At 40.1% G+C, this 72,089-nt stretch overlaps 4 protein-coding genes across 4 annotated transcripts; 1 reads left to right on the forward strand and 3 right to left on the reverse strand.

Moving 5' to 3' along the window:
- Positions 1-12,937: 12,937 nt before the first annotated feature.
- Positions 12,938-13,970, reverse strand: LOC114684946 (olfactory receptor 145-like). The gene has a single exon (XM_028859497.1). The coding sequence runs from the start codon at positions 13,950-13,952 to the stop codon at positions 13,041-13,043; it is 912 nt and encodes a 303-aa protein (XP_028715330.1). The 5' UTR covers positions 13,953-13,970; the 3' UTR covers positions 12,938-13,040.
- A 12,496-nt stretch (positions 13,971-26,466) lies between these two features.
- LOC114684950 (olfactory receptor 8B12-like) lies at positions 26,467-27,405 on the reverse strand. Its single transcript, XM_028859499.2, has one exon. The coding sequence runs from the start codon at positions 27,403-27,405 to the stop codon at positions 26,473-26,475; it is 933 nt and encodes a 310-aa protein (XP_028715332.1). The 3' UTR covers positions 26,467-26,472.
- A 10,727-nt stretch (positions 27,406-38,132) lies between these two features.
- Positions 38,133-39,123, reverse strand: LOC114684935 (olfactory receptor 145-like). The gene has a single exon (XM_028859485.1). It carries the CDS (start codon positions 39,103-39,105, stop codon positions 38,173-38,175), a length of 933 nt encoding a protein of 310 aa, XP_028715318.1. The 5' UTR covers positions 39,106-39,123; the 3' UTR covers positions 38,133-38,172.
- A 15,734-nt stretch (positions 39,124-54,857) lies between these two features.
- LOC114684930 (olfactory receptor 151) lies at positions 54,858-55,790 on the forward strand. Its single transcript, XM_028859479.2, has one exon. The coding sequence runs from the start codon at positions 54,861-54,863 to the stop codon at positions 55,788-55,790; it is 930 nt and encodes a 309-aa protein (XP_028715312.1). The 5' UTR covers positions 54,858-54,860.
- Positions 55,791-72,089: the final 16,299 nt, after the last annotated feature.

Here is a 72,089-nt window from a genome sequence, read left to right on the forward strand (position 1 = left end):
ACATTATAGGATCTTGAGCCAACCCCACGGAGCTCCTTAAACTCGAGGTACATTACTAACAGCACCCAACTGTCTCCCACCAGAGGGTTGTCTTCACTGAGCCGCATACAGTGTCAAAACCATTTTTAAAGAAGTGATTTTATAAATATAAATATAGGGCCAATGAAGTTTTCTGTGGAAACTTGGCCTCGTTCCTACTGTTTAGGGTGTATATATATTTAAGGATGGCTGATTGCACAGCCATGAAACAAATCTCTGAATTTAGGGAAATTTGAGCTACCACATTAAGGATGGTTTTGCTCCAAAATAATGACAAAAAAAAATGGTCTTGGGGAAGTTGGAAAACCTTTATAAGAGCAGAAGTCCATCTTCTTCTAGATAAGCACACCGAAAGTCACCGCACATGGGTCTGGGCAGACTTTGAGGTCATATGTATACGTCAATGAGACCCTGCTCATCCTTGGCTCAACAGTGACAATGACAAGGTTTCATCAATCACCCACAGAATTGCCCACATCCCAGAGTGAGTCTGAAGGATTCCAATCCCATTCCAAAAAAGAAAGGGAAAGGCAATTCATTAAAACAAAATTAAAATAAGCCCATAAGGCAGGCTTCTCAGATCCAAGTGCAAAGAAGACGTTGGAGGTTCTCTGGAAGCTCTGAGGGGATTTTGTCTGTTGCTTCAGAGACAGTTGCCATGACAACTTCATTTCCAAATGAATCTTAGACAGGCTTTTCTAAAACCATGTTACCTAATGACTTGCTCCAGTGCACGCAGCAAGCAAAAAACAACAGTGTTGATATTTTCTCCCTTTTTCAATATCTCCAGCTTCCAAAGCTTGAGGGTCAGAAAACTGACTTTCTTCTTTTATTTATTTCTGGTTTAAACTACATATTATTTCAACATTGTAGAATATAAGATGTTTTGCCTACAATAGTTTTTTGCATATGTGCTCATGTATATCAGGTCTTAAGCTTCTGGGGGGACTGTGGATTTCAAGTACAGTCCAGAGCCAACCACCGAACAGTATGAGGTTCCACTTTGCATCAGAAGAAGCATGAGCTACATACAGCCTTCACCCCTACATTCTAGTGTCTTTAGAACAGGAAGTTACTCTGCACCCTACCAAAAAAGAAGTATAAACACCAATCCAGCCACAACCCTTTGCTCTACAGTGATGTTCTGCCTACGAGGTATGCTAGGGCAATGGTGGCACAAAGCTTATGGGTATAACCAACCAATATTTGACTTGACTTAAAGTCCACTCCACGAGATGGCACCCATACCCAACACTGTGTGGGTAATCAAGAACCTGAGATTACATAGCCCAGGGACCCAGGGGAAAAACAAATGTTACCATTCAAAAATGAAAAAAAGGTAGCAATAAAATGACTCCCAATAGCATTCTGCTGTACTCATAGATCAATACCTTGATCAGCCATCGCCAAAGAAACTTCATCCTACAGCAGATGGGAACAAAATACAGAGACCCACAGCTAGACATTTTGTAGAGAGTGAGAGACCTGGGAACACTCAGCCCTAAGTGGGATGTTTCCATAAAACCCCTCCACTCAGAGCTCAGGGAACCCTGTCGAAGAGGAAGCAGAAAGAGTGTAAGAGCCAGAGGAGACAGAGAACACCAAGAAAACACCTCTAAATCAACAGGATGGGTGCACACATGAACTCATAGAGACTGAAGCAGCATTCTCTGGACCTGCACAGCTCTTCACCAGATGGGGTCCTAGATCTGAAAGGAGGAATGAACACACACCCCATCTCCAATCTAGAAGCTGTCTCCAATTGATAACCACTTGCAAATGAAAATTGAGTCTTCTCCAAGGGAATCTCACCAGAGAAATGAACCACTCTAAGGGTGGGCTGCATGTCCAGCAGTAGAGGACCAACAGAAAATGAACTCAACAGTATCTTTGGAGGTGCTTTGTCTTATAATGTCATCTCAGGACTTTTCCTTTTCTTAATCTATATTATTTTTCATCTTTTATTTTCATTTATGTATACATTATATCTCTTTTTACCCTACAGATCCTTTACATATATATTATGGCTTACAGTTTAGTGTGTTTCTATGGGATTCCTGAGTGGGTCTCTGCATCTATGTTTCTAGTGCCTTCTCTTGGGCTCTTTTCCTTGTTGGTTTATTTTGTCCTATTCCAATATGTTAGTTTTTGTTTATATTACATTATGTCATATTATATTATTATCCCATAGAAGCCTATTTTCTAATGAGAGAAGAAAAGGTGGTGGATCCTGATGGGAGGGAAGGGGAGGAGGAACTGGGAGTAGGGGGAGGGAAAAATATAATCAGGATATATTATGTGAGGATAAAAAAATCTATTTTCATAAAAAGAAAAAAAGAAGTAACAGCACAAGGCTGGCCAGAGAGAAGAGATAGCATCAAATGGGGCTTCACTGTCATAGCCATATCTCAGATAGCTTCTGGGAAAATAAGTAGAATTAATCTGTTCACACTTAAAGTGAGACTTCCTACTCAAGTACTCTAATCTGGACATTCCCTCACAGACATGCCAGAGGTCTACAGGCATCCCAGGTGATTCTAGATTCTTCCACATATATAGTACCAACCACCCCATAGAGGAAGCAAAATTAGATTTTTGACTACAGAGTGAAGCCCTATCTCAGAAAATAAAAATAATAAAAGAATAAGCAAGATGTTGTGTGAACATATATTTTCTCTAGGGTAACTACCCAGATGTGGAATTTCTGGGTCATAGGGCAAAGTGTTAATTCTATAAAAAGTTGGCTGAATTTTTTTCAAAAAGATACAAAGAGGGAAAATAAAAGTAAAGTATACTTTCAGAGTTAGACCTCCATAAATTAAGCAGAAGCCGCGTGGTGGTGGTGGTGGTGGAGGCGGCGGCGGCGGCGGCGGCGGCGGCGGCGGCGGCGGCAGCAGCAGCACACGCCTTTAATCCCAGCACTTGGGAGGCAGAGGCAGAAGGATCTCTGTGATTTCGAGGCCAGCCTGGTCTACAAAGCAAGTTCCAAGAAAGGCGCAAAGCTACACAGAAACCCTGTCTTGAAAAACCAAAAAATAAATAAATAAAAATAAAAATAAAAAAATAATAAAGTAAAATAAAACAAAATAAGCAGAGAAGACAGAAGCAGCTTCAGTGAGTGGGAGGGCCTTTGGAGATAGATTTGTACACTCCTACATCATTAACAGGGTATTAATCCTTCTAGCTCTTCATCACATTTTCAGATATATACCATATTTCTTGAAGCTGCAGATTTCTAAGGGGTGTTATCTTGTGTGCGTGACTGACAGGTCCATTTAGATTAACTCCTGGGAGGAGACAAAAGCATGTCTTTGAAATCATGTATGTAACCTTTGGAGTATTTAGAACGGCATGACTCCACCAAGGGACTGAGGCAGACTTCAAACCCCATTATTGGGACCAAATATCACATAACAGTATATTGGAAAGAATTGAAGAAAAAATGTTTAAATAATAATAAGTCTGTAAAATGCCCATGCTTTATCAGGAGAAGACAGCCTTTCCATAATGGGCTTCAACAACCCTGCTGCCTCCACTTCCCCATTCTCACGCAGTGTTTTAGATCGAAGTGGGGGAGGAAGTGGTTGATGCTTTCTCCCTCCCTCACACGATATCTCAGATTCTAAGGAGTGAAACTGTGGTATTTTCCCATCCTTAAAAGCAGCGAGTTACCAGGGAAACAGGAGATAGAATCAAAAGTTAATTCAAGGGGGAGAGTCCATCCCCAATAACCCCCAAACCAGCAAAAGCCTGATGAAGCACCTAACAATTTGTTTTATGATTTCAATAATATCTCCATGTGGAAGGCTCTCACATTTGTGGATTTAGTTCAAGGACTTTCACTTACACTCTTCCATAAGTAGTCAAATTTTTTTCTGAAAATTTCTAAAAAATCCATCTTGTAGTCATCCCAGAACCTGGGTACAAACAACTTTCCCTCTTAAATCAGAGTTCTCAATAGCCACTCCCCTTATTATTGGGCTATAACCAATGTGAGTTATCATATTTATCATCCCAGGAATATTGTTATTAGCTCCTTCTGAATTCTAATTAAGTATTCAGAATATGAACTTTGAAATCTTATTACTCAACACAAATCTGGCTTTCCTACTCACCAACTGTGTGAACTTGGGAAGTATGTTTTACCTTCTATGAGTTCCCAATTTTTAATGTTAAAATGGGGGAAAATAACCAAAAAGCAAAGGACACTTTAATAAATAAATGAGGCAGAATCAACCATGAGCTGCTCCGTGCTTCCAGGCGTGGAGGACAGCCACAGCAGCTCCCACCTCAGGTAGGGCACCATTGTGGTGAGTGAGTGAGTTGAGCACAGGTTGGACAAATGAGAGAGAGAGAGAGAGAGAGAGAGAGAGAGAGAGAGAGAGAGAGAGAGAGAGAGAGAGGTATCAGGAATCTTAAAAGTTCTTATTAAGCCGGGCGGTGGTGGCGCACGCATTTAATCCCAGCACTCGGGAGGCAGAGCCAGGAGGATCTCTGTGAGTTCGAGGCCAGCCTGGGCTACCAAGTGAGTTCCAGGAAAGGCGCAAAGCTACACAGAGAAACCCTGTCTCGAAAAACCAAAAAAAAAAAAAAAGTTCTTATTAATAAAATCAAACTTGTGGCCAGTTATTGGGGTGAATGCTGGAAGGTCAGAGAAGCAGAACAAGCCACAGCCAACCTCACCTGGGCAACTTCTCAGCTGGTCTTGTTTCCTCAGACTGGAAGCCTCTGTGTCCTCATCCCAATGGATCTCAGCTGAACTGCTACTCGAAAGCCTGAAGCTTAACCAGCTAAAAGCTTCTAGTTTCTGGTCCTCATGCCTTATATACCTTTCTGCTTTCTACCATCACTCCCTGGGATTAAAGGCTTGCTTTCTGGGATTAAAGGCGTGAGTTACCATGCTTGGCTGTATCCTTGAACACATGGATTTCTGCCTCTGGAATGCTAGGATTAATGGAGTGTGCTACCACTGCCTATCCTAAGTATCTAGTGGCTTTTCTGTTCTCTGACCCCAGAAGCAGATCTGAAGAGGTGACGGTAGTGAGGAATGGGCTGATGTGGATGACCTTCTTGACTCCCACGGCCACTCCCAGGCCTGTGCTGCTGCCAAGGGCCCTGTCTTGGTCCATGGCCGTGATGCAGTAGTGGGAGTCTGTGTTGAGCTGACCCTGCTGGCAGCGGGGCAGGTGAGCCAGTCCTGTGAACATGAGAGGAGAGCCACCCTTTCTCCCTCCCTCATGTGCCATGTGGTGGCATGGGTGAAGGAAATGTGCCCCTTCACCTCTACACTGCTTACTGCACCTCGTTCTTGTAGCTCAACTCTGACACTGCGATGACTTGACTCTGTCACAGAAGCAGCAGTACCTCCAAGCACGGTCAGTTGTCTTGCATCTCTATCATCTCCCCCTTTCTGCCTCCCAGGCCTGTTTGACACCTCTTGAACTCTGCTGTGGCATTTTTAACCTTTCATGGCTGTCTTATAGCTTACATATATACACATGTGTGTGTATATATATATGTGTGTGTGTGCGTGTGTGTGTGTGTGTGTGTGTGTGTGTGTGTGTGTGTGTATTTGTGTTTATACATGTATATGTATATATGTGTGATGAATTTATTGTGTGAAGTATATGATGTGATCTGAGAGTTAATATTTGTCATTTTAATTGGAATAAAAGGGCTGAGGAGATGCCTCAGTGGATCAAGGGTTGCTATGCCAACATGAGGTTACCTTTAATTGTCAACCTGACACAACCTGAGAAAAGAGTATACTATGGGGGACTATCTACATTGGGTTGTCCTGTGGGCATGTCTGTGGGATAGTGTCTTAACTAAGTCAAATGATGTGGGGAAGACCCAGACCACTGTGGGTGGCCCCATTCCCTGAGCAAGGAGTCCTGTTGAGAGTGGAGAAATGAAACTGAACTCCTGCAAGCACACAAGTGAGCATTCAGTTCTCTCTGCTCTTGGTTCCACACAATAAAGAACTATAACCTCGAATTATAAGTTAAAATAAACCCTTTCTCCCCTAAGTTGCTTTTTTTCCTTTTATGGTAATTATGATTTCTATTTTATTTTTAAAATTTGTATTAATATGCACAGTATTAGGTGTAATTGGGACATTTCCTTTTTATTAGTTTTCTTTTACTTTTTGGAATTATAATTATATCATTTCTCCCTTCTCTTTCCTCCCCATATACACCTACTTGCTCTTTTTCAAATTCATTTTAAATGCATGCTCCTTTTTCATAATTGTTGTTGCCTTTTGTCAGGGTAATTTATTACTGTTACAGAAATGAAACCAGAGCAAGGACTTGGGGTCCTTAGCATGCAGATAAAATGGCATGGTGGAGAATGTTCCCAATTCCAGTGCTGTGAGGACAAAAACAAGTGGATCCTCACAGCTTGCTGGCCAGACAGTCCAGCCAAAATGTGGGCTCCAGATTCAGTGAAAATCCAGTCTCAAAAAACTAAGGTAGAGAGCAATAGAGGAAGACACAGGCATCAGCCTCTGGCCTGTACATGTGAGGGCTAGGTAAAAGAGATCACAGTCACATCTAAACAATAACAAACAACTTCAAGGAAGAGCATTTGAGACACAAGAGTGCCCAGAGTAATCAACAGCCTAGGGCCGCATCTTTCAAAGCTGTCAACAAATATACAGCAAATAAAGAAATCAACCAGAAGAAAAATTTTAAAGCAAGTCCAGCAACTGACAGCAAAAACTTAAAGCAAATAAATCTGAAATTAAATCGAAACCATATTCCACATTTAAGTGAATGAATCTGTCAGTTCACCAAATCAAAACATGTCCCTCTCATTTAAAAGGGATCATAATTGGCGGCTATTTGTGTACAATAAATTACCTCCCAGTGAACGTTCACTTAGCAATTATTAGCTGTATGGATAAAATGTTAGGGACAAGGTGGTGAGAATTTCAAGAGCAAGTGGTAAACTCTGTTACTAACAACTTAAGTGGCAAACTGAAAATAACCTTGAGCTAAGTCATTCTCTTGCGCTTGTCTTCCTGTACAGTTTTCACTTTACTTAGTTCAATTCAGTTTTATGCTAAATATGTCATGATTTTATTTCTTAAGTCCCAATCAGATCAAAACTTCCTTCACAGTGAGTTCTAAGTCCTGTGGCTTTGTTGTGCATTAACACGTCCACTGATAATCATGGGCACATTCTACACCTCAAAAACTCACTACATGTAATGGAATTGCACATAAATATTATGCAGTAAATATCTATATCACAAACCTGTAAGTCTTGGGATCCCTTTTTACTGTGTGAAATAATTCATCGGAGTTTTTTATAAGCAACCCTCTTATTCTCCCTTTCATTAAAAAATAAATAAAAAGCAATATGGGCTACACAGAGCTAGATTGACTGAAATTGAGTTAAGAAGCCTTGACATCCTAAAATCCAGAAAGTTTCTGCCTGTCAAAGTCAAGGTGTTTGTGAAAGAAACCTTTCCCTTTCTCGTCAGTGTTCAGTCAACAAAGAGGCAGGAATTGCTTCGAAGGAGATAGAGAGCTGCCAAGCACAGAACTTTCAAAGCTGAGTTGTTTTTTAAAGGACGTGGGTTTGAGAAGAGTGTTAGAAAAACAGAGTTGTACTAATTAATACGAAAATACTGTAACATCTATTTTTATTAAGAAGTGTAAAAGACACAAAAGGCATTATCAGCAAGCTACAAAGTGTCATGTGGACAGGTTTGCTCAGGACAATCCCAAAACCACAAATGTAATTTCCTGAAAGGACAATATATAGTCTGATGAGTAGAAGCAGGGAAATTATTCTAGGCATAACAAAGATATTTTAATTGATTAGTAAATTAAATTAACCATTTTATATGTACAAAGGAACTACACAATTAAAGGAAAGCAATGGAGCAAAACTCTCTGATTCGGTACACACTCCTGTGTCATCCTGTCTATGGGTCACATGAGATTGTCAACCGGAAAAAAGACTCACACGCTCTGTTGAACTCCAATATTTTGCAACCTTGGGGGATTCTATTCTGGCTCCTATCTTAGTTTCTTTCCTATTCCTGTGATAAATTCTTCTGAAAAAAAATTGTAAAGAAGGGAGGTTTGGTTTTAGTTCACACTTAGAGGACTAGCCCATCATGGTGGGGGAGGGAGTCCAAGGAGGACAGAACTATCCGCATTTCTGACAGTCTGGATCCTCACCGAGGAAACGGATCCTCTTCACAACGGCCTCTCAGACATTCTCAGGGGAACCTTAGTCTAGATGGTGCCTCACAAAAGCATCCAGAGGGGGGTCTCCTAGGTGGATCTAGATACTTCAAGATGATAATTAACAGTAACTATCGCAATTCCTCAGGAATAGGTGGGGGCTTCCAAACCCCTCCTCCAACCATGATGGGATGCTGACAGGCCAGGCCTTGTGCACATCTTTTTTTTTTTTTTTCAGATCACACTTTATTGGAGCGCCTCTTTGTTAAGGGAGAGCGGGAGGTGAGGGGCCCTTGTGCACATCTTATGCAAATAACCACAGCTGCTGTGGTTTCATGACTGTGGCAGCCATGCCATGTCCAGGAGACAGGGTTTAACAGCACTCCTTCTCATCTTCCAGCTCTTACCTTCTTTCTCTCCTCCCTCTTCAGTGTTCCCTGAGCTTAGGAGGAAGAACTATAATGTCCTGCATAGGGTAGGACATTCAACAACTATTTACTCTCAGCACTTCAACTCATTGTAATTTTCTTCTAGAACAAGTAGCTTTGCCTGGGGGACTTGGTTTAATCCAGGTGACTGACGGTCCATTTGGGTTGACTCTTAGATGAGAGAAAAATGGTACATCTTTATACATTATCAGAAAGCATCCTAGTTGATAGTAGTATTATAAAGCTTATGGCTCCTGGAACTGGCTTTAGGGAGTTATCTGTTCAAGATGTTATATCTCCTCCCAAGGCCAGAAATACAACTCAAGTTTCATTCTTCAGACTGGTTATGTTGAGTTTCAGGAATTTATTTTTTATATTTCTTGTCCTTGGTTATTCATAGTTGTATATGGATGCTTAAATATGCCTTATTGGGATATAATTGAAATTTAAGAAAATGAACAGAATTTATATGACCAGTTCAGCAATTTTAACAAAGTATTTATCCATGCAATTAATATGTGTTATTTCCTTTTCCTAAAAAGTTCTATACTGGGGCCTGGGGAGATGGCTCAGAGGTTAAAAGCACTGGCTGCTCTTCTGGAGGACCTGGGCTCAATTCCCATCACCCACATAGCAGCCCACAGCTGTCTGTAGCTCCAGTTCCAGGGGACCTGACACCTTCACATAGGCGTGCATACAAGCAAAACATCAATGCATGTAAAAAATACAAAGAAATCATAAAAAATACTTTTAAATGTTCTGTACTATAATGAGTTACCCTTTGTCCTGCCATATGGCACTGTTTCAGGGGAGACATGAGCAAATGTCTACTCATTCCAGGTTAGGGAACCAATGGAAGTACAAAAGTGAATACTAGCAAATCAATGAGTTTATTGGGGTCACTTACAGGAATATGGGTGAGGAATTACAGGAGCAGGAATGGCTCATATACAGCTCCATCACCAAAACCCAACCCCAGCATGGGTGGTGCCTCATGAAAGCTGGGAACCTGGGGCTCACTGCACAGTTCTCAGGTATCTTGACAGACTGGAGAGTCTCTTCCGGGCAGCACATTTGGTGTGAGCCTCTTCCAAGCAGCTCAGCTGGTCACTGCTTCTTCCTGGTCTCCTCGTCTCACTCTGTCTCTTCCAGGCAGCTCATCTGTGTTGAGCCTATTCTAGGCAGCTCAGCTTGTCTGAGAATGTCTCTCCAGGATGCTCACTGCTTATAAACATGTGAGGAGAGAGAGGTCTAGAAAATTAGGTCAATTTCAGAAACTTACTGAAGCAATTGAGTTTTTCACTTCCTGAACTTAAAGAGCTTCCTTGCAGGATGGAGTGTTTCATCTTCCCTTAGAACATCTTGTGTCTTGAGGAGCTTCTCTCCAAAGTGGAAGGTTTTTATGGGAGACGGAGTTGCTAAACCACACCCTACATTTCAGTCCTAAGCAACTACTGACTGACTAGACTAGTTTTTCCTATTTTTAAAATTATAAAATACGTTAGCTACTTTAATATGAAGTTCCTTTCTCTGAGCATGAAGTTTGAGGTTTGTTCGTGCTGAGATTCTGTGCTGTGTGTATCTGTCCCTTGTCATTGCTAAATAGTATTCACTCACATGGATATATTAAAATTTGTATGTTCATTCACCACTTTGGGAAAATTTGGATTGCTTCCAATTGAAGGCTAAGATAAACAAAGCTGCTATAAATGTCCATACACAAGTTTTTATGGATATATGCTTCCAACTGTGTTTTAGTAAATACTTAGAAGTGGATTTTCTGTGTCAAGTAGAACATCTAATTTTAACTTTACAAAAAATCATTTGCGGTGTTTTCTAAAGTAGTTCTGCCATTTTACTCTTTAAGAAGCCATAAATGATGACCTAGTGTGCTAATCAGTACTCAGTATTGTCAGTGTCTTTAATTTATCCAATAAGTAATTTATTTATTCTGTTGGATGTCTAAAAGCATAGTGATTTTATCTGCACTTCCTTTATCGTTCATAATATTATAGCATCATTCACATTCACATCCTTTACCTGATTACACGTTGTTTATTGGGTGATTATTGTTTCTAAATAATGAGTCTGGACATGAGTACAGACACAGCAGGCGTCACCGTCGTTTTCTTTCCCTATTTCTTCACTTGCCTTAATTTTTTTGTCCAAACCCCAAACTATACAAATCTATATAAGCACCTACATCTGCTACTTTAGATTCTAACTCAGCAAACCCACAACCTCTACCAAGAGAATGTGGGCCATATGCAAATTAAGGCTTCTGCCTTTCCTGGCTGTGGAGCTAGCTTACCACATTTCCCAGGAATGGTTCATTAGTGCCCTGCCACCTCTTCCTGCGACCACAGCAAGGAGAGAACTATCATTTCTCCCTCCTGACTCTTGAAGATGAATGAAAACGAGAGGTAAGATCCTCTTCCTGAAGACTCACTTCTACCCTGCAATACCATTCCAGGGCACTTTACAGAAATCCAGGTGTCAGCTTTCGAGGGTATTAGCAATATTCAGGGGTGCACTTCATTTTCTAAGTTCAGGCATCTAAAGACAAGGATAGGAGAGACAGGCAGGAAGGCTGAGTCAGAACATTTGGCTAACCTGGGGCAAACAAGCAAATGCTGCCCCATCAGTGTGGTATGCTCCAATGAGAAAACAGGAACAGAGGACTGGCCAAAGAAACAAGGAGTCGGCATAAACAGTTGAGTAAGAGACGTCCAGACTCCCCGACTCCTCTGTTCTAGCTCCAGGTGGCCTCAAAGCCATTTTCCTGTCTCGACTTCTGTTTCCCCAACATTTGTGCTAAGGTAGTCTGCTTTGGTCAACTCCTATAAGAACTCCTTGGTCACTGCAGTCAGGATGAGTCTGGAGTGGAAATACAGCAGCTCAAACATTGCTTGTTACAAGAAATGAAGTTCATCTCGTCGGGCAAGCAGGCGGGCAGCAAGCCTGTCAGAGCCACGCATCGGTAAAACCCTTGTCTCTTTATGCTGAGTGAAGCCATCACAAGAACGGGATTGGGCCAAGCAGGCCAGACCTGTCCAAGAGTCTGTTTTACCTGGTTTCTGATATTTAAATGATCCCTGTCACCCACCAAAAGGAAATAGTTCAATAAAGCCGAAGACAGGAGAAATTGTTTCTGTTTATTAGAGTAAAATAACCAAAAGTGCATTCTTTGCTGATTTTTTTTAATTCATATTTCTAGTCATCTAGCATTTGGGATGTTCAGGGGAAAAGAAGTCTTCCCACCAGGATACCAAAAATACTAAATAAAAAGGTTAAAAGTAAAAGTAGTCAACTACTAATAGGTTTAGCTCGTCCTTAAAATTCAATGCAAATAAATTGCTTCCTCTAATAAACAGATGTTTGATGATGCCTTGGTAAATAAATGCATCCCCCGAAGTATTCACTGCCTCCTTAAACCACCCAGAACCTTGTTTGGTTACCCAAGTCACAGATTTCTCCATCAAGGCTCAACTATTTAAATTCACCCTCCACCAAAAAAATTCTAAATTCTAAATTTTCTTAAAATAATACATAACTTTACATTCATTGTCTTTATAAACACTAAGTCCCTGGATGTCCTAATGCAGAGAGTCATGGTACAGAGTTCCACACATGGCCTCAGTCCTACCTCAATGAGAACCACATAACACAGTAATATTTTTCCCTTTTCACTTGGCCAAGACTGACTTAAAGAAGTTTTCTTCTCTTGTCTTCTTTAACAACAATAGCAGAATTGGAATATGTTTTTGAAGAGTTATGTTATTTTTTAATAGAATCAGATTCTAATTTGTTGCCAAAGCTGTAAAAGGGAAATCAGAAAAAATGATAATGTTGCAAGAAAACACAGCATAAAGAAACAAAGAGCAAATGGGAATCCAACCAACTAGATTTGAATGCATTCGTGGAACCAGATAGTGTTGACCCCCTGAGTAACAATATATTTCTGAGTCCCCAATGGGTAATATCTGAGACTAAATTAAATTGCTTCTGAGACCTTTTCAGCACTAAGTAGTCTAAAGAACTATAAAATATGTATAAAATCAAGAAATCTGGAAAGAGTTTGGAGAGAGCAAAGGTCAGAAAGAATAGAGCTATGTTAAACTCTTGTTCAAAAGTTAAAATGTGAAACTCTGTTTCTGGGATAGATGCAGCTCACTGGTAAGGCAATTATCCCATATCCATAAAGACCTGAGTACATTTCCTAGTGCCACAAACTTCTTGTGGAAGAGGAGAAAATTTAGTAAAACCTTGAACCCCCTCATGGTAACATTGAATCTTCTTATCTAAGCACCTTCTTTCCATAGGAATACTGCTCATTGACCAGTCATACCACTGAAGCTCATTACACTGCTCCTCAAGAAAATATTCTCTTACCCAAGGTTTTCCTCAAAGCAACTTTGACATCCTTATTTCTCAAGCTATAGATCAGAGGGTTCAACATGGGCACCACAATGGTATAGAACAGGGAAGACACTTTTCCTTGGTCAAGGGACAAAACAGAAGGTGGCTGGAGGTACATGAAAGCCCCAGAACCAAAGAAAAGACAAACCACAATCATGTGGGAGCTGCAGGTGCTGAAGGCCTTGGACCTGCCCTCTGTGGAATGCATGCGAAGAATGCTGGAGAGGATGAGGGCATAAGAAATGAAGATGGTAACAATGGGCACACCGATATCGAAACTCACAAAAATAAGGACTACCAACTCATTCACATAGGTACTAGTGCAAGAGTGTTCCAGAAGGGGAAGGATGTCACACATGTCACAAAAGCTCAGTCTCACCATGGATATTGTGTGGGCCATGGCTCCAACAAAGCCCATCACATACACACCAAGCAAAAGAAGTAAACACACCTGGGGAGACATGGTGATCATATACATCAGAGGGTTACAGATGGCAACATAACGGTCATATGCCATGGCTGAAAGAATGAAGGACTCAGAGACTACAAAGAAACAGAAGAAAAAGAGCTGGGTCATACAACCCGAGTGGGAGATGATGTTCTTCTTTGAAACAAAACTCATCAGCATTTTGGGGGAGATGGTGGAGGAGTAACAGGAATCTATTAAGGAGAGATTGAAGAGAAAGAAGTACATGGGGGTGTGCAAGTGAGGGTTCAGCCCTATCAGGGAGATCAAACCCAGGTTCCCCACCACAGTGACCATGTAGAATCCTAGGAACAGGAAGAAGAGGGGCATGCGGAGTCCTGGCTGGTCTGTCAGGCCTGCGAGGATGAACTCAGTCACAGAGGAATTCTTGATAGTCATTCTTCTCAGGAAGGAGGCCTGTGTGACAGAGAAGAGAACCAATGGAGACAAAGAAACATCATCACCGTCCTCACAAACCTAAGTCCTCTTCATGAAAATGGAATCCAAAGGAGAGGTGAGCTCTGGTAGGAAGGCTTAAGTATATTTAAGGTGAATAGTTGTGAACTAACATGTGACTCTAATTTCCAGAGCACATTAAAGGGCTACACTTAACCTCCCGAATGAAAGCAAGGTTTGGGGTACATCTTTTAGACTCAGAAATCAGTCCTTTAACCATACCCTCCCGTTTCCAGCCTCTACATCAGTTACTAAAATCTGGACCTCTGCTCTGCAGTGAATGCTAACAAGTAGAAGACACCCTGGCTCTGGGTCAGCACTATACAGTAACAAGTTGAAGTACTGTTTCCCACAGTCTCTTAACTCAACTGCACATACGTTTAGTAATGATGTTCTAGGCTAACACTCATTGAGGAGTTACTGTCAAAGCCTCTAAGAATATGTCACCATACAGAAATCTTCACTTTACAAATGAGACACAGAGTACTCAACGTCACAAACCCTTCAGACTTCAGGCAGAAGGGGAGCTCCACAGAGTGCATTCCAAACCAGTGTTTCACAGCTGGTCAGGATCACACAGGCATGTACCTTCTTTTACTTGCAGCAGGGATGTTCTGCCTACTGTCTCTCCTCTGAAGTGTTCTGGAGGAGATAAAGACCCAGTGAGTAGAGGACAACAGCTGGAGCTCCAAGCCTTCTCCTGTTCCAGGCCAAAGCTCAGAGTCTCAGGTTCATCTTGTAATCCTCTCTCTACTGAAAACCTTGACTTACAACTGTTGTTTATCCAATGACCCTCCAGCTTCTAGGAAGGAGGCAGCTTCTGCCCTGTGAATAACAGAGTAAGAGTATCTGATCTCAGTGGCCTGGTTATGAAGACAGAGGCTCCCTCAGGACCATTTCCTCAGAGTTTCACTCCCCAAGGAAAAATAAATGTTTGTTTCTCCTGCAGAATTCCATGTTTGCCTTTTAGAAACAATTCTTTCTGACAATTAACAGTTATAATAGCTGGGTAGGGAATGATCCTGGGTCCTGAAATATATCCAAATTTTCAAAGTGAGAAAGTTGAAGCTTATTATAAATACAATAAAGTAATAAGAAGTGGTCCAGGATCCAAAAACAAAAGTATATTCAATAAATGCAGAGCAGTGTGACCTGGAATTAGAGGTAAAGGCTTTAAAATAACCACTTGAATTACATTTTTAATTTACATAAAAGGGAAAATGAGATAACAAATAGTTATTTGTTAACTACAAATTTGTTTATTTGTTATTTGTTAAGCAACAAAATACCAAATGAAAATTTCAAAACTGAAAGTTTTTATAGGAAGTTAGGAATTCAGTGAATTAATATCAAACTGGGTAAAATCACACAAAGTATCAGTGAAATCAGAGACAGAATTAATAGAAATCAGCTATACTAAATTCTATCCTATTCACAATAGTCTCTCTCTCTCTCTCTCTCTCTCTCTCTCTCTCTCTCTCTCTCTCTCTCTCTCACACACACACACACACACACACACACACACACACACACACACACGAATAAACCTAAACAAGAGGGGAAATAGACCTCTATATGATAGTTGTTCTTGGTTGTAAACTTGACAAAAATCCCATCAGCTGGGCACACCTGAGAAGGATTTATCTTGGTTGATCACTTGAAGTGGAAAGACGCCCCTAAATCTGGATCTTCTGATATGAGAAGATCCACCTTAAAGGCCACACCTTCTGGTGGCAGCCTGTTTAAAGGACATGGAAGAATGAAGCACTTTGCCTGCTTGCCCTCACTGTCCCTGGCAAGTTCATTCCTTCACTGGCATTAGATATAGGAGGGCACCAGACCTGCAGACAACTGACTCCATGATGGAAGAACCATTCAGGCTGTAAAACCCATCATGTAGATAGCATCACCTGGCAAAAAATGAAAACAAAGACCTAATCCATCAAAGCCCATAGTTCTAGAAAAGTATCTAAATGAACTAACCTTGCTTTTTGGCTTCTTTAAACAGGCTTCTGTAGTTCTGCTTCTAGCTAATTGTTCTAGGTAACTGAAGTATGTCAACCCAGGACATGGTTTTTATGCTTAAAAGCTTACCCTGTGAAAGGCTCAGTGCTACACTGGGATCCCAAGCACCCAGTATAGTCACCTGACAGCTAATAAACCTTTCTATTGGATTAAACCCATGTCCGGGCAGTCTTCTCTAGTGAATATCCCACAACACAGAGCCTGCATCTTCAAGATTCCAATGTATACTGAAGGACAGCTGAAATATCCAGCCTCATGGACTGAACAGCCACTGGATTCTTGGACTGTCTGTCAATAGACAGCCATTGTTGGACTAGCTAGAAAATAGCCTGTAAGTCAATCTAATCAATACTGTGTGTATATACAGATAGACATAGATATATTCATTCAGTCAATCCTCTTCCTATAGAAAACTTTGACTAATATACTGAAGAAATTGGCAAAGACACCAGAAGATGGAAAGACCCTTCATGCTCATGAGCAGAATTAATCTTGTGAAAATTTCCTTCAAAAAAAAAAGGAATTTGCAGATTCAATCAAGATTTCAGAGCCATTATTTAAAGATGTAAATAAAATAATCTCAAATTTTATATGGAAACACAAAAGTCTAAAATGAAATCCTGAACAAAAGGAATGCTGCTGGATGTATCACCATCCATGATTTCAAATTATACCACAAAGCTATAGCAATAAAAAATTAAAATGAATAAATAAAAACATGGTACTGGGACAAAAATAGACACATGGATCAGTGGAACAGAGTAGGGAATCCAGATATAAATCCATGCAACTATAGCTAGAGTGAGGTCACATGAGTAGTAATGGCCCCCATAAACTCATATGTTGAATGTTTAGTCATCAGGGAGTGGCACTATTTGAGAAGAATTAGGAGGTATGGTCTTGTAGTAGGTTTGGCCTTTTTGGAAGAAGCGTCTCACTGGGAGTGGGCTTTGAAGTTTCAAAAGTCTATGCTACTGGCCAATCAGCATTTTATTTATCAATCAATCGTAGCAACATATATTCATGGCATACAAGACATCCCATAGCAGAAACCCACTGTATTATAACCCAAATTAAAAAAAGAGAGATTTAGTGACATTACCCTGCATAGCTGGATAATGCCACTCTACTCTTAGAAGCAGTGGATGATTTAAAAAATCCTCAGTCCCCAATGTGAGTTGGTGAGGGAGCAATAGAAGCTGCCAAACAGTGCATGATACCCCTTCAATAGGTATACCATCAAGTAGGATGCCTATTTTTCTTCATCTGATGTTATCTCAGATTTTACAATGACAAATTCTGCTGTAATGAATGTGAATTTTTGAAGTCATGACAATTTTTATTTCATTTTTAATCATCATAAAATTGCATAGTATGTGCATATGTACATTATAAAATTATTAAATAAGGATGATGAGTGTGTCTATCACCTCCAATACTTATTATTTCTGTATGATGAGAATCTTCAAAATCCTCTCTCCTAGTTATTTGGAAGCACATAATGCATTGTTACTATTACATCAAGTCGATTGTGCAGTAGCAGGTCAGAGCTTGCTCCTCCATTCTTCCTATTGTTTGTATCCATTGGCAACCACATTCTGTCCCCTTTCTCTGTGCTCTCCCAGCTTCTAGTGGCAGTTATTCTATTGTTGCCTTCTGTGAGGTCAATGTGATCAGGGTTCATGTGAGGGAACTCACGTGGCATCTGCTCTTCTGTGCCTGGCTATTACATTCATCTTCTAAATATAAGCTCCTAAAAAGTAACATTTCTGTTTCTAATCATGCATTCTGTAAGAATACTGGATTTGTTCTCACTAAATATTTTTTTCAATGGCATTCCTGCCAGCAGTATTAACATACCCTTTTCCCCATGTTTTCTAATGATTTCTTTACAAATTGAAACAATTGGAGGCTAAGATTTCCATCCTGATATATTAATCTATAGTTCTTCATTTATATACAGTTGTCTTAGTTCCTTTTCCTGATGCTGTGATAAATCATCCTGACCAAAGCAAATGAAGGATATAAGAATTCCTTTGAAGATAGGAGCTTAAGGCAACTAGGCACTTTGTATCCACATTGAGAAAGCAGAGCTCTATGATTGTTTGTGCTCAGCTTTCTCTCCATTTCATTCATTCCAAGACCCCAGTCATGGAGTGGTGCTACGCATGGTGGGTGGAGCTTCCCACCACAGTTCACCTGACTATTGTAATCTCTCACACTTAGGATCAAAGTCTCTACTAATCTAGAGAGATCCCTCACAAGTCTGTCATGGAGCTTGTCTCCTGGATAAACAGCTATCCTGTCAAGCTGATAATCAACATTAACCAACACACAACTTATGCCCGTGACACAGTCTAGGGCTCTTGATCAGGTTTGCTTTCCCTGTCAATTAAAGAATTAAAAGGCAGGAAATGTCCAGTGCAACAGATAGCAGAGGAGAAAGCTTGAACACCCCGGGCGCAATCAGCAGTTAAGAAAGGTGTTTTGGGGGTGAGGAAACACACATACAGCAGGCTCACAAAAAAAAAAAAAAAAAAAAAAAAAAAAAAAAAAAAAAAAGACACTCGGTGAAGCAGATCAGATACTCAGGAAACCAAGAATCAATCTCTTCTGGAGGCCTGGGGTTCCTAAAGTCTCTGAAGAGTTTTCTTCCCCTAGTTTGGGTTTGGTCAGTTTGAAGAAAGAGGTGGTTGGCTGGCTGGGAACTGTTGTGTAGCACATCCTGCACTGTCCTGAACTTATTGAGCCAGTCCATCAGCAGAGGGCCTATTGTTAGGAGACAAAAATACAAGACATTTGGGGTTTTTGCTGTGTTTTTATTTCTTGTTATTGAAAATAGATTCTTTTCTCATACAGTATATCCTGATTACAGTCTCCTCTCCCTCCAATCCTTCCAGTTCCTCCTCACCTCCCATCCTCTCCAGATCCACTCCCTTTCTGTGTCTCATTAGAAAAGAACAGGTGCCAGGGAGTGGTGGCACACGGCTTTAATTCCAGCACTCAGGAGGCAGAGGCAGATGGATCTCTGTGAGTTCGAGGCCAGCCTGGTCTACAGAGTGAGTTCCAGGACAGACTCCAAAGCTACACATAGAAACGATGTCTCAAAAACAAAAAATAAAAAAAAAGAACAGGCTTCTAAGCGATAACAACTGCAGATTATAAAATAAAATATAATAAGATGAAGCAAAAACTTTCATATCGAAGTTGGATACAGCAACCCAACCAGAGGAAAGGAGTTCCAAGAGCAGGAAAAAGAGTCAGAGACCCACTCATTCTCACAAGCGGGATTCCCATAAAAATACTAAGCTACGAGCTATAATATACACCCACAGGACTTGGTATAGACCCATTCAGGCCCTGTGCTTGCTGCTTCTGTCTCTGGTGAGCTCATAAGCACCTTGCTTAGTTGATTCTGGGGGTCTTATATTCTTTGTGTCCTCCATCCCCTCTGCCTTCTCTTCCACAGGATTCTCTGAGGTCTGAGGGTAAGGATTTGATAGAGATCTCCAATTTAGTCTTTCTCGATGCATAATGTATAGCTATGGATCTCTGCATCCATTCTCATATGATGCTGGAGGAAGCCTCTCTCTGATGATCTCTGGTAATAACCAGATAAGTCCTGGTGTATGAATATAGAAGAATAACACTAGGAATCATCTTATTGGTTTGGGTTGGGTTTTTTAGGTTTTTTTTGTTTGTTTTGTTTTGTTTTGTTTTTTGACCAGTCATGTTTGCTTTTATCCTAGGTCTTTGGGCTGTCTAGTCTCTGGTTCTTGGGTACCCAAGAAGTGTTGGGTATTGGTTCCTTCTCATATAGTAGGTCTTAAGTCAAATCAGACATTTGTTGGATACTGTCACAAATTCTTTGCCACCATTTGCCTAGCATGTTTTGCAGGCAATACAGATTGTAGGTCAAGGTTTTGTGGCTGGGTTGGTGTCCACATTTCTTTTTTGGTAGCCTGCAAAGGTGTTTTCTAGTACCAAAGAAAATAGACCATGGAGGTGAAGGCTCCATGTAGGCACCAACTTAACTTCTCCATGTTCAGTGAGTTGTGTGGATGTTGTTGGCATCAATGCGCTCCCACTGTCAGTTTGTGGAGAGCAAACTTTTGTTCTAGAATCAGCTTGAGTAGTTTGGGGTTTTCCATGGGACTTTATGGTGATATTTTATTTTGTACTAAAATGTTAATTGTATGTTAATAAATAAAGTTGCCCAGGGGTCAGAGCTATTAGAGCCATAGCAAGAGCGTGGCGGTAGTGATGCACGCCTTTAATCTCAATACCATAGAAGACCTGGAAGTCTCTACAGACAGGCAGTCATGTGTTTGGGTTTACAGCCAATGAGAAGGCAGAACAGAAAGTCTATATAAAGTCAAACAGACAGGAAGTAGCTCTCTTTCAAAGAGGTCTCTTGGCAGAAGAGCTAGCTGCAGCAGGAAGGGTAAGGCTCTTAGCTCTGATCTCTTGGCTGTCTTCTTTGCATTGGTTCTGTGTTTATTATTTAACAAGACAGTTGGTTACATCTACAACACTTCTTTGTCAAACAACTCAACTGAATGCAACCCAGGCCCCTCACTGGAAGCCTTACCTAGCTCCAAGAGATGGCCAGTTAAGACTCAGTATCCTCCATTACTAGGAGTCTTCATTAGGATCACTTTCTTAGATTCCAGGAAGTTTCCACTGCACTGGGTTTCCATACCACCCTCCAAGTGTCCCCCATTTCCAGCCATCTCTCCCCTTACTCCACATCCTCTCCAGCATGAACTACCACCTGTGTTTTGAATCTGTCACTTGTGAATTAATGATGTAAACTCTTCTTTCAGTCATTCTCATCTCACTTTCTGTAACTTTTGATAATAAAGCATTTCAAATGGTGGAAAGAGAACAGAAGCAGATAGCAATCTCGTAAATACCTCACGTTGGGAGAAAGAATGTGGCTATTGCTCTCAGAGGTTCTGATGCCCGGCTACAGGGATTCCACCACCCGGGCCTCTCTCTAGATTTGCCACTCTTCCTTCTCCCAAATAACTACAGGTTTACAGTTGTAGCTGCTCACCACTATAACCAGGTCAAGACTACAGTTGCACAATGTCTCCCGACTGCTGGTGCCCCTACTGGTAAACCAGGAATTGTCCTCTGGTGAATTTATTTTGCCCAGTAGAGACCCTTCCTACCTTGTGCCACTTCTGCAAGTTGCTCCAGGTATGAACTTCTGGTTATGGGAGATTTCATAATTCGGGTCAGGATTGGGTAAGGATAACCCCACAGGCAGGCAAAATGTATACTTAAGACACCAGCATAGTGAATGGCTTTAAAAATATACAAACTGTATTATATTTTATTAATAAACAAGTTCTATAGAGAAAACTAGTATAATTTCAATGTATATGTAAGAACCCCTCACTGCTTTAAAAACTAAGTTTTATTCTACATTGGATACAGTAGCACATCTCTCTCAAATGCAAGAATCTTAAGCAGAAAAATTAGGTTAAGTCCAGCATGAGCTACACAGACAGGAAAGAGAGAGATACATACACAGAGAAAGAGATAAAAGTGGGGAGGGAGATAGACAGACAAACAGAGACAAAGACAGACTTAGTCTGAGTTACATATGGGTGGTCTTTACAAGGTGTTGAGACCAGCTTTAAGCAACTTGTCCTCTTGCAAAACAGTTTCCTCCCGGTCTGGGATTCTGATTGTTTCATCTCAATGAGGGGTTTGACTCTCCACCACACTGCATTCCTCATCACAGCCACTTCCTTTCCTTCTTTCTCCACTTCTCTTCATTCTTCTCTGAAACCCAAGCCACACAGACATCAACAAGCTGCTACATTTGCTGCTTCAGATTCTAACCCAGCAAATCCATAACCTTTACCAAAGACAACTTGGGCCATGCAGGAATTGGGGTGCCAGTTCTCCATCCTGGGTGTGCAGCAAGCTTGGCACATGTCCCAAGAATGCTTTCTTACTTTCCTACCATCTCTTCTCTCAATCCCAGGATGGAGGGAAGCATTGCTTCCTCCCTTCTGACCCTTCCAAGTGAATGGAAAGTCACACACTCTTCCTCAGTCCCGAATACCCCACTGTTTCAGAAATACAAGCAGAAAACCTTCTACAAATGTCAGTTACCCTGGAAAGTGCACTTGACTGTCTAATTACAGGTATCCTGATACCTACAGTCGAGTCAGCAGGGAAAAACCAGAAGGCTGAGTCAGAAAATTTGATAACGTGGCACAAGCAGGTAAGTGCTGTCTCTTTAATGAGGCCCAGGAGGTTCACGCTGAGACAGGGAAGCAATTCAAGAGACTATGTGACCAGATAACAGTTTCACCTCTAGGGACTCCCAGACCGCCCCCTCTCTCTTCTGTTCCAGCTCAAAGTCATAGTCCTGTCCCAACACCTCTTTCCCCAACCTCTGTGCTCAGTTGTCTGCTCTGGTCGACCTTGTGGGACTTCTTGGTCACTGCAATCAGAATGTCTAGCACTGAGAACAGGGCACCTCTCAGATGTTGCATATTTCAGTAAATATAGGCCATCTCACTGAGAAAGAGGAAGGCAACAGGCCACTACAAGCAATCATTTATTTTAATTCTTTTTTTTTTTTTTTTTTTTGAGACAGGGTTTCTCTGTGTAGCTTTGTGCCTTTCCTGAAACTCACTCTGTAATCCAGGCTGACCTCGAACTCACAGAGATCCACCTGCCTCTGCCTCCCGAGTGCTGGGATTAAAGGCGTGGGCCACCACCGCCCGGCCAAGCAATCATTTATAAATTACTAAGAAACCACCACAAAAGAAATGACCAGACCACACAACCAAGATCTTGCCCACAAGTCTATTTTCGGTTTGAAATATTACCTGATTTTATGGGGTTTTTTTTTAATGCTATTTTTCTCATTTGATTTTCTTTTGACAATTTCACTGGACATAAAGAAAACATCTGAAAGTATAAGAAAGAGTAAATTATTTATTATTATGTACTAAACACCCAAAATCTGCTCCTTCATTGATTTTTTTTAATTCATATTTCTAGCTGTCTGGCATAAGTGTTACAGCTCTGAGGGGAAAGGTTTCCCCAGTGCAAGTGTTATAGTTCTGAAGAGAAAGGCAGCCTGATAGTTAGGAATACCACAAAGTCACGGGGCTCAACAAACCTCACACAAGAGATTTATTGGAAAGGAAGAACAGTGGCTGCCTCTGCTCAGGGGAGAAGCAGGAGAGAACTAAGCAAAAAACAGGCTTCATGTAAGGTTTTCATGATCAAGGATTTTTGTGGGTTTTTGTGCTCAGGAATGGTGGGGTTTGTACTCAGGGATAGTGGGAATTGTGCTCAGGGATTGGTGGGTTTTGTACTCATGGATTGGTGGGCTTTATACACAAGGATTGGTGGGTCTGGTAAGTTTTTTTCACTGGGGAGTGGGCTCTGACCTTTTATCCTACATCCAGTACATTGGATATTCACATAAGTCTTCCTACCATAGCACTGAAAATGTTGAATAAAATGCTAAAAATGAAAAGCTAAGACACTAATTGGCTTAGCATATCCCTAACGATCTCATGTAAATACTCCTAATAAGCAGCTTTTTTATTTTGTCTTGATAAATAACTCCCCCTAAATTATTCACTGCTCCCTTAAAACGCCCAATCCTTAGTTGGTTATCCTGAGTCACAGTCAAGGCTCAAATACTCAAATTTACACCCAAAAAGCTCTAAATTCTTTTCATTAGTCTTTAAACCTCTATAGCTTTACATTCAGCATCTTTATAACAATCAAGACCCTAGGAGTCCTAATGCATGAGACTGAAGTTCCTGTGTTCCACACATGATGTCAATCACATCAATGACAAACACATAATACAGTGATGATTCCATTGTCCCTTGGATAAAAACAAGGAACGTTTTCTTCTATCTATGAAAAGATACAGATGTTTTGTGTGCTTATGCACATTCATGATTATCTGTATTCCTCATACATGTACACATTTGTAATATGCATACATATGCCCATCTGTGCTCTAAGTAAACATGCTAATAAACAATTTCAAAAGTCAAAAAAAACCTTAATATTGAAATTTTTCTTGATTTTTTTTTCCATAAAGCTTTGTCTTTACTTGGTCTCAAGACTTGGGAGGGGCTTCAGGGAGGCTAAAGAGCTTCCTAATGGCTTGAGAGGTTTGGGTGGAGGTCCTGAGGCTGGCTGGTGCAGAGCAGAGGAGGGAGTCCCTTGAAAAGTGAGGACACCCTTTAATCATGCTTGAGAGTGAGCGTCTCAAACAGATACTCACCCAGAGATGGTTGGGGCAAGCCAGTCTGCCTTGGCATGGCCTAGCCAGCCTACACAAGTTGGTCATGTGGATGGCCATCTTCTTGATGAACTTCACCTCATCCAGGAAGTGATTTTCCAAGAAGTCACAGAGATTAGGGTCTGTGTGGGCAGAAACCACGGAAGGAAGATCCAGGAATGAAGGGAGCCTGGTTCCAGTTCTTTTCCAGGTCCAAGGCTGCTTCCAAGGTCTCCCTAGTTTTACCCTACTCATCTTGAGATGGCTTCTGAACATCCTGGAAGAGTGTGTAGCCACACCATTGTTTAGCCACTTGAGGAGAGGCTCGGAGTCCTTGTGCTTCTTCTCGGTCAGTTCGGGGAAGAAGTAGTATACACTCTCCCAAGCCATGTCATCATGATCAAAACAGTAGCCCCGAAAGATGTAGGTATGAGAAAGTCACAGATGCAAGTTGATGAGGCAGTTCATGGCAGCTTCCACTTTAGTGAAATAATAATTCTGACCAATCTGGGAGGTCATGGCTGATCCTCAGTAACTGCGAGGAGCCAGTGTTGGCTGGTCCTAGGAGCCAAAGGCGGTGAGGAGCTGGTCCCAAAGACTGAGAATGGAGAGATGTAAAGCTTTTGGAAGCTGACAAAGGGGGAGTTCCCGGGTCTGTTCTATCCAAACACTGTTGAAGCAAGACACAGATACACAGGACCTCCAAGGCAATGTTCTCAATTTGCTTGATTTTTAAAAATTTGGGAGGGTTTGATTTGTTTGTTCATCTGTTTGTTGGGTGTGTGTGTTTGTGTGTGTGTGTGTGTGTGTGTGTGTGTGTGTGTGTGTTTGTGTATGTGTGTGTGTGTTTGTGTATGTGTGTGTGTTTGTGTATGTGTGTGTGTTTGTGCCACATGTGTGTAGGTACATTTGCAAGCCAGAAAGGGGTGCTATGTTCTCTAAAACTAGAGCTACAGGCAGTTGGGAGTCACCCAACCTAGATGCTCAGAACTATGTGCAGGTCCTTAGAAGAGCAGTAAGTGCTCTTAATCACCAAGCGATCTCTACTACTACCCCCAAAATTGTTTTTTATGAAGTTACATTATTGTAAATACAATTAACTTTTAATGTATTATCATATTTTAAAAAGGAAATCTTAACAAGTATTTGGCCCTAATAACATATACCATATACATATTATATATTATATTATATAAACTAATCAAAGTACATAAATCAGAATTTATATATTTAAATAATATGTAATATTATAAAAAAATATGTAATAAAGAAAAAGAGGTCATGAATTTGAAAGAAAGAGGTTGTATAGAAGGGACAAGAAGGAGGAAGGAAAGGGGAAAATATAATTATATTTTAATTTCAAAGATAGAATAATTTAAAATGATTATTTAAAAAAAGGAAATCCTAAATGATAGGTAATATGACAAGAAAACACAGCATAAAGGCAAACAAAACAGACATCAATTCATAATTCTGAATTTCAATTTATTTTTTTACACCAGATATTTCTGTATCCTTGAATAAAAAACATACTTCTGAGTCTCCAATATCTGATAAATGAGATTAGATTAAATAATTCATAGGGCCCTTATAAGAATAAAAGGTCTGTGGTTATAAAAAAAAGCTTGCATAAAATTAAAAATTGGATGAATGGCAGAATCTGGAATGTTGAGACATGTGCTGAGAACTCGAACTGCAGCAACATTATAGGAAACTGCTACTTAGCTCTGTGTTTCTAAGTTACAGAAAAAAAAAGAGTTTGTAAATGAATGAGAAAATAACACCTAGTTATAAACTTGTGCATTTTCAACAGAGAAGTACATTTTCTCACTTAAAAAAAAAAGAAATATTAAAAGACCAAAGGCTGAAAAAGGTCAAGAAGAATAGAGCTGTGTTTAAACCTCACTCAGATATAAAAGTTTGAAATGCCATTTCTGGGTCTAATGAAGCATGATGATGAAAAAATTGCCCAGCATCTGTAATGACCTAGGTTCACTCCCTAGAGCCATAAACGTCTCTTCTTGTACAAGAAGAAAAACAACTAGACCTTGAACCCCTCATTGCAAACTTGTATCTTCTTATCCAAACATAGCCCTTTCCATGTGACTACTGCTCATTGACCAGTCAAACCTCTGAAGCTCTGACACTGCTCCTCTGTTAAGAAAATACTCTCCTGACAAGAGTTTTCCTCAGAGCAACCTTGACATCCTTATTTCTCAAGCTATAGATCAGAGGGTTCAACATGGGCACCACAATGGTATAGAACAGGGAAGACATTTTTCCTTGGTCAAGGGGCAAAATGGAAGGTGGCTTGAGGTACATGAAAGCCCCTGAACCAAACAAAAGGCAAACCACGATCATGTGGGAGCTGCAGGTTTTGAAGGCCTTGGACCTGCCCAATGTGGAATGCATGCGGAGAATGCTGGAGAGGATGAGGGCATAAGAAATGAAGATGGTAGCAATGGGCACACTGATATCAAAGGCCACAACAATGAAGACTACCAGCTCATTTGTGAAGGTGCTGTCGCAGGACAGCTCCAGAAGGGGAAGGATGTCACACATGAAGTGATTGACAAGGTTGTCAGCACAGAAGGTCAGATTCATTATGTTTCCTGTGTGGGCCATGCCTCCAGAGAAGCCCATCACATACGCACCCAGCAAAAGCAGTAAACACACTTGAGGAGACATGGTGACTGTGTACATCAGAGGGTTACAGATGGCAACATAACGGTCATATGCCATGGCTGAAAGAATGAAGGACTCAGAGACTACAAAGAAACAGAAGAAAAAGAGCTGGGTCATACACCCTGAGTGTGAGATGATGTTCTTCTTTGAAACAAAACTCATCAGCATTTTGGGAATGATGGTGGAGGAGTAACAGGAATCTATTAAGGAGAGATTGAAGAGAAAGAAGTACATGGGGGTGTGCAAGTGAGGGTTCAGCCCTATCAGGGAGATCAAACCCAGGTTCCCCACCATAGTGACCATGTAGAATCCTAGGAACAGGAAGAAGAGGGGCATGCGGAGTCCTGGCTGGTCTGTCAGGCCTGCGAGGATGAACTCAGTCACAGAGGAATTCTTGATAGTCATTCTTCTCAGGAAGGAGGCCTGTGTGACAGAAAAGAGGACCAATGGAGACAAAGAAACATCATCACCGTCCTCACAAACCTAAGTCCTCTTCATGAAAATGGAATCCAAAGGAAAGGTGAGCTCTGGTAGGAAGGCCTGAACTATTTAAGGTGACTAGTCAGGAACTACCAAGTGACTGAACTTCCAGAGCACAGTAAAGGGTTATAATGAACCCCCAGAATGAGAGCAGGGGTTGAAGGACATCTTTTAGACTCAGAAGTCAGTCCTTTAACCATGCCCTCCCGTTTCCAGCCTCTACACCAGTTACTGAAACCGGGACCTCTGATCTACAGTGAATGCTAACAAGTAGAACACATCCTGGCTCTGGGTCAGCACTATACAGTAACAAGTTGAAGTACTGTTTCCCACAGTCTCTTAACTCAACTGCACATACGTTTAGTAATGATGTTCTAGGCTAACACTCATTGAGGAGTTACTGTCAAAGCCTCTAAGAATATGTCACCATACAGAAATCTTCACTTTACAAATGAGACACAGAGTACTCAAAGTCACAAACCCTTCAGACTTCAGGCAGAAGGGGAGCTCCAGCAGTCCCATACAGAGTGCATTTCCAAACCAGTGTTTCACAGCTGGTCAGGATCACACAGGCATGTACCTTCTTTTACTTGCAGCAGGGATGTTCTGCCTCCTGTCTCTCCTCTGAAGTGTTCTGGAGGAGATAAAGACCCAGTGAGTAGAGGACAACAGCTTGGAGCTCCAGACCTTCTCTTATCCCAGGCCAAAGCTCAGAGTCTCAGGTTCATCTTGTAATCTTCTCTCTACTGAAAACCTTGACTTACAACTGTTGTTTATCCAATGACCCTCCAGCTTCTAGGAAGAAGGCAGCTTCTGCCCTGTGAATAACAGAGTAAGAGTGTCATTCTGGTTTGCAGATCTCAGTGGCCTGGTTATGAAAACAGAGGCTCCCTGAGGACCATTTCCTCAGAGTTTCACTCCCTACGGAAGCAGAAATGTTTGTTTCTCCTGCAGAATTCTATGTTTGCCTTTTAGAAACAATTCTTTCTGACAATTAACAATTGTAATAATGGGGGAGGGGATGATCCTGTGTCCTGAAATGTATCCAAATCTTCAATGTCAGAAAGTTGAAGTTTACTATAAATACAACAAAGTAATAAGGATTCAAAAGTAAAAATATTTTTGACAAATGCAGAGCAGTGTGACCTGGAATTAGAGGTAAAGACTTAAAATAACCGTTTGAATTACATTTTTAATTTACATAAAAGAGAAAATGAGATAACAAGTAGTACATTCCAACAGAGTATAAGAAACAACAAAATACCAAATGAAAATTTCAAAGCTGAAAGTTTTTATAGGAAGTTAGGAATTCAGTGCATTGAGTTCATACCAGACAAAGTATCAGTTAAATCAAAGACAGAATTAATAGAAATCATCTATATTAATTTCAGATGAGAAAACTAATTCTAAAAGGCCATAGTAACCAAAGCCTTTAGGACAATGTTAAACAAATCCAGTACATGTGTACTCACAATTCCAAAATGTGAATTAAAGTTAGGTAAAAAAAAAAATAATTTTAAGTACTAAGTGAAAAGTTTCCATCTAATAAATTTGATGAACCAGAAACAAAATAAAAACCACACACACACACACACACACACACACACACACACACACACACACAATTAAAGTGGATACAAAACATACTATGTATATTATGCATAACATAGTCAAACAGCTGAAAATTGGATTAAAAAGAAAAGAGCTTTGAAGCAGGCAGAGACAAGAGGCTCAGTGGTTTCTAAGGAGCTAAAAAGAGTTCAACTCATTTATTATAAAAGAAGTGGAAATGGGAAGACAATTAAATGACAACTTTAAAACTCTGAAAGGAAACAATTGTCAATCTCGCATCCTATATCTTGTAAAAATACCTCTAGAAATGAAACAATGAAATTGTCAAACAAATGAAAGGTGAAATAACTTATCACCAAGCACTGCAAGAAGTGAGATGGGGAGAAGAAAATCCTCCCAGATTAAAATGTCAGTCTGCAGGAAAAAACTCAAATATGTGGTCATATATAAAATACTTTACTTTAAATATCCTTCAAAAATAACTTATTGTTTAAAGCAATAAAAGCTTATGGGAGATGTGTAATATATACAGTACATACATAAGTCAAATGGCAACCACACACAATAACATAATTCAGCCAAAAATATAGAGACATATAATGAAAACTACAAGAGAACTTGGATTAAAAAGAACCTTATGTAAATCAACGGGATCAATATACTACAGGTATAAACACAAACATTTCCAGTTCAACACAAGTAACAACCTACCATCAAGAGAGAAAACACAGAAGGGAAGCAGGGTTCTATACTTCAGACTTGCACATCCTTTTGGGTGTTGAGGGATATTTGATCACACTGTAAACCCTGAGTTTGCATTTATGTTAATTAAATAAAATTAACTTTGGTTCAGGAGGCTGCGTTAGCAACTAGTTGACAAAAAGTGATCATAGAGTCTCAGAGAGCATCCATGAGAGATAGAGAGACACAGGAAGTAGTAGTATGGTGTTTGGAGTGGCCCTGCTATTTATGGTTTGGGAAAGCGGAAGCACCAGTCTTTTGTGGATGTTAGCAAAGACAGAGGGTTAACTAGTTGCTATTCAGCCTTTCTGAGCTTGCAGGTTTTCACCCCAGCCTTTGACTCTCCAGTCTTATTCATAAATAGAATGATAGAGACTTGGTTAAAGCTACCTTTACCAGCAGTGACAGGGCCAGTGCATGCAGGAGCAGAATTTCTACCAGACTGCAGCCTAGAGAAGCAGGCTGGTAACTGTGGAGTTGCAATTGTTGGTTGAAATAGCAGTATATTAAGGCGCAACCATTGTGTCAAAGTTAAAACAACAAAAGAAGAAATTATCTATGCTCACACAGTAAACACCCAAAGTCTGCTCCTTCACTGATTTTTAAAATTATTTATTTATTTAATTACATCTGGACTGCACCCTCTCTTTCCACTCCCTGCCTCCTTTACTCTGCCACCCCCCAATCTACTCCTTCGCTTTAACTGCTCAGAACGGGGCAGGCCTCCCATTATAATCATCAAGCTGTCATAAGACCAAGCTTCTTCCCCTATGTTCAGACTGGGCAAGGCAATCCAGCATGAAGAATAGGATCCCAAGAGCCAAAATAAGCACCTGGGACAGTCCATGCTTCCTTTGTTTGGAGTCCCACAAATAGACCAACCTACACAACTGTCTCATATATGCAGAGGGCCTGGGTTAGTTCTGTGCAGGCTCCCTGGTTGTTGATTCAGACTCTGTGAGTTCACATGATCCAGGCTAGTGTTTCCTGTGTGTTTTCCTGCCATGCTCCCCAGCCCCCTGTTTCCTACAATCCCTCTTCCCTTTCCTCAGCAGGTCTCCCCAGCACAGCCCAATGTTTGGCCATGGGACTCTAAATATGCCTCCATTAGTCACTGGATGAAGGCTCTCTGATGACAGCCATAGTAGTCACCAATACGGTCAGAGAGTTCAGGCTATACATCTACTATTGCCAGAAGTCTTCGGTGGGGCCATCCTTGTAGACTTGTAGACGTTTCCTTTACATCAGCTCCTACACGACTCTGTAATGCCCCTATTTCCAGTCATCTTTCTCAGCACTGTCCTCCTCCACCCACTTAAATACAGGATCCCTCAAGTTTCCATGTTCATCCACCAGAGTCCAACCAGGAGATCTCCTCTATTTCCTCTTCCCAGTAAGATCCATGCATCCCCATGAGCCCTCTTTGATACCTACCCTCTCTGGGTCTGTGAATTATAGCATGGCTATCCTTTATTTTACTCCTAATATCCACTTATGAGTGAGTACATACCATGTTTGCCTTTCTGAGTCTGGATTACCTCACTCACGATGATTTTTTTCTAGGTCTATCTATTTGCTCTCAAATTTCCTGATGTCATTGTGTTTAAAAGCTGAGTAATATTCCATTGTGTAAATATACCATATTTTCTTTATCCATTATTTGGTTGGAGGGCATCTAGGTTGTTTCTAGTTTCTGGCTACTACAAATAAAGCTGCTATGAACATAGCTGAACAAGTGTCCTTGTGGTATGGTAGAGCATCCTTTGAGTCTATATCCAGGAGTGGTATAGCTGGATCTTGAGGTAGATTGATTTCAAACTTTCTGAGAAATTGCTATATTAATTTCCAAAGTGGCCATACAGGTTTGCATTCCCACCAGCAATGGAAAAGTGTTCCTTTGGTTCCATATCTATTTGCCTAATCCTTCACATCAGATGAGGAATATACTACAGTTTATATACTTTTACAGAAACATGAAACATAATAAAAGCGTAAGCTGTCATTTATGTTTTTGATCTTAGCCATTCCAACAGGTGTAAGATGGAATCACAGAGTTATTTTTACTTGCATTTCCCTGATGGCTAAGAATGATGAACATTTCTTTTAATGTTTGTCTGCCATTTGAGATTCTTCTGTTGAGAATTCTCTAATTAGTTCAGTACCCCAGTTTTTAATTGGCTTGTTTGGTTGTTTGTTTTGCTGTTCTTCTTGTTGTTTTTGATGTCGAGTCTCTTGAGTTCTTTATATATTTGTCATATAGCACCATTTGTTGAAGATGCTTTCTTTTCTCCATTGTATAGTTTTGACTTCTTTGTTGAAAATTAGGTGTTGGTATGTGTGTGGATTTATGTCAGGGTCTTCAGTTCACTTCTATTGATCCACCTTGCTGTGGGATGGTCTGTATGTCAAATCTGTTGCTCTGATTGGTCAATAAATAAAACACTGATTGGCCAGTGGCCAGGCAGGAAGTAGGTGGGACAAGGAGAGAGGAGAATTCTGGGAAGTGGAAGGCTGAGGCAGGGAGACACTGCCAGCCACTGCCACCATGACCAGCAGCATGTGAAGTCGCCGGTAAGCCACCAGTCATGTGGCAAGGTATAGATTTATGGAAATGGATTAATTTAAGCTATAAGAACACTTAGCAAGAAGCCTGCCACGGCCATACAGTTTGTAAGCAATATAAGTCTCTGTGTTTACTTGGTTGGGTCTGAGCGGCTGTGGGACTGGTGGGTGACAAAGATTTGTCCTGACTGTGGGCAAGGCCGGAAAACTCTAGCTACACCACCTGTCTGCTTTTATGCCAATACCATGCAGTTTTTATTACTATAGTTCTATAGTAGAGCTTGACATCAGGGGTGATGATACCTTCAGCAGTTCTTTTATTGTTCAGGATAGTTTTAGCTATCCTGGAGAGTGGGGTGCTGTGGGATGCTCTGTATGCTGTGAATATGTATTGTTCTGATTGGGTGATAAATAAAATGCTGATTGGCCAGTAGCCAGGCAGGAAGTATAGGCATGAGAAGTAGACAAGGAGAATTCTGGGAAGAGGAAAGCTGTGTCAGGAGACTAGACCACCATCCAGAGAGCAGCATGTAATGGCACACAGGTAAATCCACAGAAAATATGGCAACATATAGATTAACAGAAATGGGCACTGAGTTTAAGTGCAAGAGCTAGTCAGTAGTTAGCTGGAGCTAATGGCCAAGCAGTTTTAATTAATATAAGCCTCTGTGTGTTTACTTGGGGAACTCAAATGGGAGAAATTAGTCCCCACTGCTGGCAGGCTAGGACACAGGAAATCTTCCAGCCACAGTGGACAGCCTTGTATTATTTCTAATTTTAGCGGAATTGCTTTGAGTTTCTCTCCATTTAATTTAATGTTGGTTGTCAGCTCACTATGTATTACTTTTATATATTTTATATATTGCTTTTCCATATGGAGTTGAGTATTGTTCTTCAAAGTCTGTGAAGATTTGTGTTGGAATTTTGATGAGGATTGCAGTGAATCTGTAGATTGCTTTTGGTAAGATGGCCATTTTTACTATGTTAATACTACCAATCCATGTGCATGGGAGATCTTTCCATTTTCTGATATTTTCCCCAAAATCTTTCTTCAAAGACTTGAAGTTCTTGTCATAAAGGACTTTCACTTGCTTGATTAGAGTTACTCCAAGATATTTCATATTGTTTGTGGCTACTGTGAAGAGTATTGTTTCCCTGATTTCTTTCTTAGCCCTTTTATCATGTGCATATAAGAAGGGTACAGTTTTTTGGGGGGGGGGCTGTTTTTGTTTTTGTTTTTTTTTTTAGTTAATCTTGTATACAGCAACTTCATTAAAGGTGTTTATCAGCTATAGGAGTTCCTAGGTAGAATTTTTCGGGTCATTTATATATACTATTATGTCATCTGCAAACACCAATACTTTGACTTTTCCTTTTATTTATTTATTCTTTTATATCATGTACCTTGATCCCATTCATTTCCACTTCCCTTCACATCTGCCCTCTGCCCCTGTATCCTCCCCAATAAAACAAAATTTAAAAGAAAAAGAAAAATAATAAATTATAAATCTCATTATTGAAGCTACAGTGTGACACAGTGAATCACACCATAAACCCCTTTGTCCATGTATCTTTACTTGCAAGTATTCATTGCAAAGAGTCATATTTCTGGTTCTAGGCCTCTGGTTTCTACTACGCTATTGATGCTGGGCCCTCAGTAGGATTCTTCCTGGGTATCCTGTTGTTGACCTGTGTTGTGGAGATCCTGCAGCTTTGGGTCTGTGGGTCAGGTTCCTTCACCTGCTCTAGAAGATCATAGATGAGGTGGGACAGCCCAAGTCATAACCTTGTGTCTGGACCTGGGCAGTTGTAGGGTTGGTCCACCCAATGAGAAATGGGGACAGCTCGCCCATGCTTAACTACTTCAGGGCTGGCTCACACACCTGCACTAACAGAGTTGGCTCTGTTGTGCTCCCCTGGCTAGGTGCAGGGTCTGCTCTCCTGAGTGCTGCAGCTGGTAGGGGTCAGGGATGCCTCTCACATTCTTATGACCACAGGGTCTGCTCTCCCACCTGCCTGAGACATTGATGGGGCCCAGCATTACCCTACCCAGGTCACCACAAGACAGATGAGGAATGGGGACTTCTCTCCCATGCTCACAATTTGGGGGCTGGTTCACCCACACCTATGTGAACAGGCTTGGCTCCATTGTGCTGTCCTTGGGAGATGTAGGGCTTGCTCTCCTGAGTGTTGCAGCTGGTGGGGGTCAGGAACAGCTCCCTCACTCTTACGACAACAGAGCCAATTCTTCCACCTGTCCCAGGTGTTGACTTCTTCTTTTCCAATTTGTATCCCCTTTGGTCTCCTTTTGTTGTCTTATTGCTCTAGCTAGAATTTCAAGTACTATATTGAATAGATATGGAAAGTGGACAGCTTGTGTTGTTCCTAATTTTAGTGGAATTGCTTTGAGTTTCTCTCCATTTAATTTGATGTTGGCTGTTGCCTCACTATATATTGCTTTTATTATATTTAGATATGTTCCTTGTATCCCTGATCTCTCCAAGACTTTTATCATGAAGGGATTTTAGATTTTGTCAAAGGCTTTTTCAGTATCTAATGAGATGATTGTATGGGTTTTATCTTTCAGTTAGTTTATATGTTGGATAACATAGATAGATTTTCATATGTTGAACCATCCCTGAATCTCTTGGATGAAGCTCTCTTGATCATGGTGGACAATCTTTTTGATGTGTTCTTGGATTTAGTTCGTGAGTATTTTACTGAGTATTTTTGCATTAATGTTCATTGTTTTTTTAATTCATATGTCTAGCCATCTAGTACTTTGGATTCTCACATAAGTCTTCCTACCATAGCACTGAAAATGTTTAATAAAAATGCTAAAAATGAAAAGCTAAGACACTAATTGGGTTAGTATGTACTTCTAATAAGCATCTTTTTTATGTTGTCTTGATTAATAACTGCATCCCCCCCCAAATTATTCATTGTTCTCTTACATCTCTGAATCAGTTGTTTATCCTGAGTCACAGATTTCTCTGTCAAAGCTTAAATACTCAAGTCCACACCAAAAAGTTAATCTATATAACTTTATTTTCAGCAACTTTATAACAATTAAGACACTGGGAATCCTAATGCATGAGACTGAAGTTACTGTGTTCTACACATGACCTCTCTTAAGTCAATGACAAACACATAATTCAGTCATGTTTCCATTGTCACTTGTCAAAAAACAAGGAAAATTTTCTTCTTCTATCTAAAATGTAGTATTGAAAATTTGCTTGATTTTTAAAATTTTTTAATGTGTGTGTGAGGGGGGGAGAAAGGGGGATGTGTGTAAGATGCATTTGCAAGCCAGAAGAAGGTGCTGGATCCTCTAGAGCTAGAGCTACAGGCAGCTGCTACCCAACCTGGGTGCTCAAAACTGTGTGCAGATCCTCTAAAAGAGCACTAAGTGCTCTTAATCAGTGAGTCATCTCTACCACTGCCCCTAAAATGCTTTTTTAAGAAGTTACATTACATTATTGTAAGTAGAATCAAATTTTAATGTATTATCATGTTTTTAAAAAGAAATCTTACCAAGGAGTTGACACTGATGTCACAGGCCATGACATAAATACAGCAGATGGCAATTGATAATTCAGATGTCAACCCACCAGGTGAATAATTCTCTGATGGAAGAACCCTGTCAAGCAAGACTTACAGACCATAGACTGAACACTGCTGCTTCTGTAATTTCACATGTACAAAAATAGCTAGTGGAATCTCCCTATTACCATACATTTTCATGTGCTATGTACATGTAATCTCATGATTACATCTTATTTTATGGGCATATATGTCTGTGAATGGTCAGGAAGATGACTTCTTTTTAAGCTGTATAATTTTGATGACTAGAAATATACTAGAATATTCTTCATAACTAGGTCTATTGTTCCATGAGGACTATAAGACACTTAGAAGCCTGTTTTATTTCTTTACACAGACTGACATAAGAAAACAACAACTTGTCCCCAGTCTAAGACAAGCTATGTACAATTAGCTGATTCATAACCTTAGAGCAATTACAAACTAAACTAAACGCCTCTGCAAGGGCCTCATAAGTTTAACCTCCACAGAAATTACACAAGGACAAATTCCCAGAGGTCTAATTGTAGAACCAAGGTTATTAGCACAAAACAACCTAAAATACTATGTCAACTATTCACTTGCTAATAGTCTGGCTGATAACACAGACCAGCAGCCATTGCCCGGGAAAGTGCCAAGCACCATGTCCCCACCTAAGCGTTGCCATGGTAAGTGGCTCCTCTCCTTATCATTTACTCAAGGAATGCATTATGACCCTCAGAAGGAGCTTTGTAACCTATTTCACACCCAACAGCTTGTTGTAAAATGCATATATAGTCATGTAAAGCAAAGGAGCTAGAAAATTGGAGCTGAAGAAAAATAAAGAAAATGACTGAAACACATATGTGAATCTTATTCCCTCAGATAGATAGAAACTTATTCTTACAGACCCTCAGGTAAAAAAAGTCTCCTAAAGTCCTGCTACTCTGAAAGCATTCTCTTTGCAACCCTGAGTGCAGACCTGAGAGCTGATCTCTCAGGCTGCATCACCCTGACATCATATAACATATACCTAAAGATCATATTATACAGACTAATCAACTTACATTTGTTTGTACTTCATAATATGTAATAATTAAAGAAAAAAAGTGTTCACCTGCACACCAGGAGAGGGCACGAGATCTCATTATAGATGGTTGTGAGCCACCATGTGGTTGCTGGGAATTGAATTCAGAACCTCTGGAAGAGCAAACAGTGCTCTTAACCTCTGAGTCATGTCTCAAGACCTTGCCTTGTTGGAAGAGGGAATGGGGGTGGGTTGGAGAGGGAAGGCAGAAGGGGTGGGAGGAGGGAGAATCTGTGATTGGTATGTAAAATGAATTTTAAAATTCCTTAATTAAAAAAAAAGAAATACTGGTCACGAATTTGAAAGAATAAATGGGTGCATGAGAGGGGACAGAGGGAGGAAGGAGAATGGGGAAAAGACATAATTATATTTTAACTTAAATAAATAAATTAATCTGAAAATTATTATTAACAAAAGGAAATCATGAAGGAGTAATGTGACAAGAAAACACAGCATAAAGAAAAAACATAAAAAGACATAAATTCAATTTTATGGATATGAGTTAATTTTTGATAATTATTTGTTATGCTTGCATTACAATATATTTCTAAGTCTCCAGTATCTGTTAAATATGAGTTAAATGAGACTAGGATAAATAATTTATAAGGCCCATTCAAGAATAAATGGTCTGTGACTATAAATAATCGCATAAAATTAACAATTGGAAGAATTACAGAGCCTGGCTTGTTGGACACAAGCTGTGAATGCTAGCTATGCTAACACCATGGAATATTGCTATTTTCCTCAATGTTTGTAAGTTACAGAAAAACAAAGTTTATGACTGAAAGAGAATATAACACCTAATAATATATTTGATCATTTTCAATAAAAAGTACATTTTCTCATTTAAAAAAAAAAGAAATATTGGAATACTAAAGGCATAAAAGGGGGTCAGAAAGAGAGCTGTATTTAAATCTTGCTCAACTATGATTTGAAATGCTGTTTCTGGACTGAATGTAGCTGGGTGGTGGAGCAATTGCCCAGCATTCATGAATACCTAGGTTCACTCCCTAGAGCCATAAACGTCTCTTCTTGTACAAGAAGAAAAACAACTAGACCTTGAACCCCTCATTGCCAACTTGTATCTTCTTTATCCAAACACAGCCCTTTCCACGGGAATACTGCTCATTGACCAGTAACACCACTGCAGCTAAGACACTGCTTCTCTGTTAAGAAAATACTCTCCTGACAAGAGTTTTCCTCAGAGCAACCTTGACATCCTTATTTCTCAAGCTATAGATCAGAGGGTTCAACATGGGCACCACAATGGTATAGAACAGGGAAGACACTTTTCCTTGGTCAAGGGGCAAAATGGAAGGTGGCTTGAGGTACATGAAAGCCCCAGAACCAAAGAAAAGGCAAACCACAATCATGTGGGAGCTGCAGGTGCTGAAGGCCTTGGACCTGCCCTCTGTGGAATGCATGCGGAGAATGCTGGAGAGGATGAGGGCATAAGAAATGAAGATGGTAGCAATGGGCACACCGATATCAAAGGCCACAACAATGAAGACTACCAGCTCATTTGTGAAGGTGCTGTTGCAGGACAGCTCCAGAAGGGGAAGGATGTCACACATGAAGTGATTGACAAGGTTGTCAGCACAGAAGGTCAGATTCATTATGTTTCCTGTGTGGGCCATGCCTCCAGAGAAGCCCATCACATACACACCCAATAGAAGAAGGAAATACACCTGGGGAGACATGGTGACTGTGTACATCAGAGGGTTACAGATGGCAACATAACGGTCATATGCCATGGCTGACAGAATGAAGGACTCAGAGACTACAAAGAAACAGAAGAAAAAGAGCTGGGTCATACACCCTGAGTGTGAGATGATGTTCTTCTTTGAAACAAAACTCATCAGCATTTTGGGAATGATGGTGGAGGAGTAACAGGAATCTATTAAGGAGAGATTGAAGAGAAAGAAGTACATGGGGGTGTGCAAGTGAGGGTTCAGCCCTATCAGGGAGATCAAACCCAGGTTCCCCACCATAGTGACCATGTAGAATCCTAGGAACAGGAAGAAGAGAGGCATGCGGAGTCCTGGCTGGTCTGTCAGGCCTGCGAGGATGAACTCAGTCACAGAGGAATTCTTGATAGTCATTCTTCTCAGGAGGGAGGCCTGTGTGACAGAGAAGCGAACCAATGGAGATACAGAAACACCATCACTATCCTTCATAAATCTACCTTGTCTTTGAAAGGGGATCCAGAGAGGAGGGGGATAAAGAACAGAAGGTTTTTACCATTTCCACTAGAAATGAACTGCCAAGTGACTCTACCTACCAGATAACAGCAAAAGGCTACACTTCCTCTCCAGGATGAGTGAGTAAAGGTGGTGTCCAAGGAGGGATATTAAACAGAGTGGGTATCTTTTAGACTCTGAAGTCAATCAATTTGCTATATCCTCCCCTCTCCTATCTCTGTACAAGTTGCTAAAACATGAGCCTCTTCCCTTGGGTGAATGAATCTTGACAGGCAGATGCCACCAGACCTATGACAGTGTCTCAGTCTGCCTCATAAAAATGTGGCATCAGGTTTCTCACAATCTCTTAGCTCAACTGCATGAAGGGTGAATAATAGCATTATACACTAATACTTATTTAGGGGTTACTGTGAGAAGCTCTAAGAATATGTGACCATACTATTATCCTCATTTTACAGCTTAGATAAGTGCAACTATGAAATACCCAAAGTCACAAACCCTCCAGACTTCAGGCAGAAGGGGAGCTCTGGCAGTCCTACCCACAGTCTGCATTTATAACCTGTTTCAAGACTGGTCAGGACCACACAGGCATGTACCTTACTTTACTTACAGCAGAGATGTTCTGCCTACTGTCCCTCCTCCGAAGTGTTCTGGGGAAGATATAGACTTGGTGGACAGAAGACAACAGCTTGGAGCTCCAGACCTCCTTTCCTAAGCTCAGAATCTTGGATTTATATTATAATTGTCTTTGTACTGAAATTCTTGACTTTCAACTGTTAATTTGTCAAATAGCCCCTCTAGCTTCCTGGAAGGAGGCAGCTCCTGTCCTGACCTGGGGTAAGAGGAGAATAAACAGTCATTTTTATTTGCAGATCTCAGTGGCCTGATTATGAAGACAGAGTCTCCCTCAGGATCATTTCCTCAGAGTTACTTTCCCAAAGGAAGCAAAAATGTTTGTTTTCTGTAGAAGTGACAATTTGTTTTCCCCCGCCTCAGGTAATAGTTACCCAATAGTATTCAAGGAAAAAATATTGTGAAAAGAATTGCTACTTCTTAAATACCCTGTAAGGTAATTAATACTGTGTCCTTACACTAAATCCTGACTGCCAAGATCCAAAAACTCAAAAACATATCAATTTTTGTACTTATGTATTTAGGAATATATGTACATATATGTGTGTGTGTATAACAAAAATCAATGAAAAGGAGGACATGAATTTGAGCAAGGAGAGGTATAGGGAAGGGTTTGCAGGGAGGAAAGGGAAGGGGGAAATGATTTGATAATATTATAATCTCAAAATACTGAAAGAAATAAAATTTTTTAAAAATCATTTATTCATTCCTTATCACAGCTCTTACTTCCATTGCTGAGGTCTGGGCCTCTGCAAGAGAGATAGCACGTTTCAAAGCCCACAATCATATCCAAGTCTGCCAAATTCAAAGTCCTTATCCTAACCATTAGATTAACTTCCTTATGGGACCCACTGAAACCCATAAGGCAGTATCTTTTAAAAATGACAAATAATAGCCAGGCAGTGGTGGTGGTACATGCCTTTAATCCCAGCACTCGGGAGGCAGAGGCAGGCAGATCTCTGTGAGTTCTAGGCCAGCCTGGGCTACAAAGTGAGTTCCAGGAAAGGCTCCAAAGCTATACAGAGAAACCCTGTCTCAAAAAAACAAACAAAAAAATGACAAATAATGTCCAATAATTTTAGTAAAAGTGAGTACAGTTGAGAAAGTTTTACAGGGCTGTTATACTTCAGCATATTGAAAGGTTTATTCAAATTTCAATTCATTCCAGGAATTAATATTAATTAATATTAATCAGAAATCAACGAGACTTCTGATTCCTCTCCCTGCCATCTCACTTAAGTAAGATTGATGATAATAACAACAACAAAATCCCCAGGCTAGCAGGACTGCTCTCCAAAGCAGCCTCTCTCTAAGTTACTAGCGTGTCAAAATGCCCTGTCTCTACCTTTCTCCACTCTCTTTGAGCACGTCCCAGCTGCCTCCTTGGTTTGCCTTTGTCTTTTTTGTCTTCTACACCCAACCTCCCACCTCTGCCTTCACCATCCTTTGTCTGTGCTCTGTCTTCTTAAACCTCTGGAGAGGTTATCGTTCCCTCTGTTTTTCAATCCTGGTTGCTCACTACAAATGCCTAGAGTGAGAAAGAAAGTCTGGGCCGACAATCAGAATCTCCGGGTAGGAGTGTGGCCACAGTATCTTTCCAATATTTCTAAGTATTTTCAGTACCAGCAACTTAGGGATTCACACAGTTCACAGCTATTCTCACCTCATGAAGACACTGTTCAGTTCCTAGAAGGGAAGATGATCTCTTGAAGTGACAGATCTACTTAAGTCTCTCCGTTTCTGATCTCTCCTTCTCCATGAACCCATATGACCTCTGGTTTGACTGGAATACAAGGTAAAAGTCATAAAAATGTACAGCATATTTTACACCTCAGACATCAGATTACTCGTGATAGAATAGCTATTATAGTACCTTCTCCAAACACAAGCAATGTAAGAACAACAACAAAACACAAAGCAACTATTTACAAACTGTGAACAGCAGATGATATAAGAATAATCAAATTATGGCCACTACTGTACCCACCCCAGCTTTTCTGTAGTAGAAACCGAGCATAATAAAGTATATATCCCAAGCAAATGGCAGGAGTGCCTATTAGAGAAGTAAAGGCCAGAGTTCAAGGATGCTAAGATAGCTGGATGTTAATTTATAGGATATACAAAGAACTGTAAAATTAAATACAGAGAAAATTGAAACTTCCAATTAGTAAAGGTGTCAGTAAATTGAATAAATAGTTCTCAAAAAAAATGAAATACAGTCAATGAATACATTATAACACATTTATTTGTTGTGTGCATGTACACAAACACACACACATGCATGCACACACCTGTCTAGCACAGCCAATATGTGGAGGGAAGAGGTCTACTTTTTTAAAAACTGTAAAGGCTTTCAACATCCTTATCCATCAGGGAAATTCAAATAAAACTATTCTGGGATTCCACCTTGCCCTAGGCAGAATGGCTACCATCAAGAAAACAAAAGACAATAAATAGTGATGAGGAGGAAAGGGAAGAAATAGCTCTGTTCAGTGCTGGTGGATGTAAACTGATATGCCCTGTATCTGGAGTTTTCTCCAGTCCTGCTTGGGCCTGCAGCTGCTCAGACTCAAGTAAACACACAGACACTTTTTTTTAATTTTTTTTTTATTTTATTTTACAATACTATTCAGTTCCACATAACAGCCACAGATTCCCTTCTTCTCTCCCTTCCTGCCCCCCTCCCCTTCCCCCCAGCCCACCCCCATTCCCACCTCCTCCAGATCAAGGTCTCCACCGAGGACTGAGATCAACCTGATAGACTCAGTCCAGGCAGGTCCAGTCCCCTCCTCCCAGACTGAGCCAAGTGTCCCTGCATAAGTCCCAGGTTTCAAACAGCCAACTCATGCAATGAGCCCAGGACCTGGTACCACTGCCTAGATGCCTCCCAAACAGATCAAGCCAATCAACTGTCTCACCTATTCAGAGGGCCTGATCCAGTTGGGGGCCCCTCAACCTTTGGTTCATAGTTCATGTGTTTCCATTCGTTTGGCTATTTTTCCCTGTGCTTTATCCAACCTTGGTTTCAACAATTCTCGCTCATATAAACCCTCCTCTTTCTCGCTAATTAGACTCCCAGTGCTCCACCTGGGGCCTAGCCGTGGATGTCTGCATCCAGATTCCTCAATCCTTGGATGGGGTTTCTGGCACAACTATTAGGGTGTTTGGCCATCCCATCAACAGAGTAGGTCAGTCCCGGCTGTCTGTCGGCCATTGCCAGCAGTCTTTTGTGGGGGTATCTTTGTGGATTTCTGTGGGCCTCTTTAGCACTTTGTTTCTTCCTTTTCTAATGTGGTCTTCATTTACCATGGTCTCCTATTCCTTGTTCTACCTCTCTTTTCTTGATCCAGCTGGGATCTCCCGCTCTCTTTCCCTCAACCCTCACCCTTCATTGCTCCCACTCATGTCCAGGCTTTTCATGTAGATCTCATCCACTTCTCCGTCATTGGGTGATCTCCGTGTCTTTCTTGGGGTCCCGTTTTCCAGGTAACCTCACTGGTGATGTGAGTAGCAGTCCAGTCATCCTTGTTCCACATCTAGTAGCCTTCTATGAGTGAGTACATACCATATTTGTCTTTCTGAGTCTGGGTTACCTCACTCAGGATGATTTTTTTTCTAGATCCATCCATTTCCCTGCAAACCTCATGATGTCATTGTTTTTCTCTGCTGAGTAGTATTCCATTGTGTATATGTGCCACAATTTATTTATCCATTCTTCAGTTGAAGGGTATCTAGGTTGTTTCCAGGTTTTGCCTATTACAAACAATGCTGATATAAATATAGCTGAGCAAGTGCTCTTGTGGTATGATTGAGCATTTCCTGGGTATATGCCCAAGAGTGGCATAGCTGGATCTTGGGGGAGATCGATTCCCAATTTTTTAAGAAAGTGACATATTGATTTCCAAGGTGGTTGTACAAGCTTGCATTCGCACCAGCAGTGGAGGAAAGTTCCCCTAGTTCCACATCCTCTCCAGCATAAAGTGTCTTCAGTGTTTTTGATTTTAGCCATTCTGACAGGCGTAAGGTGGCATCTCAGAGTTGTTTTGATTTGCATTTCCCTGATGATTAGGGATGTTGAGCAATTCCTTAAATGTCTTTCAGCCATTTGAGTTTCCTCTGTTGAGAATTCTCTGTTTAGTTCTAAAGCCCATTTCTCAATTGGACTGTTTGTCATTTTGATGTCTAATTTCTTGAGTTCCTTATAGATTCTGGATATCAGTCCTCTGTCAGATGTGGGGTTGGTGAAGATCTTTTCCCATTCTGTAGGCTGTCGCTTTGCCTTGTTGACCATATCCTTTGCTCTACAAAAGCTTCTCAGTTTCAAGAGGTCCCATTGATTGATTGTTTCTCTCAGTGTCTCACACAGACACTTATATTACTTATAAACTGTATTGCTGTGGCAGGCTTCTTTTATCTAGTTCTTATATCTTAAATTAAACCATTTCTATTAATCTATAAGTTACTACATGGCTTGTGGCTTACTGGTACTTTACATCTTGCTTCTCATGGCAGCAGTGGCTGGCAGCATCTGCTGACTCAGCCTTCCTCTTCCCATAATTCTCCTTTCTCCTTATCCTGCCTATACTATACTTCCTGCCTAGCTACCAGCCAATCAGCATTTTATTTATCAATCAATCAGAGCAATACTCACAGCATACAGAAAGATATCCCCAGCAGTGCCCACTATGGAAATTAGTGTGGAGACCTCCAAAACTTAAAAATAAAACTACCATATGGCCCAGATATGCCACTCCTGGGCATGCGCTGCAGTGATTTGAGTAAGAATGACCCCATAGGCTCACAGACTAGAATGATTGGTCACCAGGGAGTAGCACTGTTTGAGACAGTTAGGAGGCATGGCTTTGTTGGAGGAAATGTGTCACTGGAAGTAGGCTTTGAGTTTTCAAAGGCCCAAGACCTCTTTCTCTTTCTGCTGCCTTTGGATCTGGATGTAGAACTTACAGCTACCATGTCTGCCTGTGTGCTGCCATGCTCCCCGCCATGAGGATAATGGGCTAAACCTCTGAAACTGTATGCAAACCCCATTAGATGCTTTCTTTTATAAGAGATGTCATGGTCATGGTGTCTCTTCACAGCAATAAAACACCGAACAAGACATATGCCTAAAGGGCTCTACATTCTACTGCAAAAGTACTTGCATATCCATGTTTACTGATGTTCTATTTACAACAGCAAGAAAATACTAGAATCTGCATGCACATCCATCAATAGGTAATGAAAGTGTGGTACAAAGACAATGTAGTTGTATTCAGTCATAAAAAAAAGTAAAATTTGAAGAAGAATACATAAATTTGGAAATTATCATGTTATGTAAAGTCACCTAAACTTGTATTATCTGCACATTATCTTTTGTATGCAAATTTTAGCTTTAATGTTCTGTTGGGGTGTGCACGTGTCTCTCTGTGTGTGTCTGTGTCATCTGTGTGTAGGTACAGCTGTGGGTATAAGTCATGAAACCAGGAAGGGAACCATGAGAGGGGAAATGAGGTCTTGACGTGGTAGAAATTAATAGAATCCATGCAACAACATGGAAATGACGTGTATAAGTGGAGAAAGGGAAATGGAGAAGCATTTGGTATGGGAAGAGAGACAGCAAAAACAAATTTGAAAATGTCATAATGAAGCCTAATGTTGCTGTGTTAGTTTATATATATATATATAGTATCAGTAAGGTGACCACTTGTCAACTTGCCTGGAACATTCAAGTTTATGACTGTCATGCTAATAAAATTATCAGTAGTAATGGTAAATCACAAATTATGATGTCCCTCAGCATTCAAACTGTGAACTAACTTCAGTATAAGCCTTGGCTTTGTCTGTTACTAAATATGTGACCTTAGTAGGTGTTCAACCTCTCTCTGAACTTCAATCTCTAATCTTAAAACTAATAATAATCATATTTCAAAGGGTGAAGAAATGGTGCTGATTATAGCACTTATAAGGCAAAAAGAATTGATTAAATAATATTAGCACTCAGATCTGTCTTTCTTAATAGCAGTGATGTTTTATATAGATGGTAATGTCAGAACAGGCTGATAGGGAGGAAAGGGCAGACAGGGAGAACAACCAGAAGACTTTCCACAGCAATAAATACAGAAAAAGGTGAATGGTGCAGGAGACACAGTAATGGAACAGTTGATATGTATTGATGTCCCAGTGGTAAAATAGAGATTGATAAGAAAAGCCCAAATCAAATTTGACTAAGGTTTGAGGCCCAGAAAAGCAGTAATATGACATAAATGAGAAATAAGACTGAAGAAAGCAATTAGCAACATTTTGGATAAGACCATAAAGTGCTACTATAACATCTTTTTGTTGGTGGTGGTTTTTTGGTTTTTTTTGTTTTTTGAGACAGTTTCTCTGTGTAGCTTTGCGCCTTTCCTGGAACTCACTCTGTAGTCCAGGTTGGCCTCGAACTCACAGAGATCGCCTGCCTCTGCCTCTCAAGTGCTGGGATTAAAGGCGTGTGCCACCACCACCCGGCTGCTACTATAACATCTTAAAGGCAAAGATCAGAAAGAAGGTGACAATGTAAGGTCAGACCATGGTAGAGAAGAAGGAGATGCATATTGGAGAATTATCAACACAAAGATAATGCAGAAAGCAGAGAAATAATAATTTGCTCTAAACACATGGCTTTAAAGAGGCAACAATTGAAATTCAAGGGTTGAGGGCATCCTAAAAGCACACAGGAAGGGAAATTGATCGACAGAAGCATTTAAAAGATAGACGCAACATCTAAAAGTGCCTTTCAGAAGCAAAACAAAATATTAAGTTTAGTAGCATGCTTAACAATGATCCAATACCCCCAGGTGAAGAACAGGAATAACTATAGGAATCTTAAAGGTATTTTTCAGTGCTGCACATAGCCTCAACAAATCCCCAATTTAGCAAATAATTGTGGAATAAAATAAGTTTTGCAGGTACCAGAGGAGGAGAACATTTCAAAGGTGAAAGGATAACTATATCGTAGAGCTGCCAAGAGGAAAGACTGGGTATGATCTTGAATTACATCATTCCTTTACTATTCACTCATTCTTCAAAATTTTGGAAAACTGCTTGTCTGTTAAATACAAAGCCCTGGATTAGAGTCCCAGCACCAAATAAACTGGATATGATGGTACATGTCTGTGATCCCAGCACTGAGAAGGTAAAAGTTGAAGAATCAGAAGTTCATCCTTGGCAACAGAGAAAGGTCTGTGGCAGCCTAGTATATGTGAGACACTGTCTTGATAGATAGATGATAATAGATAGTAGTTGGATTTTTTTGTTTGTTTGTTTTTTTCTTTAGCTCTATGGGAGCCTGTCACCCAGCTCCCAAATAAATACACAGAGACTTATTCTTACTTATGAATCCCCAGACTTAGCTTAGTTTGTTTCTAGCCAGCTTTTCTAACAAATTATCCCATTTCTCTTTAATTATGCTTTGCCTCCGGGCTTTTTATCTTTCTATGTTCTATATATCTTTCTTTCCTTCTTATTCTGTGGCTGGCTGGGTGGCTGGGTGGCTGGGTGACTGGCCCCTGGTGTCCTCCTCTCCTTCTCCTTTTCTTGTTCCTCTCTCTTTCCTCTTTTCTAGCCTAGATTTCTCCTCCCATTTATTCTCTCTGCCTGCCAGCCCTGCCTATTTCTCTCTCCTGCCTAGCTATTGACCATTAAGTCCAGCTCTTTAATGGACTAGTCAAATGTTTTAGGCAGGCAAAGTAATACAGCTTTATGGAGTTAAACAAATGCAACATAAAAGAATGCAATATATCTTTGCATCATTAAACAAACATTACACAGTATAAATGAATGCAACACATCTTAATACTCCACAACAATAGATAGACAGAGAGAGAGAGAGAGAGAGAGAGAGAGAGAGAGAGAGAGAGAGAGAGAGAGAGTCGAGGTTAGTGAGCCAGTAAATTCAATAGGGTACTTATAACCTCCTGTCTAACTCTAAGATAGCTGAATCACAAAATCCTCTACTCCAAGCATGGATGATGATGCACAAAAGCTGTATCCCTGAAATTCAGTGTTTTCAGGTTACAAAGTCCTTTTTCTTCAGCAACTTTTACTGTTGGTAAACTCTTGGGAGGGACTTTGTAGATATTATTAAGTTTTAAGAGTTTTCTGAACCATGTGAGTTTTTGTTTGGGGCTTTGGGCTCTTTATTTCCTCATTCTTAATGAGGCTTCTTCAAGTAGGGAATGCTTCGATTCAGAGAAAATAGCTACAAAACAGATGCTCATGTACTTTCTGAAGTAAATCATCAGTGGCTCCTGTAGATAACTGATGAAGAGTCTTAGCATTTCCCCACTCCTATACACCATACACTAAAGAAATAAAACCAGTTTCCCTAAATAAATTTTAGGTATTTAAAATGTTAGAATTTTTAAATTTCACATATGTGTGCTGTATTTACATTTACCTCCTCCCTACCCTCCTTTAACTCTTCCTGTGTCTCTTCCCTTCTACCCAGGTCCCTCTCAAATTCATGGCCTCTTTTTCTTTCTCGTTTTAATATGTTTTAATTAAAATATGATTATATTACTTCCCCTTCCTTTTCCTCCCTCCAACCCCTCTTATGCTCTCTTTCTCTCACCCTTCCTATGTTACCCCCCCACTCCCTCTCAGATTGGCAGCCTCTTCTACTTTGATCAATATATATGTTAATGTTACTATAATGTTGATATAGGTTAATATAATAATCAAAGTAGAAGAAGCTACTTAGGGCTACTGAGGTCATGGGTCTTAGAGAAGAGCCTACTACCACCACTTTCCTAGGCCAGTACAATTCCTAATACATTCTAAAGCTCATTCTCCTACCTACACATAAGTATAGCTCTTACTCTCATCAAGAAGCTTATCGTTACAGCAAATGGAGGCTGTTACAGAAAGCCATAACTGGAAACAATACAGAGATCAATGGATCACAACTGTGGGAAGCCCAACCCCAAGAGATACATCTACAACATAACTCTTACACAGACGTCTTGAGATTTTCTAACAATGATGTCAGATCATTCGTACCAATTATAGAATATTAACAAAGTCATTGTATTTGGGGAGGAAATTAAATAGAAATGCATCACAAAAGTAGCGGAAAGAAACGTGTAGGTGCAGCTGTCTCCTAGCTCATCTGTGCTATAGGCAGCTCCACAAAGATTTTCAAAATCAAATTCTTATCTTAAAGTACTACATTGCAGAGATGTGTGCTATTTCATAAACCAAAATCTGCCATTTCTGTACTATGAAATCTATAATTCCCAAAACCAAAATATAAATCAAGATTGTACAATGGGTTGAAATAAAGAAGAGATTAAGCAGAAAGAGAGAGAGAAAAAGTCATTGTTAACCAAAGAACAAGATGATTAAAGGAACTAGATATAGTTTACAAAGACCTTCCTGGATAAAGTGTTCCACAACTTTACAAAGTCTTCTCTCCAAAACTTTATTCTGATAACTAGCTAAAATTATGAGGCAAGCCAGGCGGTGGTGGCACACACCTTTAATCCCAGCATTCAGGAGGCAGAGGCAGGCAGATCTCTGTGAGTTCAAGGCCAGCCTGGGCTACATACTGAGTTCCATGACAGCCAAAGCTACACAGTGAAACCTTGTCTTGAAAAACAAAAGCAAAAGCAAAAACAAAAATTTATGAGGTGATATATTATCATGGAAAGAACACACTCTATGGATATGGTTCTGATTTTATTTCCTCTGATTGGATACCAAATTCTCTGCATTTGGTATTTTCCTGTTTAGAATAACTATTATTAAATATGGCTTGGTTTTGATTGAGTTGTTTGGTTTTTTAAATTAGGGACTTCTAAAAGATTTCTTCATGTGTTGTAAGTATAAGTAATTTTAGGTATGAATATTCTTGCTAAGAATATGTTTGCAATACATATTGAGTCAATTGGTGTAAATAACTTACTCTCTTGTAAAACTCTTATATATTTTTGTAAAGTACCCTTCATCCCTTCCCCATGTGATGCTCTCTGTGCTGTTCAACAAAGACAGAGTAAAGGCCTGTGTTAGGGTCAATTAGACCTCAGGTGGGCATAAACAAGACACAGACACAGGCAATGTGAATGATTCAGACAAATTCACAACAGACAAGCCAGAAACCACAAACTACAGACAGACAGAAGACACAGAGAGATAAGTAGGGAGCTCAGACTTGGACTTGCTGCCAGTCAAATTAATCCAAAGGGAAGTACTTTGTTTTCTTTCTTTAAAAAGACGCTGACACATTTTTGGTGCCTCTGGCGTTATCTTTAATGTGATTAGGGGACACAAGGTTACACTACACTTAAGAAAACTGTCCCAGAAAAAACAATAAGAACTTTCTAGTAAACTTAGTGGACTTATTTTTAAGAAGGATACAAGGGGAAAGTGCAGAGAGCAGACAGAGGGAAACAAGAGACCCTTTGATTTCTTAACTGTCAGAAAAGACCCAGAAGCAGTGATGTTCCAGAAGCAGTGAGCCTCTGGCACCAGGTTTACATTCCTGAAGTGTCATTTGCCCACTGAAAGAATCAAGTTTCTTGGAGAAATGAATGACTCAGCTCTGAAGAATGAAAAGAGTGTGATAAATCACAACATTTTGCCATACCATATGGCAAAGAAGGTATTAGAGATTACTATAATTAAGTTCAGAGACAAATTGAGAAGTCCAGAAACCAAATCTAGAAGACTTTAATGCCTGGAGAATGGCTGGCTGGTTAAGAGCGTGCCCTGCTCTTGCAGAGCACCTGAGTTTGGTTCTCAGCATACAACCACCTGTAACTCAAGCTCCAAGGGATAATCTGTTGCCTTTGCCTCCAAAAATATCTCTGCTCACATGAACATACCAAAAAAGACACATACACAATTTAAAATAATGAAAATAAAATATAAAAATAAAACTTAGATAACAAAAGCATAATAATTGTATTGGACTGAATGCCATTCAATGTGTTCACACTAGTGAACTCATAAGGATACAAAAGAAAAATAGCCACCTGAGAAGGATACTAGGAAACCAAATCATTGTAAATTAGAAAAATATATTGTATGTTTTTATCTCAACTGTGATAGTAGATACAAGAACCTATTCTGTTGAATAGATAGCACAGAAATCACCACCAAAATGAGTGTGGGTAAAACTGGAGAACTCTGAATAAAATTAACAGGCTATACAGACGTCAATATTCTGACTGAGTACGGTTGTTTTAAAAGATGTCACTCTCCCCCAGGAAGGAACTTTAGCAGCAGGCTTCTACTTGTGCTCCAAGTTAAACCTGCAAAACAGAGAAGCCACGAGTCGAATTTGAGAGATAATGTGCATCATTTGTCTTTCTAGGCCTGAGTTGCCTCGCTTGGCAGAATTCTTTCCAACAAAACTCTTTAAAACTAACATTTCAAGGCTAGATCGTGATGCATCATGATAAATTACTAACAATGAATGTTAATCATCATGGCACTGAGAATGATGTTGCTGATAGTTACTGGGGTGCCTATGGAGATGAGGATGATGATAATGACGATGGCAGTGGGAGTGAAGGTTATGATGGTGGTCACAACGGTGATGATGATGAGGGGGTGGTGAGGGTGGTGGTGAGGATTTTGGTGAGGATAGTGGTGGTGGTGGTGAGGGTGGAGGTGAGGGTGGTGGTGGTGGTGGTGGTGGTGGTGGTAGTGGTGAGGGTGGTGGTGGTGAGGGTGATGGTGAGGGTGGAGGTGGTGAGGGTGGTGAGGGTGGAGGTGGTGGTGGTGATGGTGAGGGTGGAGGTGAGGGTGGTGGTGGTGAGGGTGATGGTGAGGGTGGAGGTGGTGAGGGTGGTGAGGGTGGAGGTGAGGGTGGTGGTGGTGGTGGTGGTGGTGAGGATTTTGGTGAGGGTAGTAGTGGTGGTGGTGGTAAGGGTGGTGAGGGTGGTGGTAAGGGTGGTGGTGGTGGTGGATGGTGGTGGTAGTGGTGGTGGTAACAGGGCTATTGGTACTAAATTGTTCATTCTCCCATTATATTCTAAGTTTCTGAAACCTTAAGATGACTCTACAGAAAAAAAAGAAAAATGAACACACCTGGGAAATAAGACATGATTCACCGAACAAGAGAAAAGAAGAACTAATTGTTAGTTTAGGGACAAACATGGTCTCCAGAGTGACTACATCCCAGGAGATGGTACACATACATATATGTAAGCAAAACTCCCAGCTCTCAGTCACACCATATCACCTTTCCAAATGGCAATCCTTTGTTTCATGATTGACTGGGCCCTTTGTGTAAATTTCACAATGGATATACACCTGTGTTCTTCTAGAATTTACTGAGTGTTGAAACCAGTGTCTAGAAGACACTGTCTCCCTTCCTTTCAACACAGATATTCAGTTGCGTGCCTAAAACCTGTATGAGAAATTCTTTTTCTCTTGAGGGCTCTTGTTCATAGTTCAGGCATTTTATGAGCATATATTGGCCTTCAGTTTTAAATGCTTTGTTCTCTGTGTCTTGTTCTCACTTCCGGAACAATCTTGATCCTCTGAAAGCCTGATAATAGTTAGGACCCGTAGTAACTTAGGAGAGACGTGTGGTTCTAGCTGGCTTTTTATCTTACTAGAAGGCTGAAGCTGGAACTGGTAGCTCACACAGGCACCTGCACTTTCAGTACTTGGCCAGCTAAGACAGGAAGATCTGCAAGCTGAAGGTCAGCTGGGGCTGCAGACTGACATCTTGTCTCAAGAATCTGTGGGGGTTGGGGAGGGAAGCCAAGGAAGAATAAAAAGCTGAAGAAGAAGATAACATAAGTGGGGAAAAAAGGCCACTTGAGCTCATTCTACAAGGTAGTATTCCCATCGACACTGCCCTGGGTAAGTAATATTCACTCTGTTCAGACTTGCATTTTGATCTATGCTAATGGTTACTGAATGTTTCTTATCATATTTATTAGAGATTGGATAAAGGGAGATTTGTAATGTGTTTAATTATTTGTCATCTAGGTAAAAATTATTCTGTGATAAGTAAAAAGGATATTCAAAATTACACCCATCTCTGATACATCACTATTTAACTTTAGTTAAGCACCTTTCTATCACTAATTCATAATTTAAACCTTACAATGTAATGCAGATGTTCTGATACTCAAAGCAGATCCCATGGATTTTAAAGATTCTCTTATAATCAAGAAAAATAAAGTCACCTGACTCTGTAGATAAGGCCAAACCTGACAGCTGGAGTTTGATCCCTGGAACCTGCATGGTAGAGGAAGAGAAGCAAATCCTGCAAGGTGCATACACACACACACACACATTTTTTAAAAGTACAGTGGATGCCAGTTATTACTATAGTAACACATTTAAACCATTGTTTTTAAAAGCTACATAAAACTTAGGTGACAAAATGTTACTACCAGCCTAAGTATGGCAGTGCGGTGTTAGCCTCCAGGTAGCAGAAAAATTTCAAGTTTATTATGTTTTTTGCTTAGTTATATTTCTGACTTACTATGATGTATGTGTACTGTGTGTACACTGTAAAGAAAATATGTAATCAAAATTTAATTTATTTTACCAAGTAACAACAAAATGACCTCACAGAAAATCTGTACCAAAAGTTTAGTAGAGACAAAGCATTTTAGCGTCAATTATAGGACCACTCTGCATCTGACTAGTATATCATGAGTAACTTACTGAACACTTAGAATTTCATGTTATTGAACAATAACTACTAATCATAGCATTAGTCGTTTTCCTTTGGATGCACATGCTAACAGCATGCGTTTCTTGGCATAGAGCCGTGATAATTAGTAGGCTTAAAGTGGAGGGAGAGAGGAGAGGCTCATGACAAGGAGAAAGCAGAGGTGAGCCAGCAAATATTAGTGAATCTTGGGTCAGGCACAGCATATAACTCACTCTTGAAATACAACTGCTCCAGCAGCAGAGCCTTCTCACTATTGAAAGAAAAATATAAATTCTTTTCTAAACCCACATTTTCCCACACTCAGCACCTTTAACAGTTACAAGGCTAACTGAGCATTTATTGGGCAAGCAAGTGAGCCTGAGTTTGAATCCATAATATCCACATAAAAGCCAAGCATAGGTACACATATCTGTAAGCCCAATGCTGAGTGTAGAGACAAAGGGATCACAGGACCTCACAGGCTGTCTGGCCAAAACCTGAACTTTAGGTTCGGTTAGGGACACTGTATCAAAAACTTGGGTTAAATGAGAAAGAGAAAAACAACCAATGCTCTTTACTGGCCTCCACATGTGCACACATACACACACACACAAAAAAAATATGTCACACATACTACACACAAAATTCCTTTTTACAGAACTGATATTAGGTGTCAATAACTAATAATTATGTCAGAAACAATGGCCATACTGGGATTTGGGTAGAACAGCACATGCCTATAATGCCAACAAGCAGGAAGAAGAGAAGCAGACATCACAAATTCAAGGATAACCTGGACTACATAGGAATACCTAACTAAAAAAAAAAAAAGAAATAAGAGAAAAAGGATACCTCAAAAATGAGGATTCAATTCAATGGGTATCATAACTATCAATAATAACCCATACTTCATATATATATATATATATATATATATATATATATATATATATATGTGTGTGTGTGTGTGTGTGTGTGTGTGTGTGTGTGTGTATTTATAATATGCTTAATTTGACATTAGTGATAAATAGTGAAGTGTTTCAATACTGGAGTCTAAAAATAATAATAATTCAAATTAGCTAGGAAGCACTTGTTGACTCTATAACACACGCAACTACCCATCAAATATGGCAGGAAAGTGGTAAAAAAATAGAGAATGTTGCCTTGTACTAAGCTTCAAGACCTCTAAAACCCCAGAGACTGGTCCTTTTGTCAGCAAGAAGCAGGATGTGGAGAAGATGCATCAGTCATAACCAGGGCAACTCATCAAGTGTTAAATGCAGAAAACCAGCTGCTCCAAGCAGGGCAAGGACTGCCCCTCACAAGCTCCTTCTCTCTCACCCCACAGGACTCCCATCTAGGCACAATGGCTGCAGAAAATCACTCCATGGTGACAGAGTTCATCCTCAGGGGGTTAACTAACAAGCCAGAGCTCCAGCTGCCTCTCTTTCTCCTCTTCCTGGGGATCTACATGGTCACCATGGTGGGAAACCTGGGCATGATCACCTTGATTGGACTCAACACACATCTTCACACACCCATGTACTTCTTCCTCAGCAACTTGTCACTTGTGGATCTCTGCTACTCCTCTGTCATTACCCCCAAAATGCTCATCAACTTTGTATCTCAAAGAAACCTCATCTCCTATGGGGGGTGCATGTCACAGCTCTACTTCTTCCTTGTATTCGTCATTGCTGAGTGTTACATGCTCACTGTGATGGCCTATGACCGCTATGTGGCCATCTGCCACCCCTTGCTTTACAACATCATCATGTCTCCTGCCCTCTGCTCCCTGCTGGTAGCTTTTGTCTATGCCATAGGACTCATTGGCTCCACAATAGAGACTGGCCTTATGTTAAAACTACACTATTGTGAGGACCTCATCAGCCACTACTTCTGTGACATCCTCCCGCTCATGAAGCTCTCCTGCTCTAGTACCTATGATGTGGAGATGGCTGTCTTCTTTTTAGCTGGATTTGACATTGTTGTCACAAGCTTAACTGTACTCATTTCCTATGCATTCATCCTGTCCAGCATCCTTCGCATCAGCTCCACCGAGGGCAGGTCCAAAGCCTTCAGCACCTGCAGCTCCCACTTTGCCGCTGTGGGTTTGTTCTATGGATCCACTGCATTCATGTACTTAAAGCCTTCCACAGCCAGTTCCCTGGCCCAGGAGAATGTGGCTTCTGTGTTCTACACCACAGTGATCCCCATGCTCAACCCCTTGATCTACAGCCTGAGGAACAAGGAGGTAAAGGTTGCCTTGGACAAAACACTGAGGAGAAAACTCTTTTGATGTAAATGTTGATCTTTCTCCATGTAATAGTAAGTGGTTGTAAACACTTGGAAAAAATGTACTCTGAAAGCCTACTCAACTGAGAACAAGAAGCAAGCACTTCTCTCCATGGCTGGGCACATGCCTCATCTCTTGTTCCTCATTCTCATCTTCTCTTCTATTGTTTCTATTTGTAACTACTCAAATTTAAGGTCACTTTTCTTATAATTGTGATCTTTCTCCTCATATAAGGCCAATGGTAAGCAATTTAAAATTTTTATTCTCTGATATTTTCATATATGTATATAATGTATATTGATCATGTCCATCCCCCATCCCCACCCTATTCTCCTTCCTATCACCCTTGATATAGCTACCTCCCACTTTCATGTCCTTTCCTTTTTTTTAATAACCAACTAAGCCCAGTTAATGCTCCTCACACACACATTAGTGTGTGGCCAGCCAAATGAGCATGGGTCACCTACCAGCAAATTTCACACAAATTCCTTTAGTCAATGGAATCTAATTTACTTCTAGGGTACTAGCTACAAGTGATTCTGGAAAATGCAGTTTTAAGCCCAAATAGAATATGGGTCAACAGGACGGTGGGACAATCTCACCTAAGTAGATTTTTACTCATTCTGTCATAACCTTCCCGCAATGTAAGATGGAATTTCTACCACTATTGATCTTCTCTAATTATAGCTAAAGGCAAGAGAACATCTCTGCTTCCTCAAAATGAGAACTCTTCAAGCAAAGAAGAAAAGGTGGAAGCAGAGGTGTAACTCCTCTGAGTCAGAGCGCATGCCTAGAGAGAGAGAGGCAGTGAATTGGGTTGATTTAACCAGTTTCACAATTTACTTAAATTGAGTTTAATTATTTCTAATCTGCAAATAGGGCAATACCAGGAAAAGAGAATTTGGTGTTTTATAAAAGCCAATACAATCAGATCCGAATCTGTAGAATGAGTTATTTCCACAATAACATGCTGCTTCTTAGTTTAAGTTACTTAACCAAAGTAAAGTCCTAGAGAGAAAATTTGTGAAACATTGAACACCTTGCTAGAATGTCCATGGTTTTTGGCCCAAGAAAGTTCTCTGTCATCAGAGGTAGGACATTCGATTTTCACTACCTGATTAGTAATTACTTTTCACTTTTAAATTGTTTCTATTCATAGAGTAGACTCCATAATACTTCGAACCACCCCATCAACAACAGCACCCTCACGTTATACAGAACACCGTCGACGAGAAGATCATAAATTCTTTCTCATTAACCCTGTCTTTACTTACTTTATTACACGCATAAAAATACCTTTCATTCTTTGGAAATGATAAGCTTGATAGTATTGTAATGGCAAATTGCTTTATCAAGTGGATGAATTTCCTTGAAAATGTAGTATTTGAAGATAATTTTACTTTGAAGATCTTTATGCAGCTACTATAACAAAGATAGGCCGTGACACCACCTCAACACCAAATCATTTTCTGCCCTTGTGTTAAAACCATTCAGTTTCTCACACAAATACTTCTGCTTTAGAAAGCCCCTATAATCGGCACAAGTAGTCTGGCATCACTGCTTTAAAAAATTTAAACTAATATTAGTATTTTTGGGATTTCAAATTGATTTAGGAAAATAAGGTGTATTTCTTTAGTGTGTGGTGTTGAGAGTCTAAGACTCTTCACCTAATTGATATGAGAATCCCTTGTGAATTGCTACAAAAAAATACAAGTTTGCCCCTAAATTTATAGGTTTGCAGTATGGACTTTTATTGGACTATAGTCACACATTTTGTGATGTTCAAATATAGTGTTAAGATCACCTATACCCAACTTATCAGATGTATTATTTCTTTTCTCCTTTTACTCTTTTTTTCTCATGAATGAAGGTATAAAGACAGTTCAAGGATATGTTCAACTTTGCATTAAATACAGAAAATATTTGTGCATACAAAGGCTAAAAATACTTAATTTTCCTGGAGGAATCTTTTGATCTACCTGGGACCTGTAAAATATAGCCCCTAAATGATTGCTTAACAGTGAAAGGGTCTTTTGTACTAAACACTTATACAGAATTATATATGAGTGATAGGCTGTATAGGAGACTAATTCAAGGTCATTTTCAGTTCTTCATCTTTTTTAAATATTTTTATTTTATAATTAATTTAATTTTACATATCAGCCACGGATTCCCCTGTCCTCCCTCCTACCACCCCCCAGCTTTCCCACCCAATCCACCCCCAATTCCCACTTCCTCCAGGGCGAAGTCTCCCTTGAGGAGTCAGTCCAGCCTAGTAGGTTCAGTTGAGGCAGGTCCAGTCCCCTCCTCCCTATACCAAGGCTGAGCAAAGTATCTCAGCAGCATAGGCCCTAGGTTCCAAAAAGCCAGCTCATGCACCAAGGACAGGTCCCGGTTCCACTGCCTGGGGGCCTCCTAAATAGTTCAAGCTAATCAACTGTCTCACTTATCCAGAGGCCTGGTCCAGTTCCATGGTGACTCCTCAGCTATTGGTTCACAGTTCATGTGATTCCACTAGTTTGGCTTTTTGTCCCTGTGCTTTTTCCAACCATGGTCTCGATATCTCTTGCTCATATACCTCCTCGCTCTCACTGATTGGACTCCTGGAGCTCCACCTGGGGCTTGGCCATGGATTTCCGCACCTGCTTCCATCAGTCACTGGATGAGAGTTCTATCATGACAGTTAGGGTGTTCGACCATCTGATCACCAGAGTAGGTCAGCTCAGGCACTCTCTTGACCATTACCAGTAGTCTATAGTGGATGTATCTTTGTGGATTTCTAGGGACCTCTCTAGCATTCTGCTTCTTCCTATTCCCATGAGGTCTTCATTTATCATGGTCTCTCTTTCCTTGTTCTCCCACTCTGTTCCTGATCCAGCTGAGACCTCTCACTCCCCTAAGCTCTCTTTCAGTTCTTCATCTTAACCTCAAGAATACAGCTGTACATCACTCCTGAAATGTTCACCCTCTTTAACATCTGTGAAATCCCTTTATCCCATAATTATCTGCTAAATAGGCTGAATCACATATTCCTTCTATTTATTTATTTATTTATTTGTTATTTGCTTTTTTTCAAGACAAGGTTTGTCTGTATAACAGTCCTGGCTGTCCTGAAACCCGCTTTGTAGATCAGGTTAACCTCAAACTCATAGAAATCAGCCTGCCTCTACCTCCCAAGTATTGGGATTAAAGCTATGCGACACCAATGCCTGGCTCTATCTTAGTTTTGATTTTCAGTTGGTGACACTGTCTGACAGTATTAAACATTTCTACATTCACACAGCTAGTGAATAATAGCTGCTCTTATAACCCAAGCTTCAGCTGGCATTTCTGCTGTCAATGGGCTGTTTCCATTTGTGGACATGTTGAAGGAAGCTTTCAGTCCTATCATAGTTGTTCTCTGTAGACAAATTACTAAATGGTCTTATTAAATAAAAAACCTGGAGCCAGATATTGGGGTGAAAACCCGAGAGATCAGAGGAACAGGAAAAGCCACAAGCTAGGCATATTCCTAGATATTTTAATATTTGGAGGCTATTGTGAATAGGAGAGTTTCGATAATCTCCTGCTCAGCATGTTATCAGTATATAAAAGGATTTCTGATTGTTATGAGTTTTGATTTTTATATCTACCACCTTCATGAAAATGTAGATCATTTCCAGAAGTTTTCTGATGGAGTTTTTGGGATCTTTTATATATAATACAAGTAGGAATCATTTGGTTTTTTTCTATATGTAGCCTTTTTACTTGCTTTCTTTTCATGATTATCTTTCACCTCTGTTCTGGTAATTTTCCAATTTGCATTTCTGTCTCTTCACCCCTAGCTCTGACCTTCCATGATTAGTGTCTTTTTGATCCTCACCTGTGAAGATTCTACCAGTGTCTTGTGATGAGTCTGAAATTCACTCCATTGTCCCCTTTCTTCTTTCTTCATTTGTGCCAGAAACAAGTGGATCTGAGTCAAATTGGTTGTTTATCTTCCTCTGTTTAATTTTGACTCAATTAGCTCTCCTTTTTCTAGTTTCCCAAGACAGAAACTTGGATAATTATTTCGTGATCTTTCTCCTATTCTAATATTTATGTTTAATACTATGTTTTCATCTAAGCATTTTTTTGTTTTGATTTTTTTTTTCAAGCAAGAACTTTTCAGATGATTTTATTCTGCATTGTCAAGAGTTTGGACGTGCCTGCCTGATCAGCTGCAGCCCTCTTTTTTGTCAATGTTTTGGGCAATATTGGTAGCCTGCCTAGAGATCATGATAGATAGATAGATGATAGATAGATAGATAGATAGATAGATAGATAGATAGATAGATAGATGATAGACAGATGAGAGAGAGAGATGATAGATGATAGTTGAAGCAGTCTGTTGAAGAAGAATTTCACTTCTTTTTTTTTAATTTGGATTTTTCAAGACAGAGTTTCTCTGTGTAGCCTTAGCTGTCCTAGAACTTACTCTATAGAGCAGTCTGACTTTGAACTAAGAAATCTGCCTGCCACTGCCTCCCAAGTACTGAGAATAAAAGTGTGTGCCACCACCATCATGCCCTCTTAAAACTTTTCTTTAGTTCAAGCTATTTTTAAATGTTGGGATATCTTTCTTTTATCCACATTTTATAACAATGTTTTTTAATATCCATATGTGTTTGATTTTTCAATTACCATCCTGTTGTTGCCATGATCTTGTTTAACCATGGGCTAGAAATAAACATTATACTATTTCTAATTCTGAAGATTTGTGATGTTATTGTGATAATGCTAAATGTGACAGAATCTATCATCACCTGGAGACATGCTGTGGGATGTTCTGTATGTTAAATGTGTTGCTCTGATTGGTTAATAAATAAAACACTGATTGGTCAGTAGCCAGGCAGGAAGTATAGGTGGGACAAGCAGAGAGGAAAATTCTGGGAAGTGGAAGGTTGAGAGAGAGAGAGCTGCCAGCTACCGCCATGAGAAGATGTTAAGATACTGGTAAGCCACGAGCCACGTGGCAACTTATATATTAATAGAAATGGGTTGATTTAAGATATAAGAACAGTTAGCAAGAAGCCTGCCATGGCCCTACAGTTTGTAAGTAATATAAGTCTCTGTGTTTACTTGGTTGGATCTAAGTAGCTATAGGACTGGCGGGTGAGAGAGATTTGTCCTGACTGTGGCCCAGGCAGGACCAGAAAAACTCTAGCTACAGAGACAGGTCTCTGGGCATGGCTGTGAGGAGTGATCTTGATTACGTTCATTGAGATGGGAAGACATAACCACTATGGATGGCACCATTGTCTGGCTAGAATCCTGAACTGTATCAATAGATAAACAGTACTGAAAAAGAACTAGCATTTCTCACTCTCTGCTTTTCAATTATGAGTGCATTTGTTTCAAGCTCCTGCTCTCTTCCCCGCCATTCAACTGCAAAACTGAATAAGCCCTTCCTTTCTTAAGTTACTTTTGTCAGAGTATTTTATCACAGCAGCAAAAATTAACTAAGACAAAAATTCGGTACTTAGATGTAAAACTCTTGCTGGGTAAACCTGAACATGTATATCTTAGTAATATACCACTGAAACTGTTCTGCAGCAGAAACATAGAAGTATTTGTAAGTTCAGGTTAGAAAGACCATTCAGTGCTGGAAGCCAATGTTAATAGGCCATCCTGGTAGGAACTTGGGAGAATTCTGAGAGAAGCAAAGGCAATGGGAGCCTGATTCATGAGGTTTCAGAATAGAATAAGAATTCTATCAGGAAGAGGGTTGGGGTCATTTGTGTAATATTTTGGCCAAGAATCTGGTTTTATTTTGTCTACATCATGAGAACCTGAGTGAGGTTGAACTTTAATGTAATGGACTAATTTCTTTGCAGAAGAAATTTAAAAACAGGAGAGCATTCAGACTGTTACTGAGAAAGCGGCTCTAACTGTTATAGATATCACTAAGAGAAACCTCTTTCACTGTTCTGAAGCTATAAAAAAAAAAAGTGTCCTGAGATCAAAAGTGCACCTTGCAGAAGTGTTTAGAAATCCAAATTCATCTAAAGAAAGAAACCCTCCAATGAATGGCTTCACTATTCCTCAAAAGTAGCTGCCTAGGAAAGTTATTTCCCATGGGTAAGCACACAAAATGGATAAAGTATGTTCTGAAGAATCCAAGCTACACCTCAAGTTTTCAGACAAAATTAGCATCAGCTTCCACACAAGAGTGGTTTTGAAAGCATAAAAGATACAAGATTGGAGGCACCATGGAAAGCAACTAAAATACAGCATGGTTGGAGTCCCAGCAAAGAGGACCTAAGAGGCCACTGCTTGATCAGTGAATGTAAAGGCAGGTGTGAAGTAGAAAAACCAAGGATATTACACATGTGAGGACCATGGAGCATCCATCAAGGAGAGCTGCTAAGTGTGGAGTACAGCTGACCTGCAGGGGAGGTTTTGCTGGCCAAGGTGGCCGGGCTGGAGGATTGGGGTTGACTAAACCTTTCGGAGCTCCGCTGATTTCCATCATAATGCTAGACATAGGCTGAAGAATTTGGGTTTAGTTTATGTCATATCAACTCCTTGCTGTACCCTGAGTCTTTCTTTTTGGAATAGGAATGTATACTCTGTGTCATTATATGTTGGTATATTATTTGCTTTTTGTTTTATTGGAGATCACATTAAGATATTTTTGACCTTTAAAGCGTTGGAACTTTTAATAGATATGGGAACTTTTCATATTGGACTGTACATTTTACATTATAAAGTTGTCATGAGACTATAAAGATAAAGGGTAGAATGTTATAACCTGAAAGTGGTGTGTTTGGGTGTCAGTTCAATAAGAGGTAGAGTTTGGATAATTAATATGAATTATCAACTTGATGAACTCTAGAATAACCTGGGAGAAAGGCCTCTGAGCATTCCTGTATTACCTTGATTACATTAATTAATGTGGGAAGACTTGACCACTGTGGATGGCACCACTGTCTGACTAGGACCATGGACTGTATAAATATAGAAAGATTACAAGCTGTAGTATACATTCATCAAAGTCTGGATATTGTGTGATATTTTGATCTCATTCTGACAATAAAGTTTGTTTTGAACTAGCTGGCCAAAATTGACCACAGAGGTTTTGGAGGACTGAGGACAGGTAAGAGACAGGAAGTAGTAAGGTGGGGCTGAGAGAGCATCTCAGCATTTTTGGGGGGAGGATCAGAAGAGTTGGGAGGTCACTGGTGGCTTCTCTGCTGTTTCTCTGATTTAAAGCAAATTTTATTGTCGGAATATCACACATCTGGATTTCAGTTGGGACTATCTGGTTCAAACTCTGGCCACCTTGGCTTCTATTGTGATAGACTTCAACTATGAACTACAATAAACCCTTTCTCCCTTGAACACTTCAATGAAGGTTGGTGGGGGGGAGGGACGACTAAATTCTGTCACTGAGAATTTGGTCTTTCATTTGTTTTCTTTGTTGAGCAAAGCCCATAAATTGTTTATGTCAGAAATACATCACTTATAATATAAAAAAAATTGGAAAGATGCAGAAGGCCTAAACATAAGCTCAAAGACAAACAATAATGTAGTATTACTTTAAAATGAACCAGCACATTATACAAAATGAAATAATATATGAAAGAGCAAGAAACTCAGAACTGGAAAAACTCAAATTACATAGAACTCATAAAAAAAACTATTAGAAATAGAGAAAAAAGTTAAATTAAGACAAACCAGGGAGCAACAGGAAAAAGTAAAGACAATAGTTGACATTGTGAGAAAAATAAGCTGAAAAGAAAATGGTGAAATGGAGATTTATAAATAAATAATTCAAATGTTAGGATAAAAAAAAGATCTAATTGACATAGAGTAGATATCTCAAAAAAGAAATACTCTAAACTAAGGGATACAGCAAATAATAGTACTTTTCCTGGCACAAATAAATTGAAATGAAATATACAGAAGAAACATTCTACCCATGAGGAGTATCCCAGAATGAACAATAAAATGTAGCCTGGTGATGCTAGTGGGCATTTTTTATTTTAAAAAGGAAGAAGTACAGAAGGGAGAAAGAGGGAAAGGAGAAAACGGCGGGGGGGGGGGTAGTGAGGGAAGAAGGAAGTGGAGGGAGAGAAGGATGGAGAAAAAGGGGAAAAAGGAAAAAGAGGGAAGAAAAATAGGAAGAGATGAAGGGAGTGAGCCCCTCCCTGTTTGAAAAGACTTAGGTTGATGATGAATCCAGAAACAATGGTTCTCCACCACCAAGTGTGTGTTCCTGAAATATCATTGTAGTTGGAAGATTTCCTGTGTCCTGGCCTGCCGGCGGTGGGGACAAATCTCTCCCACTTGCATCCCCCAGGTAAACACACAGAGGCTTATATTAATTATAACTGCATGGCCATGGCTCAAGCCTTTAATAGCTAGCTCTTATATCTGAAAATAGCCCATAACTATTAATCTATGTATCACCACATGTTCCGTGACTTTACCTGCATCCCATTATGTGTTGCTCCTGGGGTGGCTCGCTGGCATCTCCCCTCTTCCCCCCACTTCTTCCTGTCACCCTCTTTGAATTTCCTACCTTCCTCTAAGCTGCCTTGCCATAGGCCAAGCAGCTTTATATATCAACCAATCAGAGTAACACATATTGGTAGTAACACATATTCGCAGTGTACAGAAAGACATTCTTCCATCGTATCATTTCACCACTGAAAGAAAAGAAGGCAAGTTTCTTAGAGAAATAATTGATTTCAGGTGCAAAGAATGGAAAATATAAGAAAATTTACAGTGTCTTGTCACATCAGACAGCAAGGAAGGCATTAGAAAATGCTATCACTGACTCAAAGTATGTAGAAAGAATGTGAAGAAGGTTTCAAATGCAAAGATTAAAAAACACATTATTAAAAGTGAAATGGCTGGGCGGTAGTGGCGCATGCCTTTAATCCCAGCACTTGGGAGGCAGAGGCAGGCAGAGCTCTGTGAGTTCGAGGCCAGCCTGGTCTACAAAGTGAGTTCTAGGAAAGGTGCAAAGCTACACAGAGAAACCCTGTCTCAAAAAACCAAAAAAAAAAAAAAAGTGGATCAAACCACATAAAATATGTTTAAATTTAAAGTTTATAATGAAGCTTAAGAGAAATAACAGATCAGATGTAATAACAGAAAATCAAATCATTGTTCTGAAAATTGAAAGATGGAGGTGATGTAGGTGGGAAGACAGTGTTGACGGTTCTTGCTCTTTGGTCTTTTGAGGGGCCTGCCACCCAGATTCCAAATAAATCACACACCAAGGCTTAGTCTTAATTATAATGGCCCAGCCTTAGCTTAGCTTGTTTCTTGCCAGCTTTTCTTAACTTTAAATTATATCATCTACCATTTGCCTCTGGACTTCTGCTTTTGCTTTTGGTTTTTTTGTTTTGTTTTGTTTTGTTTTGTTTTGTTTTTTGTTTTGTTTTGTTTTTTCAAGACCGGTTTCTCTGTGTAGCTTTGGAGCCTGTCCTGGAACTGGCTTTATAGACCAGACTGGCCTCAAACTCATAGAGATCCTCCTACCTTTCCCTCCCAAGTGCTGGAATTAAAGGTGTGCTCCACCACCACTCAGCGGGCTTTTTCTTTTCCTTACTTGTGTATACCTTACTTTCACTCTTACTCCATGGTTGGCTGTGTAGCTGGGTGGCTGGCCCCTAGTATCCTCTCTCTTCTTTTCTTGTTCCTTCCTCTCTCATTCCATCATTTTTCTTCCCTGATTTCTCCTTCTCTTTATTCTCCCTGCCTGTCAGCCTTGCCTACCCTTTCTCCTGCCCCACTATTGACCATTCAGCTCTTTATTAATTCATCAGGTGTTTTACACAGGCACAGTAACACAGCTTCACAGAGTTAAACAAATGCAACATAAACAAAAGTAATATGCTTTAAAATTATATTCAACAACGGAAAAGTTTTATTTGTTTCTATGTTTTAATTAACTTGCAAATTGCCAGGTGTCTTAATCAGTGTTTCTATTGCTGCAATGAAACACCATGACCAAAAAGAAGGTTGGGGAAGAAATGGTTTATTCTACTTACACTTCCACATTGCTGTTCATCACCACAGGAGTCAAGACAAGAACTCAAACAGAGCAGGAACCTGAAGGCAGGAGCTAATGCAGAGGTCATGGAGGAGTGCTGCTTACTGACTTGCTTCCCCTGGAGTGCTCAGCCTGCTTTCTTATAGCACCCAGGACCACCAGCCTAGAGATGGTACCACCCACAATGGACTGGGCTCTCCCCCACACACCATGAATTAAGAAAATACCTTTCAACTCGATCTTACAGAATCATTTCCTTAATTGAGTCTCCCTCTCAGATGACTCTAGCTTGTGTCACATTGACATAAAATGCCAGTATACCAGGTTTTCCTGTGGCACTTTCGTAATTACTTAGTTTTGGGTGAGCCTGTCCCTCACCCCTCTCACCACCATCCCCATAGCCCCATCTCCACTTGAGCCTTTCTCCCCCAGGATCCCCATTCTGCTCTCACACCATGTGTGTGCTCTATTACCTTCTCCCTTGAAGTCGCTATTTCTCTCTCAAGGCTGTCTTTCTGGTTGGCTGGCCTCTACATACTCTCACTACAACACAATGAACAAACATAAATGTTAGATGCTAGGGCAATGTGAGAGAACGTGCAGAGTCTGTCTTTGTAAGCCTGGGTCACCTTACTTGATGCACTATCCCCCAGTCTCGCCTATTTTTCTGCAAATATTCATCATTTTATTTTCTTTACTTCTTTTTTGTTTGGTTGGTTGGTTGGTTTGGTTTGTTTTGTTTTTCAAGACAGGGTTTCTACAAGCAGTTTTGGTGCCTGTCCTGGATCTCACTCGGTAGACGAGACTGGCCTTGAATTCACAGAGATCTACCTGGCACTGCCTCCTGAGTGCTGGGATTAAAGGTATGCGCTACCACCGCCTGGCTTCTTCCACTTTTATAATTTCATCTTTACTTTCAAATACCTGAATAAAACTCCATTGTGTATTTATACTGTACTAGTAGATCCAGGAAACCAATCACATTGGTTAAAAAACAAAGAACAAAACAAAAACACAGAGGAAACAGTAAAGTTAAGCCAGGAGATAAGAATGAAATGAACTGGGCAGTTGTCCCACACGCCTTTAATCCCAACACTTGAGAGGCAGAGGCAGGAAGATTTCTGTGAGTTCGAGGCCAGCCTGGTCGACAAAGCAAGTTCTACAACAGTCAGGACTGTTACAAGAGGAATACTGTCTCATGGAGACAAAAAAAAAAAAAAAGAATAAAATCAATGGACTATGTCAGTATAGTGGGTGAGAATGTACTATTGTTTTGTAAGATGGAAATTCAGTAAAACAGCAGAGAAGTCAAACATGGGATCTCCCTGTATTGTTTAGCATAGCTATAGGTAATCTGTAATTACTACCAAGTAAGGACTTCAGACTAAATCTCTGCAACATGAATATCTTCATAGGTCTTATTATGCTGTATATATTTTTATATATATACATATATACATATATATATATATATATATATATATATATATATATATATATATATATAGGTTTTTTGAGACAGGGTTTTTCTGTGTAGCTTTGCGACTTTCCTGGAACTCACTTGGTAGCCCAGGCTGGCCTCAAACTCACAGAGATGCGCCTGACTCTGCCTCCCGAGTGCTCGGATTAAAGGCGTGTGCCACCACCGCCCGGCCTTTAATTTATTTTTATTTATTTATTTATTATTATTTTGTGTGTGTGTGTGTGTAAGTATGGGCACATGGGAGTTCAGGCATCCATAGAATCTAGAAGAGGGTGTCAGATACCCTGAAGCTGGAGTTACAGGTAACTATATGCCACCACCATGAATGCTGAGAACCAAACTCAGGTCCTCTGGTGTCAACAGGCAAGGGAGGATTAACCTTCTTTACAAGTTTAGCATTCTTTTACTAAAAATAGACAATTTGTTTGAGTACAACCTTAGAGTTTGTTTTCAAAACCCTTTAAAGTAATTGTTTCAAAACTAGTTGATGGTGCATCATGCATGATGAATTAGTTGTGACATGCAACAAATATCATGGCAGTAACTGCGGGTGATGTTGCTGCTGGTAGTGACTTGAGGTAGCCATGAATACCATGATGATGGTGATGGTGATAATGGTAGTGATAATCAGAGCAGTGAAAGAGCTCTTGGTACTAAATTATCCCATTGCTAGAATTGCATTCTAACTTTCCATCAAGATACCTCTAACTCAAGATTCCCTCCCAGAGGGAAATTAACACAAAGGAGTGGGGAGCAGGTACAAGCCAAGACTAATTGCTCCTTTAGAGAGGACCATGGTCCCCATGTGACTCCTCCCAGGAGACTTTTCTGTATATACCTATGTAAACAGGACCCCAGCTCCCCAATCATGATGACTCCTTTTTCCTCACAGTGCCAGGCCTTTTGAGTACCTGTTTACTACCTGTTGACTACCTGTTTTCTCACTGGCTAATTGTGGAGATCAAAGGCATCCCTTAAAGGTTCCAGGGGGCTGACTGTCACTTCCCTTCCACAGAGGTATTTAATTTCACACTCGAATAGCTTTGTAAGAAAAATCTTTCTTCAGTAACCTCATCTTTTTTATACAGTGTGTTTCCGATCATACATTCATTTTTCTTCTTCTTCAAGTGCCTTGTTCTGTGTGTGCTGTGTTCTCATCAACAACAATCCTGAGCCTCTACAGGCTTGGTAAATAAAATACAGGTCACAGTAGTATAACTCACAGAAGACATATGGTGTGTGATATGTTTGTATGTAATTAGAAGACTACAGAAGTGAGATTTTAATCCAGGCTGTGTAGGCTCTCCTCTTCCAGGGGTCTCTCATTTTCACAGCACTCAGTGAATGATGTCCACTGTGTCCTTCATAGATCAAAGCAGTCTAATTCAGGAGAATACTCGTTCATGGTAAATTTTCTGTGTTTCATATTGCTTCTAGAAGCAGAGGTTGATTCAAAGGGATGAGGTGGGATTTTATTAATCATTTATATCTAGAAAATAATTGATCTCTAATAATAAATGAAATATTTAAGAGATCACATATACTTCCAATACTTTTTAATATAAAGCCAAATTCACTACCAGTAATGATTTAACATGAGAAGCTTATTTAGCAGCACAGATTTTCTTCTTTTCAAACCACATAATCTAAGGACTTAAAGACTTGTTCTTAACACCTGAAAAAAAAATGCCAGATTAAAAGAATCAAACAGTTTTTAAATCCTAAACAGGGTTTTACAATTTACTTTATTTTAGACATGTGTTGCCTAGATTTGACACATTAGTAATAAACTTGGAGTCACTAATAATGCACAGGTGTTGAATTAAGGAAAGAAATCAAAGCATTTCCCCTTGGTGTCATTTAACCAAAGGGGAGCCCAGACTTGAGATACCTTGCTCTCCCTCTGTCTTCCATCATTTCTGTCTGTTAAATGAGTCTGAATCTATGTCTGCCTAAAAGATTTCCTGTGAAACGGTCCCTGGGAGTCTGAATCTATGGCTGTGTCTGTGTGTCTGTCACTAGCAAAGGGCTTTGTTATCGAACATCACAGAAAGCCCCTCATGGGGTAAGATACTTTACAAAATCTTTAACAGATATCGAGATGCAGTAAGACTAAACACCTCCCCGTATATTAAGGTGACACAGTATGGGGAGTAGAGTCTTCAAAGCCAGTGAAAGAGTCAGAAACAGCCCCTTCTCCCACTGTTAGGAGCCTCCCCCCACAAAAAAAAAAAAAAAAAAAAAAAAAAAAAAAAAAAAAACTACACAACTGTAACATATGTAAAGCGCCTAGGTCAGCCTCATACTGGCTCTCTGGTTATCAGTTCATTCTCTGTAAGCCCCTATGAGCCCAAGGGAGTTGATTCTGTGAGTTTTCTTGTCATGTCCTTGAGCCCTCTGGCTCCTACAATCCTTCCTCCCCCTCTTCTGTGGGATTCCCCAAGTTCCACCTAATGTCTGACTGTGGGTCTACATCTCTTCCCATCAGTTGCTGGATGAAACCTCTCTGATGACAATTGGCTTAGGCACCAATCCCAGCACATCCTGTGGGCAGGACAGACTATAGGTTGAAGGTTGTGTGGCTGGGGTTGTGACCCAGGCCCTCCACTGGAACTCATGCCTGAACACAGGAGATGGCCAGTTCAGGCTACATATCCACTATTGCCAGGAGTCTTGGCTGGGCTCATCCTCGTAGATTCCTGGGAGTTTCCTTTGTACCAATTTTCTACCTCACCCTGAAATGCCCCCCTTTTCCAGTCATCTCTTTCAGTACTCCATCCCCCAAACTGACTCCTCACGTTCACATCCCCACCTGCCCCTCAGTTCAACTACAAAATCTGTTCTATTTCCATTTCCCAGAGAGGTCCAGGCATTCCCCCGACTTGGGCTCTCCTGGTTAACTAGCATCTCTGGGTCTGGGCTTGTAGCATGGTTATCCTTTACTTTACAGCTAATATCACTAATAAGTGATCACATGCCATGTGCTTTCTGGGTCTGAGTATTCTTACTCAGGATGATTTTTTTCTAGTTCCATCCATTTGCCTGCAAATGTCATGATGTCATTGTTTTTTCTGCTGAGTAATATTCCATTGTGTAAATGTTCCACATTTTCTTTATCCATTCTTCAGTTTAGAGGCATCTAGGTTGTTTCCAGGCTCTGACTATTACAAATAAAGTGTCCTTGTGGCAGACTGAGCACCCTTTGTGTCTATGCCCAAGAGTGGTATAGCTGGATCTTCAGGTAGATTGATTCCTAATTTTCTAAGAAACTGCCATATTTACTTCCAAAGTGGCTGTACAAGTTTGCACTCCCAACAGCAAAGGAAGAGTGTTCTTGCTCCATTTCATCTCCAGCATGCACTGTAACTTGTGTTTTTGATCTTAGTCATTCTGACAGGTATAAGATGGTATCTCAGAGTCAGAAAATACTAATTTTCATCAAGTAATATCCAAGTGTTGTGTGCAACATTTGTGGTGGATATTCATCTTATAAGGCTGCTTTCAGCCTAATTCTGTTTCCAACTAATGATTATCGTAACACATATACAAACATACATGTAATACTCTTGCATTTGGGGCATGGAACAGAAATAGCTTAAGATTATAGCTAACACCAAATGAACTCCATGTTGTTGGGGATTTCAGAGGGCTTTTACTTCATCTCATTTTGTTTGGACTTTTTTTTTTTGTCTTATTAGGTTTTGTTTGTTTGTTTGTTTTGATTTTGGGGTTTTTGCAGTTTTGTGTTTGGTTTTGATTAGTTAGTTATTCTTTGAGAGAGAAAACATTTGGGCAGATAGAAAGGTAGGAAGGATCTGTGAGGAGTTAGGGGAGGGGAAAACATGATCATAATATAGTATATGAAATAAAATATTTTTTTTGGTTTTTTTCAAGACAGGGTTTCTCTGTGTAGCTTTGCACCTTTCCTGGAACTCACTTGGTAGCCCAGGCTGGCCTCGAACTCACAGAGATCCGCCTGGCTCTACCTCCTGAGCGCTGGGATTAAAGGCATGTGCCACCACCACCTGGCGAAATAAAAATTTTTTAAAGGAAAAAAATTAAAGCTTTGCATGAGCCTAGGTTGTAAAAGTTGCTTACGTGGAGAAAACTGAGGTTGATTGCCACATTGTTCTCTTAAAAGCAGGTTAAAGCAACAGGCTGAGTACACAGTACAATAGAAGTCTTCATTGTTAAGTGACCTCAAAGTGTGTTATTAACTCTGGCAGTGGGGTCATTCAAAAGTTCTTCTCTCTTAGAATGTAAGGATTATTTTAGCATAATGCATTCCCATAACATGTAATGCAAATATACAAAAAAATTTCTACTTTTATTCTACTTTAAATAAGGAAATATACTTATGTTCATACATTTTGTGAATTTTTTTCCTCTTTGATATTTTTCTTTGTTGTTTTATCATTGTTCATCTGAATCTCTAATAAGTACAATACATGTACAGCACTTTTGATTTTTAAAAGTGCAGTAAATTTTTCAATATCCTTCATATACCTCCAACATTTGATAAATTAATTTTAATAAGTGATTCACAAGGAGAAGAGACAGAAAAAAGAGAGTTTCACAAACACAAAACAGACCTGGAGTCATAGTCCTTTAACTGACTCTTAATTGTGTCCCATGTGATCGGATGTATTATATGAGAGAAGAATTTTTTTTTGTTTTTTCTTTTACTCCTTTTATTTTGTCTTTCAAAACAGGGTTTCTCTGTGTAGCCTTGGCTGTCCTGGAACTCATTCTGTAGATCAGGCTGGCCTTGAACTCACAGAGATACACTTAT

This window comes from Peromyscus leucopus, chromosome 7, assembly GCF_004664715.2.
Source record: "Peromyscus leucopus breed LL Stock chromosome 7, UCI_PerLeu_2.1, whole genome shotgun sequence".
Lineage (NCBI taxonomy): Eukaryota > Metazoa > Chordata > Mammalia > Rodentia > Cricetidae > Peromyscus > Peromyscus leucopus.

Coding starts and splice junctions, on each gene's coding strand:
- LOC114684950 (XM_028859499.2), bottom strand. CDS start 27,405: ATGACTATCAAGAATTCCTCTGTGACTGAGTTCATCCTCGCAGGCCTG.
- LOC114684930 (XM_028859479.2), top strand. CDS start 54,861: ATGGCTGCAGAAAATCACTCCATGGTGACAGAGTTCATCCTCAGGGGG.
- LOC114684946 (XM_028859497.1), bottom strand. CDS start 13,952: ATGACTATCAAGAATTCCTCTGTGACTGAGTTCATCCTCGCAGGCCTG.
- LOC114684935 (XM_028859485.1), bottom strand. CDS start 39,105: ATGACTATCAAGAATTCCTCTGTGACTGAGTTCATCCTCGCAGGCCTG.